This window comes from Pistacia vera, unplaced genomic scaffold (genome assembly GCF_008641045.1).
Source record: "Pistacia vera cultivar Batoury unplaced genomic scaffold, PisVer_v2 Contig139, whole genome shotgun sequence".
In the NCBI taxonomy this organism is placed as follows: Eukaryota; Viridiplantae; Streptophyta; class Magnoliopsida; order Sapindales; family Anacardiaceae; genus Pistacia; species Pistacia vera.
Genome location: NW_022195455.1, coordinates 304,335 through 361,039, shown reverse-complemented (window position 1 = coordinate 361,039; position 56,705 = coordinate 304,335). Strand labels below are relative to the sequence as shown.

Sequence of the window (56,705 nt, the reverse complement as noted above, 5' to 3'; positions counted from 1 at the left end):
CGTAGCAATTATGAATCTTGCTACTTCCTCTCGTGCAACATGTGCATTGTTTGCCATGTTGAGAATTGAGGATTGTAGATTAAAATTAAGTTGAGTTTGAATTGTCTACTGATCGGTTGAAGATGTACTGGGCAACTGCATTATTTGGGGGTGCTTATTCTCCACGTGTCATCACATCTCAAGTCTCCTTCTCAGCACCAATAATGGTTCCACAGAAATTATATATCCCACCAGCATTTTTTCCCCTCCCCAATTGTCTTTGGCCGTTTTTGTGTGGTGAAGTGTCACCATACATCGACACACCCTCTTTGACGGTCGGGGGTTTTGCCTATGCCCTGCCCGTTGACTCGCAGCTTGCATATGTTTGGCTACACCTCGTCCCAACCGAATGTGATTGTGTTCAATTGCTCCTCTGGAGGAAATAGTGAAAATGGATTAACCCTTCCATTTCTTTGGATGGAACGTAAAACTCATTTGGGGAATCCATTATAAATTTATGATAAAATAATAATAATTAAAATGAAAAGAAATTAAATAATAATATAAAATTATGATGATATTGAAAAATAGAAAAAAATGAATAATATAAATAATTATTAATAAATTATAAATATAATTGAATGAGAATTTGATTCGAGATTTAGAGTTGAGAGTTTAAGAGAATGAGAATTGATTGGTGTGGAAAAAATGAAAGATTTTAGGTTATTTATAGTGTGTTTTTTTTTTTTTTTTTTTTGGGGGGGGGGGGGGGGTGAGAGGGAATGAAATGAAAAAAAAAAGTTATAATATAAATTATAACCGTTGGCTGCCAACTAACGTTAAAAAAAAAATTATAACCATTGGCAGCAGCCAAGTTGGTAAATTTTTTTTTTTTTAAATTTTGAAAATATCGTTTAACCTTGTAATTTATTTTTATTTAAAATTGATAGGAGATTTCATGTAATTTTACAGGGGCCTAAAGTAAAAGTCTAATAAAATTTGGACGGCGCTTGAGGAGGCCAGGAGGGCCGGCCCTCTCTTAGGCCTGGTCCCGTTTTAGGACCAGCCCTCCTGGACCAGGTTTTGGGGCTGCGTTTTTGGCCAGTCCTAAATGCCTACTCTATATCAAATATATATCTTGGTAAATTATAAGAAGCATGATTTTGATATATAAATATTCATTGACTGGTAATTGCTTGCATGTTGATCATTCATAGGGGTGGGCAAAAATATACGGTAGAATCAAACTGGGCTTACTCGGTTCTAGTTCCAGTTCCTATTCGGAATCACCATCATAGGGTCAGTTTCGATTCTAGAAAATCAGAACCGATACTATGCGGCTTTGGTTCTGGTTTTGGTTTCACCACTACAAGAACAGTACCAGAACCAGAACCAAACCCAGTACCTAGATAGGAACCGAGATGATTGTAATTTTTAAAAAAATTGGGGTGTATATGTCATTTTTGTGAATAGTAGGGGATAATAAATTTTTTCGGTACTCGAAACCAAAACCTATTTCAGGTTCTGATTTCAACTTTTAGGTTCGGTTCTATAGGATTTGGGTGGATATGGGTACGTGCCCACCCCTAGTCATTGATAAAACACCACTATGCAGAAGCATTGTGGAATAAGATAATATATAAGCAAAAACACCACTTCAGAGGCACACAACACACAGCACATAATTAAGGGATAGTATATAAATAAGAGTAATACTAGTCTTACAAAGAGACATACAAGAGACAACCCCTACCCTTAAAATTTATATTTTTTTTTTTTTCCTCTCTTTTTCCTTCTTTCAAGGGTAGGATTATCTCTTTGTATGGTTTTTGTATGCCTCTTTGTAAGACATTTTACTCATAATAACAATTGATGAGAATTTGATTCGAGATTTAGGTTGAGTTTAAGAGAATGAGAGATTGATGGTGTGGAAAAAATGAAAGATTTTAGGTTATTTATTGTAGTTTTTTTTTTTTTGGGGGGGGGGGGGGTGGGAATGAATAAAAAAAAAGGTTATATATAATTTAACCGTTGGCTACAACTAACGGTTAAAAAAAAATATAACCTTGGCAGCAGCCAACGGTTGGTAAAATTTTTTTTTTTAAATTTTGTAAATATAGTTTTAACTTATAATTTATGTTTATTTTAAAATTGATAGGAGATTTCATGTAATTTTACAGGGACTAAAGTAAAAAGTCTAATAAAATTTGGACCGGCCTTGGAGGAGGGCCCGCCCTCCTCCTTAGGCTTGGTCCCGTTTTAGGACCAGCCCTCCTAGGACCAGTTTTGGGGCTGGTTTTTGGCCCAGTCCTAAATGCCTACCTCTTATCAATATATATCTTGGTAAATTAAAGCAAGATTTTGATATATAATATATTCATTGACTGGTAATTGCTTGCAGTTGATCATTCATAGGGTGGGCAAAAAAATATAGGTAGAATCAAACTGCTGGTACTCGGTTCTAGTTCCAGTTCCTATTCGGAATCAACCATCATAGGGTCAGTTTCGATTCTAGAAAATCAGAACCATACTATGCGCTTTGTTTCTGGTTTTGGTTTCACCACTGCAGAACAGTACCAGAACCAGAACCGAAACCCGTACCTAGATAGGAATCGAGATTGAATTGTAATTTTTAAAAAAATTGGGGTGTATATGTCATTTTTGTGAATGTAGGGATAATAAATTTTTTCGGGTACTCGAAACCAAAACTATTCAGGTTTTGATTTCAAACTTTTAGGAGTTTGGTTCTATAGGATTTGGGTGGATATGGGTACGTGCCCACCCCTATCATTGATAAAAAGCACCACTATGCAAAAGCATTGTGGAAAATAAGATAGATATTAAGCAAAAACACCACTTCAAGGTCACACAACACACAAGCACATAATTAAGAGATTATTATAATATAAGAGTAATACTAGTCTTACAAGAGACATACAAAGATCATACAAAGAGACAACCCTTACCCTTAATTTATATTGTTTTTTTTTCTCTCTCTTTTTCCTTCTTTCAAGGGTAGGGATATCTCTTTGTATGTTTTTATATGCCTCTTTGTAAGACTATTGTTACTCATAATATAATCATAACGACATTGCCCCAACTTTTATTCAAAAAAAAAAAAAAAAAAAAAAAAACAAATGGTTTTATCCACAGTCCAAATATATTCATGCGTCGCAATATTAGGTGACTACAGTGAAGAAAAAAAAAAAACATAGACGGTTCTGTGTCTTGGCAACATTATTAATAATAACCACTAAGCTCCCACCCCCCCCCCCCCCCCCCCCCCCCCCCCCCCCCCCCCCCCAACAAAAAAAAATGACCAGCAAAACAAAAAGCAGCAAGTCACATGCAGCCAACAAAAATCCTGTATAAAAAAAATAAATTAATTTTAAAAAAAAAAAACTGTGCAACAAAAACAAGAACTTCTATGCAAAGGAAAGCCTCCAAACATTTACAAGTTGAAATCTTTGTTTATATTTCATATGATAAAAAAGTAAAAAATCCAAATTTCATGTGAAGGATTTACTAGACTTAAATATAAATATTAAACCCTCAGTTATTAATTAAACTTTAGGTGATTAACAAATTTTGTCAGAATGATTCTACAATCTTAGCTTATTCTTAATTAATTATTTTTGCTAGGGAATTTTTTATTAATTAAGTGCAACCACTCTTGACTGATTAGAGCAGCTAAATTGTCTGTGGCTTAGTTGTTATATATATTATTTGATTTAAAAATTATATCCATGTTGATTTGAACCTCTTTGATTAAAATAGATGATCAAGATCGCAGTCTTTATAGATCTTATATCAATTGGCAGTTTATCTTTAAACTAAATTAATGTATTGATAATGGATTATATTCATAAATTTATGAACTAGTTTTAGCTCATGTGTTTGTAGCAAGATTTAAGTTGGATTAGATCATATGAACTAGTTTTAGCCATGGTGTTTGTAGCAAGATTTAAGTTGATTAGATTCATAAATTAATGGTTATTATTGATAATGATGTTCTCGATTCCTAAATGAAACAAACTTGATTGGTCTATAAGAGTGTTGTTTTGATTTAAACACCAACTATTCGCATGTGAAGTGCTAACGGACTTAGAAATCATAGGTGATATGGAAGTGGAAAAAGGAGATATGGAGCGGATAGCAATTTTTAAAGTGATTCGGATGCTCTAAGACAAATCCTATATCCATTGTGATTATATTAATGGTTGATTACAATCAGGTCGCACTCGGCGAGCTGAATTAAATAGAGAATAAATAAGTGTAGAGAAGAGGAAGAAAAAGTATATGTTTTAAGTGGTGGATGAGTCAATCCTGTAAAATAGAGGAGAGCTCTCTATTTATAGTCGGAGGACTCACTTATTAATCATGATTTTGCGTGCAGGCAGGTGTGGTACAATTCCTAACACGCTTTCCTTGGTTGTCTACACGAGAGATATCTTTAAATCACGTATGGCTTCTGCAGGTGGACAATTCCCAGCCACACATAGCCTGGCATTCACTTGCCTTACTGACAATGGCCTTACCCCTCTCGTCCTTGCAGAATGTACTGGATCCAGACCGCAGAAAACCTCCCTAAATTCTGATTGGTTTTACTGATGTATGCTTACGCTAGCCCTGGTTTTTGGCATAACAGAAGCCCCCTAGTTTTCAAGGTTTAAGGATTGAACCTGAAACTTCGTAATTAGGCCGCGACTTGGTTTGTCACGGATGACACTTGATCGAACCGATTGAGCTATATGATCCCTGAGAACTGTATTAGTGACCCGATGTGGTTTTTTATAACAAGTTCAACAACCTGATTCAGATCACAATCAGTGTCATATCAACAGCCTTAGTCTTGACCCTAACTCCGCCACTGAAAAAGTCTCATCACATCTCTATCAAAGGCAGGAGTTGCATTGCCATGAAATTGACGTGCGATGAAGAGTGTAAATTCGAACACCTCTTCAGATGTTATCCGTTGCATGTACGGTTCACCTAACCAATGAAATATCCTTTATTCTGACAAGCTTGTCCATTATGCAATAAGTGCCAGCCATGCGCATTTAGCAAGTCATGCTGAAACGATATTCTCCTTCGCGCATTAATGCAATAGGGGCGCATTTAATGTGTAGGAGGTAACTGTGCCATCGTTTGGTTATTCCAATGGAGAGAAACGTGATTGGTGTTTACGAAGCGTGGGGGTTACTCTTCAACAGATTATCGACATATGGTCGTAGTCAATGGCGAAAAATGTTCCCCCCAAACATCGCTTGCCCAGGAAACCAACCATTGCGTTTCCCATATAAAACCCGAATTTGCTTCAGATTGGTTGCCACAAACTCACATTCTTAAAAGAAAACGAAACTCTCGCAAAAGTCATCCCGCCTTCTTCCGTTGAGCGCACCGTCCGTTACAACAGAAAACTCTTCCCAACTGCCAAGAGGTAAGAAGAATTTCTCCCTCGCTTTCTTCCATTATTCGACTGTTCTGTTCGACTTTCTAGTATGGCTGGCACGGGCCATCCGGTGAGCTTTTGCATGGCGTATCCTAGGATAATGGTGAGGGGAGAGGTTTAGTTTTTTTCTTAAAGAGAAGCTCAGGCACAGATCCTTGGGGTTCACCCCAAAGGTTTTTGAGGGTTTTTCTAGGGTTTTGGAAGGATGCATAGGGTTTTCTTTGTCCTTCCACGTCACCGTACAGAATACATACTAGACTGAGCCTTTTTTCTTTCTTTTATTATTATTATTATTATTATTTTGTTATTATTATTATTATTATTATTATACTATATATATATATATAATTTTTTTTTTTTTTTTTTTTACGTTGCCCCTTTTTCCGACCTTAGGAAAAATGGACGCCTCAGTGACCAGGGCAGCCGAGGGCACGAGCTCGTAGATGCTAGGCTCCCAAGCGAGTTCCATGCCAAAGACCTTGTCAGTGATCACCCGAGAGGAGATCAGAAGGCAGTTGACCAATACGCTTTAGCGTGAATGCCTATCAGTATAGAACCCATACGGCTTGAATCCCCAAAGGGAAAGGTCGTAATCTCAGAGATGATCTTTAAGTGTGGTGCGCTGATACCTTTTCATCCCTTCGTTAGGTCAATCCTTAACCACTTCGAGGTCGCACCAATGCAGTTAACGCCCATGCGTATATGTAGCTATTACTATGTAATGTATGTGCGCGAACGACCTTAGCGAGCTAACGACATTGGAGCTTGCCTGCCCTTACTATCTGAAGAAGAGCAAAGACAAAGATTCTTTCTACCTCCAAGTGATCTACGATTGAGAGAGATATTCGGTTACCCCAGCAACGTCGGCTTATGAAACTAAGTTTTTCTTTTTTTAATACGATGGCGTCTGCCAATTAGAGAGCCAAGTACATACACTTGTTACATTTTCTATTGATGCTAAAATATTATCCTTATCTAATATATATAAGTGGTCCATGTATATTTGTTATTAACCCATATGGTGTATTTGTTTTGCTTTGTCAGTGGTCCCAAGAAGTTTGGTGAAAACTTTTCCAAAATGACAAACACAAAAGTACATGTTGGCTGGTTGTCCTTATTTAGTGTGCAAGTTTCTTTACCTCTATTCTCCAATGCGTTTTATTTTAAACTTTGAATATATCTCTGATAATTCTCTGAATATCCCTTGAGGTTTTTGCTACTTGCATTTGGGTTTCATTAGCTTTGGTAGCTTAAAATACCTTGTTTAACTCTTGCTTGCTTAAGCTTTGTCTGATATGTGGTTCTGTTGTTTATGCTTGGAGTGTTTCAGCAACTTGTGGTCTCGTGATGCCAAGCTAGCTGTGGCAGCTGGATGAAGATTGAAATGTTATCATAATAGGGAGTGTTTCGCAACTATTGATTATCTTTAGTTTTATATTTGAACACTAAACGTCTATCATAGTGAATTAACTTCATCTGGACTTAATTCCATTTGTTAAATGTGGTGTGTGCTTTACATTGGTCATGGATGTTTTGTTATATTAATGATGATTACCAAACCCATAAGCACAAATAAACAAATTAGCTCATTCTGCGAAAGTTAATTAACATGGTAAAGTGATAAAACTCTCGATATTTCTCACCTAAAAGATGAATATTTCTGGGACGTATGAGAGCAAGAATTATTTAAATTTTATTTAAATTTTTAGATAAACAAAAATCAACTGGATAAAAGTTGCGTGACAAACTCCTCAAGTTCTCATCAGAGCTCCCACCATCATTTACTGCCTCTTTAGCCATTCTTTCCACTTCTCCGAATTCCTTCTTATGTTCTTTGATCTCTCTCCTTCCATGACTTCCTTTATGCAAATCTCAATCTCTCCTCGTCACAATCCCTTTTCATTAACTCTTACTCTAACCCCAACCTGCCACACTCTTCAACATACTTAGCATTAGTTGTTTGATCTGTCCATTGAGGCATTGCCACCTTGGCACCCCCAAACTCAATGCCTCGAGCGTTGAGTTCCATCCGCAATGCGTCATGAAACACCCCACTGATTTATGAGCTAGAACTTCAAGTTGAGGACTCCAACTCACAACCAAACCTTTCTCGGATGTTTCCTCATAGAAATTTTTGGAAGCTTTTCGGTTTCAGATTCCCTTACTACCCACAAGAAAAGCTGTTGCTCTCTTCAGGCCTATGCGAGTTCCTCCATTTGCTCTTCTCCTAAGGCTGACAAACTCCGAATGATACATAAATAACTGAATTGATTTCCTTTGAATCTAGCCATGTCTGCAGTTTCACTCTTTGGTTTGAAGAGGCTGAGGCCATAATCATTGTCATTTGGCAACCTCTTGTCTAAGTAATTGATGGAATTGCTGGTCCAATTGTCTTAATTGGAAATCGAGTAGCCATCCAGTTCAGTATCTGAAATAATAACATTTAATTACAAAATTAAGATCTTAACTTTGTAATATATCACATAATAATATCATTAGAAAACGATAATATCACACCTTAATGCCACTCCGACGCCAAAAAAAAAAATAATCATTTCAAAACCCATGATTTCCAACCCATTCACTGCCGGCGCCGCCGCCGACCGTTCACCATTGGAACCTCTATCCTCCCCTTCTAAACCCAACCCCCTCTCCGCTCGTTGTTTGCCAGCCGTGACCTCCCCTGCCGCTGCAAGTCAGTCGCGCGCGCTAGTTGGCTCTGGGCGCGCACGAAAGCATGTTGCAGGTGAGGGGAGTTTTGGTTTTCTGGTTGCGGAATAAACTCGAACAGGTGATGTGCCAGAGGAGGTAGTGTCACAACTTCATAGTCACTACCGGTTAAGAGTGGAATCTGGAATAAATGAATCCAGGGGTGGAAACTTGCTATTTTGCTAATTTTGGGTGGGAACACGTCGTTTGCTCTTAAATAAATGATATTACATTGAATAATTTCAACATACCTCATCTTCCAGCTTCAGGAAAGTGTTACACAAGATCCAACTTGCTTCATGAATTTTGATAATTGATTCACGACCACATTTAGTAGAGATGGATAAGCGCCAGTTTTATCACAAATAAACGATGGAAGATCGTTAATCCCAAGCGGCGGCATCGAAGGCAATGACACCAAAGATCCTCCTTCTGAAGGAACTTTCAATGTCCTTATGAAAATGATAATAAATTGCATTAACTACCCAGGCTTGAGTGAAAAACGGAGCTCCATCCAGGCCAAATCCTCTTACACATCTAGCATCCATGGAATAACCGAGTCATAAACGATGAACTTAACAGGATAACCAGAAACTTCATGTTTTTTATAAGTTTGGCTAAGTTTTGTGGAAACACAACCTTGAAACGTTCGATTATTCATCGAAGCTTCTGACTTTACCTCCTCATCAACGGCAAATCCATCGGGAATAGGCTCAATTTTGATGGAGCTGGTAAGGCTTTCGCCTTGAATGGATATGGGAGTTGATTCAGCAGTGACTAGGTTACTTTGAGACCTTTTGAGGCTAAACGTTTGGATAATTGAACATGGGGTTTATGTGACCTTGTGCAGGGAAAGGTATTGTGAGGATTGAGTTTCTTCACCTCTTTGGTCCTCCATTTTCTTCAAAAACTTTCCTTTACATAACATATGCATTAGACTCAAATTTATAAGGGAAAGAGAGGGATTCTTTTGCCAAAAGTCGCATCAGTTTCTATGGTTCATCCTGGACTTTTAGAATCCGAAAAGGGTCTTTTGATGTGAAAAATCCACTAAAAGGTCATTTTTTAGTCTCCTGGACCTCCTGGTGCAAATTTTTTTTTTTAATTATTCTTTTTGCGAATTTCTCACTTCAAAAATCCCGTTTCATTTTTTAAAACATAAATAAATAAAACATGTTATTTAAAAACTTGGTGGGCAGCCACTTAATGTCAAGTTCTTTCACAAAATTTTAAATAGCTGCTTGTCAAAGCGAAAGTTTGAACTTTGAATATTCTTACGTTGCCAAAGTTTTGATAAGTTATTATTATTATTGGATACAGCCTAATATCATCTCCAATACTATCACCAACATTGCACTAATTAGAGTAACTTTCACATCTAATTGCTGTGATTCTTTTTTTTTTTTTTTTTTTTTTTTTTTTTTTATAAAACACTATTTCACCTTTAACTATTACATCAAAAATATATTCTTTAAATATTCTCTTTCTTTTTCTTTTATTATAATACCAACAATTAATTTATTTCACTCTTATTATATATATATATATATATATATATATATATATATATATATTAATTAAATATATGAATGATATTTTTATTAATAATAATAATTATTTGAAAATTATACTATTTAATAAAATTAACCATTTATTTAATCAAAAACTACAATTAAAATAGAAAAACATTACATCTAATATAAAATGATACAAAAAAAAAAAGACAACAACACACAAAGTAAAATTTCATATTATAGTAATTTTTTTCCAAATTAATATATTTTTTCTAAATGATCAATTAATGCATTTCGAAGAGCATGATGAGCCTCTGTATCCTTGATTTGTCTTTGTCAAGCAAGAAAATTTTAAAATCGGATATTTTCATATACGACAATTTCAATTTCAGGAGTTGGCGCTTCCATCTTTGTCAACGATGCATCAACATACGATCATCCTCGATTAGCAGCTGCTGCTATTTTCAATCGGGCAACTAAGCTAGGACACAAAATCATGAAATCCAAATGAAAAAATTGGCTTGGCAGAATATCGAAGATAACAAAAATTTTATTCAAGGATTGAATTCTATAACCGATCCAATCCTACGTGAGTTTTTTCAAAATGAGCGAAAAAGAATTATGTAAAAAAAGCTCAACAACAGGTCAAGGATCTCAAAATAATTCAATTCTTTCCAATATCTTGATGATCTTACGGATCTGGAACTAATCTACCGAAATAATAATTGTTTTTTAGTTTATGTTGTATTTTCTTTTAATTTGTTTTAAATTAGTGTTATTTTTTTTTGAGTTATTGTAGTTTAATATTACATTGAATAAAATTTTGTTTTTAATTTTTCATCATTTTTTGAATTATATCATTATTATGAATTTTTTTATAATATAAATAATAATAATCAAATTAATTTAATACAAATAACAAAATTAAAAAAAAAATTTAATGTATGAACAATGCCACGCCAATTTGGTGTGGAGCTACAGGGCTACACCAAATTTGGCATGGCCCTGTAGCAAGACACCAATTTGGCGCGCAAGTGGCGCTGGGTTAGAGTTGAATTTGCGTCATTTTGGTGTTTTTACACCAAAATGACGCAGGGGCATCTCCAACCCAGTGCTAATTTGGGCACCAATTTGGTGCCCAGTTACAGTGCCACACCATATTTTGTGAGCACTTTTCATGCTGCACCAAATTGGCGTGGCATTGTTCAAACAGTTTATTTTTTGTTATTTATTTTTATTATTTGTATTTAAGTTAATTTTATTATTTAGGGTAATATTTATAATAATAATTCATAATAATTATATAATCAAAAAATGATGAAAAATTAAAAACAAAACTTTATTCAATGCAAATATAAACTATAAATACTTAAAATAAAAATTAACACTAATTTTAAAACACTAAAATTAAAAGAAAATACAACATAAACTAAATTAACAATTTATTTCCGATGAATCAGTTCTGGATCCTAAGATCATCAAACTATTAGAAAGAACTGAGCTATTTTGAGATCCTTGACCTTGTTGTTAGCTCTTTTTTGCATGATCTTTATTCTCATTTAAAAAAATTCACGCAGCTCTTCGAAATGCATTAATTGATCATTTGTGGAAAAAATATACTAATTCGGAAAATTAAATTACTATCATGTGGATTTTACTTTTGTGTTGTTGTTGTCTTTTTTTTTTTTTTTTATTTGCATTTTATATTAGATGTAATGTTTTCTATATTAATGTAATGTTTATTTGATTAAATAAATGCTTAATTTCATTAAATTAGTTAATTTTCAAAGTAATTGTTGTTTAATAAAAATATCATTCTCAATATTTATTAATATATCAAAAATAATTAGTGAATAGATTAATTATTAATTATTAATAAAAAGGAAAAGAATAAATATTCTAAAAAATATTCTTTTTGGTGTAATATTTGTGCAATGGATTGGAGATGCAATAGTGTTTTACATCAAAATCACAACCATGTTGGTGTGCAAATTGTAACAATTTGGTGCAATGGGTTGGAGATGGTCTAAAGGGTGTCTATTATATATTTTGTATTATATGGACCATTCATGCATGTGTAACGCTGATAACAACATAGTCGAAGACAAAATGCTATACCTAATAGTTGGGAGATGTAACATTAATATATCCATTAAATTGATTATAATAATTAACGTATCATTTTAAGTTGGTTGTCTCGTAGATGGGCCAAATGTGAATTTTACGTATCATTTATTTGCTCAAAAAGCTAAAACATTCACAAGTCAATTAAATAGTGCATTCAATTGAGAGAAAGACTTTATCCACCTTGAAGTTTTCGTCCATTATAGTAGGATTTATCCCCTTGAATTTAACAAATGTGTTGTGCTTGAAAAGTTAGAGCTGACATGGACTCTCGTAAGCAAGAGCCAATCAGGGTTCAGGAAGATTTTGTATCATCTAGGTGTTGTCATGTCACGCAATGACGCAAAGGGTATGGTTTCTGTTAGTGTTGTAGGTGAGTGTCAAGCTTGCGAGTGGTTAGGGATTATCCACCTATCCAAGCCCTATGCAATTTGAGGATATTTCTCAAGCAGATAACCAATGGAACGTAAAGAAGGATTTGCACGGCACCTACCCACTTGCAAACTTGTAATCATTACCTTACTATAAATAGAGGACATCCCTCTCATCCATGGGATTGGCTAATCTTAGTCTAAAATAGCTTACACATTCTCTCCCTCTTTTTGTATTCTCCCTAGATTATAACTCAGCTCACTACACGAGACCTGATTTTACCCATCTATTAATACAATAGCAGTAGATGTAGGATTCGCTTTTGAGCCTCCAAACCACTTTAAATATCGCCTCTCATTCATTGTTTCATTTCACGTTTCCTTATCACGTGTGATCTTTAAGTCCGCTTAGCACTTTGCACGTGGGAGTCGTTGGTGTCAAAACCAAGCATCAACAATTTGGAGCTAGAAGGAGGGCTTAATTTAGTATCTGCTCTTCATCAGAAATCTCTGACTAATCGGTCCTACCAATCAGCAATGGCTCACGGTTTTGAACCTGAGCGAACTGACTATGACAATGAGGAAATCCCCCAGGTACAAGAGGACACTTCTCCCAAAGTGTCACTAGTCCAACAGTGTCATGGCGGATTTTCCTTCAAGCTCTTGGCTCGACCCAGTCATCATGAGTTACCTAGAGAGGTTCAATAATACTCTCCAAACGGTTAGCCAAAGGCTAGGTCGATTGGATCGAGTCGTGCCACCAGAATCCAATAAGGTGTTGCCACCGCCAAAAATGCCTACAGGTCACGTGAAAGAGCGAGAAAGGGCAAAAGCCCATACCGCGCACACTACAACGCGTCAAAAAAGGGGAAAACAAGTGGCAAACAGCAGACCAGAGGGCTCCAAGGGACCAGCGAATGTCGGTCAAGCACTTGGTAGAATACCCGTGGCACTGCGACTCGGCGACTTGTCGCAGCATGAGTTGTCCCATGCCACGTCGCATGGGCACTCCCATAAAAGTGCAAGGTGAGGAGATTCCCAATATCGGCAAAACGACGACCTCGACAGTCATCGTGCGGGAGATCCCCGTCGTTTGCAAGTCGGTTCGAACCACCACGGAGATTGGAGAAATTCCCCGAATCACTCAATGCCATCACACGGCTCCAGTTCGTATGTGTCAAGGTTTGTCAGAGTTTCTGGCCAAGTCGAGAAAGAGCCTGATTTGCGGTCTTTCCTCAATCGTAACCGTGAAGGTCGAACCTATGTTGTGAAAGTGATCCCTAGGCAGCTTTGTTGCCTCAGATTGGGGAACTACAACAGAATGAGCGTGGGAAGGTCGTAGAGGTGTCTCTCTTTTCTCCAACAGTGTTAGCTGCTCCTCTCCCATCGAGATTTAGAATGCCTAACATGCGAGCATTTGATGGGAATTCAGATCCGCATGATCACTTGTACGAATTCAATGACCTCATAGAACTCCACCAGGTCTTTGGCTTTGCAAAATATCATTGCTTAGCAGTAACCCTAACTGCTTATGCCAAACGCTGGCTCACAACGCTTCCCGCGGGATCAACAGCTCGTGGCCTTAAATGAGTTCATCATTCTTGAGACACTTCTAGGCGAACAGGAAGTTCTCAATGTCATGGAACTATCTAAGCAACATATGGCAAAAGAGGGATGAATCCCTCCAATCTTACATAGACAAATTCCACAGGAGACTCCACAAAGTGGCTCATACTCCCGAAGAGTCCGTTTGGACTCTCATTATCGCGAGAGTTCGTCCACAGACAGATTTGTGGAAGGAACTGCAATCTGAGGACGATGTTTCCCTCACTCACTTCTACAACCTCCAAATTGAAAATTTCATGGCTGCTCTCAATCGCCACGACCCCGATCCCTTGAGCAATGCCCCTAACCAGGAGGAGAATAGAAAAACTGATCACAGATGGGCTAATGATGTTCAGCGAAAAGGAAAAAAGCAACTGTTTGAACCCAAGAAATCTTATGCCCCAGTTCCTCATCACGATCGCAACAAGAATCAATACACTCATCTGAACGCCTTAGTATCAGCCATTCTAGATAACTCAGATGAGGTTAACTTGCTCGAAGAGCCAAAGCCCATGAAAAATCTCCCCAAAGCCAGAAACAATAAAAATTACTACCACTATCATAGAGATAATGGGCATCACACTGATAAGTATCGAGCTCTCAAGTAGGCAATTGAAGACTTCATCAAGCATGGCCCAACTCCCATTTGGGAGAAAGATCAAGAGAAACCACGGAAAAAATGTCGTGGTTGCAAATGACTCTATTGTGTGGGGATCATCTTTAGAGGACCACACCTCGCGAGGAATTCTCGAGGTGCTCAAGAGAGGTATGCTCAGAAAGCGCGTCATGACCTCGTAAGTGTAATGAGCATGGCACTACGACTCGCTAAAGTTCACAGAGAGGAGGAGATCACCTTTTCTGAGAAAGATGCGATGCGATTGCATCATCCCATGAGAATGCTTCATCATCGTGCCTAAAATAGGCCGGCGCGAAGTCCACAGGATGTTGTGGACAATGGGAGTGCCATGAATATCCTATTTCAGCGAGCTTTCGAGAAAATGCAATTGGACGAGGCAGATTTGAAGCATGCCTCCATCCTTCTTTATGGTTTTATTGGGGATCATCTGATTCCTAGGGGAACGATCTCGCTCCTAGTCACATTGGGAGAAACCGACAAAATGACCAAAATAACTGAATTTTTGGTGGTAGATTATCCATTTGCCTTCAATGGAATTTTGGGATGACCTCTACTGAGAAACTTCAAGGCAGTCACCTCCATCTACCATCTGAAAATAAAGTTCCCGACCCTGACAAGGATAGGGAAAGTAAACAAATCTCAATGCAAATCTCGTGACTACTGCATAAGAACAGTGCAGATGGCATGCAAGGGAAGAGGAATATCAGTTGGCATCCCTAAACAGGCAATGGCAATCAGTAGGATTGAGCCACAGCCCAGCTCGGTCAAGGATAACATGGATCCTCGTATCCAAGAATGCCTTCATAATGGGTTGGTCGAGGATTTATCCGAGGTGTCAGTCGACCAAGATGAGCCAACCCGAGTGTTGAGAATCAAGAGTAATCTCAACCCTCATCTCGCCAAAGACTTGACAAGTTTCTTCAGAGAAAATGTCAACATGTTTGCATGGACTCATGCTGACATGATTAAGATTAGCCCGAATGTCATATGTCATGCATTGAATATTGACAGTGTGGTCAAGCCGATTCGCTAGAAGAGAAGAGCAATGGACCCTAAACGTTATGATGCCCTGAAAATCGAGATAGATAAACTACTTTTGAACTGGTCTATTCAAGAGGTGTTTTACTCGAGCTGGGTTGCAAATCCGATCTTAGTAAAAGCCTAACGTCAAGTAGCGAAACTATGTTGACTTCACCGACCTCAATAAAGCCTGTTCGAATGACAACTTTCCCTTGCCAAGAATCAACCAGCTTGTCGATGGCACCTCCAGGCACAAGCTACTGAGTTTTATGGACGCCTACTCGAGATATAATCAAATTCTGATGTACGTGTCGAACGAAGAGCATACCTCATTTCTTACAGATCGGGGGCTGTATTATTACAAGGTTATGCCCTTCGGCTTGAAAAACGTCGGGGAAACTTATCAACGGTTGGTTAACTGAATGTTTTTTTAGTAGAGTGGAAAATCGATGAAAGTCTATGTTGATGACATACTTGTCAAGTCGCATGTTGCTTCAGATCACATAGCACATCTCCCTAAGATGTTTAGTGTACTCTGAAGGTACAGAATGAAGCTCAATCCTCTCAAGTGCTCGTTCGGAGTATCCTCAGGAAAGTTCATGGGATATATGGTTAACTAGAGGGGATAGAGATCAACCCTGAAAAGATCAAAGCTCTTCTTGATATGAAAAGCCTGACCAACCGAAAATAGGTTCAAAGTCTCAATAAGAGAATAGTAGCTCTCAGTCGCTTCATATCAAGGGTAACAAATCGTTGCTTGCCATTTTTTAATATACTCCAAGCCAACAAGAAATTCAAATGGACTCTACATTGTGAGCAGGATTTTCAGAGCATAAAAGAATATCTCGGAAAGTCACCTCTCCTGTCTAAGCCTCTCCCCGAGGAAATTCTTCTCTTGTACCTGTCTGTCTCTCAGCATGCGGTCAGTGCAACTCTCATTTGGGAGGAAAGAAAAGTCCAATGGATGGTATATTATGCAAGCAAGCAACTGTTGGATGTCAAAATGCGGTATTCAAAAATAGATCAATTAGCTTATGCCCTGCTGATCACCTCTAAAAAGCTACGACCCTTCTTCTATGCCCATATAATCCATGTCTTGATCAACTATCTGCTCAGGCAAGTCCTTTAGAAACTAGAGGTTTCAGGTAAGTTATTCAAATGGGTAATGAAACTAAGTCAGTTCGATCTGTATTATAGACCGAAAGCAACTATTAAAGGGCAGGATATTGTCAATTTCATTTCAGAGTTCTCGCACTAACCGAATCAGGAATCCGAGCAACAAGCTAGCAAAGTCACCCAAGAAACTGTTCAAAACTTATCAATCTAGAGTCTTTAAGTCGATGGTTTCTTGAACAAGAAAAGAACCGAGGTAGGCCTTCTCCTTCTTAGTCCCGAAAGGACTCATATCCATGGAATTCTTCGAGTTGGGTTCCAAGCTACGAACAACGAGGTCAAATACAAATCGATATTTACTAGTTTACGATTGGCAAAAGAGATAGGGTCAAACGTGATCAGTATTCACAGCGACTCCCAACTGGTTATCAATCAGATCTTAGGAGAATATCAAGCCAAAGAAGAAAACATGATCAGTTATTTGAAGAAAGATAAGGTCGCACTCGAGTCTTTCAAGCACTTTACAATTAGATAGATTCCTAGAGACAGTAACTCTGTCACAGATGCCTTGGCAAAAATAGCCTCATTGTTAGACTTAGATGCGCTGAGAAGTTTTTCTATTCGATACATAGAGATTCCTAGTATCAGCTCACCTGAATAAGTCGTGACTACAACAAAGTCAATTTCCTAGATGACTCTAATTTTTAAGTATCTCCGAGATGGGATCTTGCCCAATGACAAGACTGAGGCAAAAATCTTGCGTACCAAAGTTGCTCGTTACATACTCATAGGAGATCAATTGTACAAGCAAGGGTTTAGCACCCCTCTCCTCCGATGTGTAACTGATGAGAAAGCAGACTATGTCATGAGGAAGATACATGAAGGGATCTGCTGTAATCACACTGTCGCGTGATCCCTTGCCAACAAAATATTCTGCCAAAGGTACTATTGGCCCCTACTTCAGCAAGACACTTTCAATTTTGTAAAAAAGTGTGACAAGTGCCAGCGATGTGCGAACATACCGCGAGCTCCTTCCCACTAGCTGATAATCATGATCAGCCCTTGGTCATTCTCAATATAGGGAATTGATCTTGTTAGACCCATGTCGGTTAAAAAGGTAGGGGTCAAGTATGCAGTGGTTACGGTGGATTACTTCACCAAATAGGTCGAGGCTAAACCATTGGTCACGATCACTACCAAAAAGTTCAAAAACTTCATCTTCAAAAATATAGTATGCCGTTATGGAATTCCTTATTCACTCATCTCTGATAATGGGAAGCAACTCAACAATAATGAATTCAAGTAGTTTTGCGATAGGTTGTAGATCTATAAAAAGTTTGTCTCAATCGCAAGATCGCAAGCCAATGGTCAGGTTTAAACTATCAACAAGACCATTAAGCACATTCTGATGGCTAAGCTTGGCACTACCAAGGGTAATTAGGTTGACGACCTCCCAAAAGTTCTATAGGCATATAGGACAACTCCGAAAACCTCTACTTCAGAAACGCCCTTCTCACTAGAATATGGCTACGAGACTATAATCTTAATGGAAGTAGGGATTGGTTTACTTTAGAGAGACCTATTCAATGAAATAGATAATGAAGCACTTCTGCGTGAAAGCATGAACTTAGTTGAAGAACACTACGGCAAGACTCGGTTAAGGATAGCATCCTACCAACAGTGCGCAAAAAGATTCTTCGACTCTAAGGTCAGAGAATAGACTTTCAGGTTGGCGAACTAGTTCTTAAAGAAGTCTTTCTCGGTACAAGGGAACCAAGCACGGGGGTATTAGGACTGAACTAGGCAGGTCCATACCACATCGCCAAGGTGATACAGCCAGAGGCATATCACCTCAAAAGACTTAACGATTCTAAAGTACCGCGAGCTTGGAATGCTGAGCATCATCGCTCCTATTACTAGTAATTAAGAACTCACTTTTAATTTTTAATTTCCTTGTAAACTTTGTAAATAAGATCGTTGTTAAGCAAATTTATCTTGTATGATCTTATTTGTCGCAATATTCTTACAAGCTTTCTGTTCGCATATGTAACATTTGTCTTGTAGAGTATGCAAAATTATAAGTGCTATCAGAAATGGCTAGAAAATATTTCTTTTATTTATGTAATAGAAATAAGTATAGAGAAAATTACGAAGTGCAGAAATAAAGTTAAAAGCAAGGTTGTGCAGAAGCAAGAAGAAACGATCACTAGTCCACCTCCAGACCCTAAGGGTATGACCTCGGTATCCCCCGGTTGGTCGCTGACCACTCGACCAGCTGTTGGGTCCTCTAGGACATATTCCTCCAATTGATCACCCTTTGGAGAAGGCTCTTGTCCCGCATCCACCTCAATGTCATCATCAGCATCCAGCATGGAAGTGAGGATGTTCTGGTACTCGATTGGGAGGTCGAAAAGGTCCATCCCCAGGTTCCTTGGTTGTAAGCTATAGATGGCATAAATCGCCCAGTCAACGGCCTTCTTCTCAATTTCCAAGCTTTGCCACTTCATTTGATTAGTTAATGAAGCAGCCCGCCCTTGGGAAAATTTGAGGTCCACCTCCAGTGCTCTCTTCTGCTTCTCGATGTTTTTCCACAACTGAATTCTTTCTTCCTCTACCTTCATGGCCCGTTTAGAGTTCGCTTGTAGCTCTTGCTCTTTCTCACCACACTCTTTGGTGAGTCTACCCATTGTCTTTTAGAGCTCCTTGATCTCTTCTCATCTCTTCTCGAACTTGACCTTCTGGAACTCTACTGTGCGAAGGTAGAGTTCCTCTCTACTAGGTACTGATTCGCCTATATGTGATATGTCTTTGCCTCTGCATCCACAGTTGCTAGGTCCTGCTTCAGCTTCCCATTTTCTTCCCTCAACTTGTGGAACCCCCCAGCAGAGTCCAGGTCAGTTTTCTATTGGGCCAAGTGCATGGTGAGCAAAGACTGTATAAGAAAGGAAACAAGAGTTAAACTCCATTTCTCTGAAAAGCATAAAGGGTATGAAAACCAATCGATATTGGAAAATCCTTGATGAGGATGAATTGACTTACCTGGCTTTGCAGTTGGAGCGCTATAGTAATCAGGTCCGCAGGTCTAGAGACCACGAACTCTTCAAAACCGTAGCAAATTGGCACTCTAACAGGGTATGCACCACCGGCTGCAAGTGCTCCGAAAGTTGTCCCATAGAGTCCAATATAGGTTTGTCCACCCTTGAATGAGTTGGCACCTCGCCAATCGGCTTTTTGGCCAATCGGCTTTTTGGCCAATCTCTTTTCGGGGATGGCAGCCTCCCACTATCCTCTACGCGAGCACTCTGGGGCTATTGTAATGCCAAGTGCGAGCTTTAGGGTCACCCCCGAGCGATCGGCTTGGTAAGGCTATGACCTCCAAGGCTGTATCCCCAAGCCCTCTGACTCGGACTCTGATTCATCAGCCCACAACTGTTTTCTCTTCCTAGTTTTTTGGCCCATGGTTTTCTACTTAGGGGTGCGAGCAGTCACGAGCCTGGAAGTTTTCCCTGGTCGTTTTGTGGCTGTTCGTGCTCCCACCTGTGATCTTGTGACAGAGGTGTCGTTAGGGATTGCCTCGAATGGCTTAGTAGGGGCAACCTAGGGAAAAACGAGCCCCCTAGCCGTTGTCAACAGTATTGGGACTCTAGGTGGCATGGTCACTGCATGAAAGTATGATTAGTGAAAAAGGTCACTGCATGCAAAGGAAAGAACTTTTAAAGTCCGCGAACACTTACGAACTAAGGGTTCTAGAGAAGTTTCAAAGTTGAAGAAACTATATTTTCTCATGTTGGCGGTAGTCAGAAGCAGTCTCACATTGTGACTTTGCTCGGACAGATTACCAAATGCTACTATTCGATTGAAATCAATTAGAGTCGATGACATGGTCATCTTATTTCTTGCAAAGAGACGGGAAAGCTCGTTAGAAAGCAAATAATAAAGGAAAAGAAAAACTTCACAAAGTAAAAGAGGGGAAAACCTACTCGGTTCCCTAAATTGGCAGACGTTATCATATTGAAAAAAATAAAAATTTGGTTTCGCAGGCCCCGACATTACTAGGGTAACCTAATATGCCTTCCTCGATCGTAGGTCATTTCAAGAGGTAAAAAAAGTCATTGTCCTTGCTCTTCTTCAAGTAATAGGAGCATGCATGCTCCAGCGTAGTCAACTAGCCGTGACCGTTCTCACCACATGTGATATATAGCAACAGCTATCATATATGCGTTAGGCCTCAGTTGTAGTGGTGCGATCTCGAAGTGATCGAGGATCAACCTAATCTAGGGGTGGAAAGGTATCAATGCCCTGCATTTGAAAAATGCCTTGGAGATCGCAGCCATTCCCTCTGGGGGATTCTGAGCTATATACGTTCTATCCTGGTAGATGTCCACAATAAGTGCGTATTTTTCCACTGTTTTCTGTATTTCATCTCGAGTGACCATTGATAGAATCTCTTACACGAGACCCATTGGGGCGTCCTGTGCATGGGAGTTTGTCCCCTCGGTTGTCCTGGTCGCTGAGGCATCCATTGCTCCTATAATTTGAAAAAGGGACGACACGTAGAGATTACTCAGTCTTCATATAGTATTCCGTACAACGACATAGAAGAATAAAAGAAACTCTAATGTACCTTCCTTAAACTCTAGAAAACCCTAAAAGACCCTTGGGGACCACCCCCAAGGATTCGTGCCCTAAATATTTACTCCTTATGAAAGAAAAAGTCTTCTCCTCACAACTGTCCATAAACATGCACCACAAAAGTTTACCAAACAATTCACACCCACCATTTTCGTCAAAACAAGCTATCTACAAAGTAGAAAAAGAAAAGTACATGAGAAATCTTCCTTACCTCTTGGCTATGGGGAACAAACCTCCTGTTGCGAACAAAAGATGCACACCAACTGGAAAATGGGGAGACTGGTCTCGTGAGAGCTTTGCTCTTTCTCTGAAAATATGAGTTTTGTGACAATGCTTGAGGCAAGCCTGGGGTTTTATTGGGGAAGGAAGCGATGATTGATTTTCCCTAAGTTAAGCGATGCTTGGGTGAAATACGTTTCTCGTCATTGATTGTGATCATGTGTTATCAATCTATGAGTAGAAGTAATCGCCACGCTTCAAGAATGACAATCGATGCTTCCCTTAATTGGAATAACCAAGCGACGACTCGATTCTCTCCTCCACATTAAATGCGCCCTCGTCCACATTTAATGCCTTGAAAGGGAATGTTGTTTCAGCATGGCTTGCATTTAATACGCATGGTTGGCACTTATTGCGCACTAGACACGTCTGTTAGAATAAAGATTATTTTATTTAACGGATTAGCTGTCAAGCGCAACTGATAAACATCTGAAGAGGTCGTTAGGGTATAACACTCTTCGCCACATATCGATTACAAGACAATGTGATTCCTTATCTTTGGTAAAAATATGTTAAGTATTATCAGGTCACAGACTACAGTTGAGATTTGAAGCACATCAGTACGGCATTGAATGGGGCCTGATCTAGATCATTGACTTTGTGGAAGAAGACCATCTTAGGTTGCTCGTAGAGACATGTGCTACAACCTCCTTACAGCCTGGTCAGCTCGACCAAGCGTCATTCGGGACAGGTTAAGTTGCGGCATAATTATGAAGTTCTCAAGGTTCAATCCTTAAACCTTAAAAACTAGGGGAGTTTTGTTATGCCTAAAAAGTTAGGGTTGATGTGAACTCTTGTTAGTAAAAGCAAATCAGGATTCAAGAAGGTTTTGTGCTGTGCAGGCGCTGTCACATCGCGCAGTGATGCAAGGGGTATGGTTCCTGTCAGTGCAGTAGGTGAGTGTCAGGCTTGCGAGTGGTTTGGGATTATCCACCTGTCTAAGCCCTATGTAATTTGAGGATATTTCTCGTACAGATAACCAATAGGATGCAAAGAAGGATTTGCACAGCATCTACCCACTTTCAGACTTGTAATCATTACCTTGAACTCTCTTACTATAAATAGAGGACATCCCTCTCATCTACGGGATTGGCTAATCTTAGTCTAAAATAGCTTACACATTCCCACTTTCTTTTTGTATTCTCTCTAAATTATAAATCAACTCGCTACACGCGACCTGATTTTACCCATCTATTAATACAATAGCAGTGGGCGTAGGATTCGCTTTTGAGCATCCGAACCACTTTAAATATCGCTTCTCATTCATTGTTTCATTTCATGTTTCTTTATCACGTGTGATTTCTAAGTTCGCTGAGTACTTTGCACGTGCGAGTCGTTGGTGTAAATCAAGCATCAACAAAATATTTTCATAATTAGTTATTTTGGAAGACTTTTCTATTTAAAAACCAAAATATCCATAACTTTCATATTGTTCCTCCCTTGCAGAAACTAGGAACCAAAACCGAGATCCAAGTACTCGGTTAGAAATCAGGATTGAATTATAATTTTTGTAAACTATTGGGGTGTACTTGTAATTTTTAAAGGGTTTTTTTTGTCATTTTTTTAAATTTTGGGGGTAATTAAAACTAACTTGGTACTTGAGACCAGAATCAGAACCTATGTTTCAAGTTCCAGTTCCTGACTTCTAGGAACTAGAATCGACTAGTTCCTTTTCTAGTTCCTTTGAATTTGGGTGGGTACCCGAACTCGCCTGCCCCTATCCAATATATATCTTGGTAAATTATAAGGAGCATGATTTTGATATATAAATATATTCATTGACTAGTAATTGCATTACATGTTGGTCATTCATAGGGGTGGGCAAAAAAATATAGGGTAGAATCAGAACCGGCCGGTACTAGGGGTTCCAGTTCCGGTTCCTACTCGGAATCGACCATCATAGGGTCGGTTTCAATTCTAGAATATCAGAACAGATACTATGCAGCTTTGGCTCCGGTTTTGGTTTCACCACTGCAAGAACGGTACCAGAACCAGAATCGAAACTCGAGTACCTAGATAGGAACCGAGATTGAATTGTAATTTTTAAAAAAATTTGGGGTGTATATGTCATTTTTGTGAATAGTAGGGGATGATATAATTTTTTTAGGTACCCGAAACAAAAACCTGTTTCAGGTTCTGATTTCAAACTTTTAAGAGTTTCGGTTCTATAGGATTTGGGTGGATATGGGTACCTGCCCACCCCTAGTCATTGATAAAAAGCACCACTATGCAGAAGCATTGTCGAAAATAAGATAAGATAATTAAGCAAAAACACCACTTCAGAGGTCACACAACACACAAGCATATAATTAAGGAGATAGTATATAATATAAGAGTAACACTAGTCTTATAAAGAGGCATACAAAGAGTCATACAAAGAGACAACTCCTATCCTTAAAATTTATGATTGTTTTTTTTTCTCTCTCTCTCTTTCCCTTCTTTCAAGGGTATGGATTATCTCTTTGTATAGTTTTTTGTATGCTCCTTTGTAAGACTATTGTTACTCATAATATAAACATAACGACATTGCCCCAACTTTTAATTCAGAAAAAAAAAAAAAAAACAAACAAACAAACAAATTGGTTTTATCCACAGTCCAAATAATATATTCATGCGTCGCAATAATAGGTGACTACAGTGAAGAAACAAAAAACAAATAGATGGTTCGTTGTCTTGGCAACAACTGAATAATAATAACCACTAGAGTTCCCTTCGGTGAGAAACAAACTTCTTGACCTCATTGCTTACGTAAACAAATGGATAAAAAATATTAATATTAATATTTAAATTTTTATTAAAAAAAAATCAACTGAAGCTTTTAGAATCCGAATAAGGTCTTTTGATAAGAATCCACTAGAAGGTAATTTTTTAGTCCGTTGGTGCAATTTTTTTTTTTTTGAAATTATTTCTTTTTGTGAATTTCCCACTTCAAAAATTCCGTTTCATTTTTAAAACATAAATAAATAAAACATGCTATTTGAAAATTTTATTTAGAGAAGATAAATGAGTAGATTATAATGCTTACTTTATATACAATTGTTATATGATACAAGAATCATAGTTGATTAAAAAGGACAAAAAGATCTTTCATTTTCGTTCAAGTTTTCATTGGAAAAGCAAATGAAGAGATAATATTAATTATTTCTATTGAGATGAAAACCAGGAAGAAGAGGCAAAATCTTACCAATCAGTCAATCACCGCATCTTTTGTTACATCAGCTCATAAAATATGTGCATATATGTTTCGTCAAGCAGTGATATTAAGTTAGTTTAATCGCAATATTGAAGGCCTATCTGGGGTAGAACAATTGATCCTATGGTAAAATATAAAATTCTAACATCATTGCTTATATACAAAGGAAGAAAAACCATTCATATTCCTAACTATTCCTTAAGTTAGTTTTCTTTATCTATAAAAAAAAAAAAAAAAATAAACAATTACAGTAAAAGAATAAAAGGAGAGATACAGTGTCTTCTTTTACAATTCTATGAAGAGATTACTCATGGATTAGGTATGTATTATTCTTTTCTTAAATAGTGAAAATTCATTAAGTTTGGGATATTCTGATTTATGTTTATGCAATTTGGAAAATAGAAATATGATTAAATTATTGATGAAATTACAATTAAATTTTAAAGAGTATTTGATTGTTTCCTTCTTCCAAGTGATCTTTGTACGAGAGATCACTTGGAAGAAGAAAACGATCAAATACTCTTGCCAACTCATGATGAATTCCTATATGCTAATTTAGAAGGCTGCAAGTTAACTTATCAAATCACATACTTCTAGGAACAAGACATAAAAATTCATTACACAAAAGAATCACTAAGATTCACAAATTTACATTAGCATCCATCAGGTGGAAACAATTGCAGCTACAAATTCTTCCAAGTTCTTATCAGAGCTTCCACCTTCATCTACTGCCTCTTTTGCCAATTCCTTCCACTTCTCCGAATTCCTTCTGAAATCCTTTGATCTCCCTCCTTCCATGACTTCCCTTATACAAACCTCAATCTCCTCTCTTGTGACAATTCCTTTTTCATTAACTTTTACTCTAACCCCAATCTGCCACACATCTTCAACATACTTAGCATTTGTCGTTTGATCTGTCCATTGAGGTATTGCCACCATTGGCACCCCCAAGCTCAGCGCCTCGAGCGTTGAGTTCCACCCACAATGTGTCATGAAACAACCCACTGACTTGTGAGCCAGAACTTCAAGTTGAGGACTCCAACTCACAACCAAACCTTTATCGGATGTTTCCTCGGAGAAATTTTTCGGAAGCTTTTGGGATTCGGATTCCCTCACTACCCACAAGAAGAAGCTGTTGCTTCTCCTCAGCCCCCATGCTATTTCTTCCATCTGCTCTTCTCCTACGGCCGCCAAGCTTCCGAACGACACATAAACGACAGAGTTGATTGCCTTTGAGTCTAGCCATGTCTTGCAAGTCTCGCTGTATGGTTTGAAAAGGCTGAGGCCATAGTCATTGTCATTCTCCAATCTCTTGTCCATGTATTTTGATGGAACCGTTGGTCCAACTGCCTTTATTTGACATTGAATTTTCATCCAGTTCACAACCTGAAAGAAATTATTTTTTCAGATAAAAGCTCGTATCAGGAAAAAATATCAATAGAAACGCATAACGGGAAGTACTTCTAATTACCTCTTCCTCCAGCTTATCGAAAGTGTTACACAAGATCCAATTGGGTTCATGAATATTCAACATTTGATTCACAATCAATTCGCGCAGAGACTGTCGAGAGTCAGTTTCATAAACAAGCGTCGGAAGATCATCACTCCCTAGCAATGGCATCGAAGGCAACGCTACCGAACACCCTTCAGAAGGAACTTTCAATGTCCCTTGATCCAAATGATAGTAAACTGCATTAACTGCACAAGATTGAGTGAAAAATGGAGCTCCATCCATGCCCAAATCTCTTGCCACATCTAACATCCATGGCATGCCTGAGTCATAGACGACAAACTTAAAAGGAAACCCCAAGCTTTTGCGGCTTTCCATAAACTTGGCAAGGTTTTGAGGAAAAACAACTTTGAAACATTTAATGTATTCATCAAAGGTTTCTGGGTTTAGTTCTGCGTCGAAACCGTCATTAATGAACTCAAAATCGATGGAGGAAATAATGTTGTTGGGTTTGAGAGATGAATTGGTAGAAACTAGTGTTACTTTGAGGCCTTTTGAGACTAAACGTTTGGATAATTGGAGCATCGGGTTCAGATGACCTTGGATTGGGAAAGGGATTACAAGGATTCGAGTTTCCATTGCCATTTTCATTCAAAGCTCTAGCTCCTTCACATAGAAAATGCATTAGCCATACACACATTTAAAGAGACAACTGGTGGAGGAATATTTTTATCACGTGATGAATTAATTGAATAGAAGAGATAAGGTCAAAACTAACGACAAAGTGCACATCATCCTGAAGACAATTTAATTTATATGCCTTATGTGATGGCTCTTACTTTGTCATACAAGATTTCTTGTGTCTCGAGGAAAAATCAAAAAGGAAAAAGACCATATGCATATTTTGGCCATAAGAAGGAAATTTCTACTCCTTTTTGCAGTCAACTTTTGCGAAAAATGAGGTAATTTGACCACTATTAAGGGGACAAGTTCCCGACCAGAAGAAAGGATTCACGCCAAAATTAATAAATGATGGAGACATAAAAAATAAAAAATAAAAATTGATGGCGTTGCTAATGTATAAATTTGAAGGTATATAAAACTTAGATTTACATCATTGCTTAAGAAATCAAAATTAAGGAACCTCGTCAGAGAAAGGAAAAGTCATTTGTAAGAAAGAGGAAATGCACCTAACTAGGAGACGTAAAGGGACTCAATTTGTAATAAAGATTTCAAATACAAATTAAAGAAAATAAAATAATCATATGCACACATACATAGAACTGTAAAACGGACGAGTGGGCCGGGTACGGACCCAACAAATACGGGCCTAAAATGTGTTGCTTCTAAATGGTTTTAGACTCAGACCTTAACCTGTGTGGTACGAGTGGATGGCGAGTGAGCCCGGTAGGAGCCCAACAGATACGGGCCTAAAATGGGTTGGCTCTACATGGTTTTAGACTCAGACCCTTACCTATGCGGGTACGGATAGACCTGCAAGTGCCCGTACTGTTCATTCCGATTTTCACTTTTCACAGTTACACTCCCACAATTTTTGCGGTTTTTATTTTGTACAGTTACATCCCTGCAATCAAGTACTCCAAATTCAATTCAATTCCCCTTCACAACCAACTCAAGTTCTCATCCATTTAAAACCAGCAAGCATGTAAAAATACATCACAATGCATTTTTTTCATCGTCTTCAAAACCAGAAATACATCCTATCCACCCATCTTCTTCTTCTTCTTTAATTTTTTCATCTTCTTCAAAACCAACGATACATCCTACCATACACCCATCTTCTTCTTCTTCTTTAATTTTTTTTTCATCTTCTTCAAAACCAGCAATACATCCTAGCCCAGAAAGCCATCATCGCCCATATCTTCAATCTTCTCTAAACAATCCGTACTCAGAACAGCAAACCCAAAAGTACTACCAATCAAACAATAAACTACCATATAAAACCCCAAAATCCACCACTACCCAACTCTCAAATATTTTAAGAATGTCCCACCAAAAAAATAAATAAATAAATAATTTTTTACAGCTTATCTAATATTGTTACCGTTTAAGTACGAACTGCTAGTTGACCACATGCTTGAAGACTGAAAATCTTGCCTCTCTTTGTTGACGTTGTCAGTTGTCAGCCTTTTTTAGGGTCTTGAGATGTCGAAGAGAATGAGGAATTGAGATGTCGAAGAGAATGATGGATGGAGAAGTTTAAGGTCTTGAAATGTAGAACAGAATTAANATAAATAAATAAATAATTTTTTACAGCTTATCTAATATTGTTACCGTTTAAGTACGAACTGCTAGTTGACCACATGCTTGAAGACTGAAAATCTTGCCTCTCTTTGTTGACGTTGTCAGTTGTCAACCTTTTTTAGGGTCTTGAGATGTCGAAGAGAATGAGGAATTGAGATGTCGAAGAGAATGATGGATGGAGAAGTTTAAGGTCTTGAAATGTAGAACAGAATTAAGGTTAATTTTTTTTTTTTTTTTTTTTTTAAATGTGGTACCGTGGTCCGTGGGTATACCCGGCCCACCCGAAAAAGGAAAGAAAAAGGGGGGATCGGGTACGGATAAAATAAAAACAGGTCTAAAATAGTAGACCCATACCCTATAATATTTTGACGAATAGGGTTCACCCCTGGATATGGACCCGTTTTACCAAGCGTATACATACACCTGAATACGAACTAGAAAAAACAAATCATACAACAAAGGGCTATTATCCACACCTCCCCTAAGGTTTTAGTTTTAGTTACTCATACCAATGTTCTGAAAACCGGACCGGACCACCCGGTCGGACCGGTTCGACCGGTAACCGACGACATTTCCGATCCAAAATACTTCAAAAACCGTTAATTGCATTTAAACCGGATTGGACCGCGGTTGGACCGCCAGGATAGTGTCGAATCGCGGTCCAATCGCAACTGAATCCCACTGGATTCCGGCACCGATCAAGGGAGAAAACACCGTCATTAGACTTGACAGCATCTCCACTACAAAACCCTGCAATTTTCAGTGGCAGTCATCCAGCCATCGTCGCTCGCCGTCCACCTGAACTTCACGCGACCGTTGGACTTCTTTTATTGATTCCGGCGATTTCCAGCGCCAATGGAACTCCCTAGCATCACCATCAGATTCGCCGGCACGTATACTTCAAAAGCCCCATGATTGCAAGCCTCGATTGGCCGTCGATCGTCGCTGCCGCCACCATCACCAGTCTCTTGCGTGATAGGGGTGTTTTGGATAGATTTCAAACCTTAAGGAAGTTTTGTAGGGGTGTTTTTGATGAATTTCAAACATTCAGGGACTAAATTGTAATTTTATAGAAAACGGTCCAACCAGCCGATCCAACTGGTCAAACCAGTCAAACCAGAAACCGGACCCTTGAATGGGTCATAGTCCGGTCTGGTTTTCGGAACATTGACTCATACCTCAAAGGTATAAAAAATTAGTCATGACCTTCCTTCATATTTAAAGAACTATCTAATAACTCTCTCCCCATAGCTGTTAGTTAACAAATTTATGTTAACTAGTGTAATAAAATACACTAGATAACATAATCCATCAAGTAACTGCTAAAAAGGGAGGTATCGGATAATTCTTCGCATATGAGGAGAGGTCAAGGCCAATTTTTCATTGGGGTGTGAATGACTTAAGCTGAACCCTTAGTCCTTATACAAATTTCATCACATATGAGTCTTCTATTAACTTTGGAGTAAACGGCTTTTTTCCACGCAAAAACTGGATTAATGACACTTTATCTCCCATAGACTTTTAAAATACTACTTTACTATCCAAATTTATATTCCATTTTCAATTTCGACATCGTTGCGATCCCACACCAACACAATTTTCTTTCTCGGTCATCACTCACCAAAACACCTCAAATCCTATTCCCGCCAACCTTGCCAATACCAGCAATTCAGCGATTAGGGTTTATGCAACCGCCCTTCCAAGTCATATTCCGATAAATCTCAATCACTAAAATTCAATCTTCCACCACCAAAAGAATCACTGGCCTCCCATTTTCAAAAGCCCCAACAGCCTTGATGCAGAGAGTTAGCGTAATAAAACAAGGCTAACATTCGACTACACCTTTAGAACTAATAACAAGTCTCAATTATAGAAACTAAACCTTAAAATCTAAAATAAAATCTGAATAATTCCTTGAGTACCATCCAAAAAAAAAAAATGTTTATATAGGGTGACAATCAACCCTAACAAGACTCCTAATAATAAAAGGAAACAAAATATAAATTAATTAAAACAAGAAAACCCTAAATAAAATAGGAAAAAATGCGTAAAAAACTAAAACAACCCCAAAATACTCCAAATGGTACATTTTGACCTTAAAAACGACCTCCAACTAGTTGAAGCTGGTTACGAGGTTGTCGAGCTTGAAAATAGTGTTCCGTTGATATCTTATGGGCCCCAAAACTCTTTCCAAATCAAAAGTGTATGGTTGTTTGAATAGAGCATGCTTATTTAGGACTTTTGGGCTTTACATATGGGCTTCTGATGCTCAACCCACTCTAGGAATTCATCTGTTGGATGTTCTACGTCAAGCCTGAACTGAGTTTGTTCTCTGTTCATCGTCAGAACATAAATTTGGGAAGTAAAATGGTATGTGGGTGGAAACATGTCATTAAACCATTAATTGGGTGGAAAAAAGTCTTTAACCCTTAACTTTGAAATGGTGTTGCAATTAAGACCTAGCTAATTTGGCTTAGCAAACAACTCCAATTAATTTATTATTGAAGTGTATTCATTTTCTTTTTGGAAGAAAAAAGAGACCAAAGAAGAGAAAAAGGTTTATAGAATGGTAGCTACGGTTCTTGAGGGAACAAGAAAGTTAAATTAAGACTATAAAGATTGAGGCTCCGTTTGTTTAAGTATTTAGGATAATATTATATTCTGAATAAGATTTTTGGAAAATAGGATAAGATTTTGATAATGTTTTTGATACATTTTTAGAAAATATTTTCTGAAATTATTTAGACTATTTTTTAACCGCATAGGTTTGTTAATATATAACTAAACACCCTCACAATAAAAGTTTATAAATTGACAAAAACACCCCTCACCCAACTATTGTTGGCAGTCGGCCACCACCACCAAAAGGTAGTTACAATTCGTCGAAATAGTGCACAATCGACTGGATTTAGTCAATCGTGCATCAATTTGACATTTTTTGGCCAGATCCACTGTGGATTTGGTCGAAAACGGCCAGATTTACAGTCAGAAATCTAACTGTTGATGGCCAAGATATGACAGTCATCTGAACGAAAATAGAGAAGCAACAGGAACAAAATAATAATAGTTAAACAAAACAAACAGTAAACAAAGAACGTAATACGCGCTATTTACCTTGGTTCACCCAATGTAGGCTACGTCCAGCTGAGTCAATATTATTGCAATATGCCTCACCTCTCTCGTTTACAATGAATGAATTGATCTCACACACATAACAAGAGAAAAGTATGTTTATATACTAGGTTTAAGAGATTAAACCTAGTTTTACAAGAATTCCTATTCCTAAGCTCAACCAAAAAAGGAATTAATAACTTAAAAGGAATCATACAGCGGTTATACATGGAAAAGCCCAAAACCGCCTACAGGCTCGGGGGCGCTGCCCCCGCGACCCCCGCCCGCTCACCGGGGAGCGGGGCACCCGCCCGCTGACCGGTCAGCGGGACCCCCGAGTGTGTCTCCGTTACCCATTAATGCTGAAGTAGTCGACAACTCCAACATCATCAACAACTAGATCTTTGGTTGTAGATTTTTTCGGAAACGACAATATCGATGCATGACCGTCCAAATCCCACTGATTGTGTGTCATTCTGACGACTTTCGGTTATCATTTGACGATAGTAGTAGGCTGTCGACAATAGTTGGATGAGTGAAGATATTTTTATTAATTTATAATGTTTTGAATTGAATAGAATAGTATTGAACTCTGAATAATATTAAAACAAAATGTATTTTTCATTTTTTATGATGGATAGTCAAATAAGATAGTAGGAAAGAGGTGAAACGAACCGAGACATTTTATTAATATTGAAAGTGCCATAGTTGACATCGATTGACATGCACTATCTAGGAGCATTTTTCCGCAACATCTCTTCAGAAAATCTTATTGTACTATATAGTTGTCTTCTTTTCGGTATCCGAATTTCAAATTCAACCCAGTTGAAGCACCTTGAATAATAAGATTTGAAATTGGAGCTTTATATTAATATAAGTAATTAGGCATCAATTTTCAAGCTTCATAATTAGGGAGAACGACATTTTCCCACCAAAAGATTTGGCAAATGACACTTTCCCACCCATTAAGTTTCAGAACGATACTTTCCCACCCACTATTATGTTCCATTAGAAAAATGAGGTAATTTGACCACTATTAAGGGGACAAGTTCCCGACCAGAAGAAAGGATTCTATGGCTAGTTTAGACCAAAAAAATAAAAAAAAAATTGATGGCTTTGCTAATGTATAAATTTGAAGGTATATAAAACTTTGACTTACATCATTGCTTAAGTAATCAAAATTAAGGGACCTCGTCAGAGTGAGGAAAAGTCATTTGTAAGAAAGAGAAAATGCACCTAACTAGGAGACGTAAAGGGACTCAATTCGTAATAAAGATTTCAAATACAAATTAAAGAAAATAAAATAGATCATATGCATGCATACATAGACCTAGTAAAACGGACTAATGGGCTGGGTACGGGCCCAACAAAAACGGGCCTAAAACGGGTTGATTCTAAATGGTTTTAGACTCAGACCCTAACCTATGCGGATACAGTTGGACGGCGAGTGGGCCGGGTACAGGCCCAACAGATACGGACCTAAAATGGGTTGGTTCTAAATGGTTTTAGACTCAGACTCTAGCCTGTATGCACCTGCAAGTGTCCGTATTGTTCATTCCAATTTTCACTTTTGACAGTTACACTCCCACAATTTTTGCAGTTTTTATTTTGTACAGTTATATCCCCACGATCAAATACTCCAAATTCAATTCAATTCACCTTCACAACCAACTCAAGTTCTCATCCATTTAAAACCAGCAAGCATGTAAAAATACATCACAATGCATTTTTTTCATCTTCTTCAAAACCAGCAATACATCCTAACCCACTCATCTTCTTCTTCTTCTTTAATTGTTTCATCTTCTTCAAAACCAGCAATACATCCTACCATACACCCATCTTCTTCTTCTTCTTTAATTTTTTCGTCTTCTTCAAAACGAGCAATAAATCCTAGCCCAGAAAGCCATCATTGCCCATATCTTCAATCTTCTCTAAACAATTCGTACTCAGAACAGAAAACCCAAAAGCACCACCAATCAAACAATAAACTACCCTATAAAACCCCAAAATCCACCACTACTCAACTCTCAAATATTTTTAGAAATTCCCAAAAAAAAAAAAAAAAATCAATAATTTTTTACAGGTTATCAAATATTGGTACCGTTTAGGTACGAACTGCTAGTTGACCACATGCTCGAAGACTGAAAATCTTGCCTCTCTTTGTTGACGTTGTCATCCTTTTTTTAGGGTCTTGGATGTCGAAGAGAATGAATCAAATGAGGAATTGAGATGTTGGAGAGAATGATGGAAAAGTGTGATGGAGAAGTTTCGGGTGACTTGAGATGTCGAAAAGAATTGAGGTTTATTTTGTATTTTTTTTATTACTGATACCGTGGTATGCGGCAATGTTCTGAAAATTGGACCGGACAATGACTCGTTTAAGGGTCCGGTTACCAGTTTGACCAGTTAGATCGGTCGGTTGGACCGTAATTTATAAAATTTATTTAGTCCCTAAAGGTTTAAAATTCATCAAAAACACCCCTATAATACTCCCTTAAGGTTTGAAATCTATTTAAAACAATCCTATCACGCGAAGATTCTAGTGAGTGGTGGGAGCATCGACGATCGATGGCCAATCGAAGCTAGAATCTTGGGGCTTTTGATGTGTAGGTGCTGACGACTCTAATGGTGGTGCTAGGGAGTTCCGTGGGCGTCGGAACTCGCTGGAATCAAGAAAAGAAATCTGACGTCGCGTAAACTTTAGGTGGACAGCGATCGACAAAGGCTGGATGACGACGACTGAAAATGAATGGGTTTGTCGTGGAGATGTCGTCTGTCGAATGGGGGTGTTTTCTCCGTCGAAAGATTCCGGAATCCAGCGGGGTTTGGACCGCGATTCGACACTATTCTGGCGGTCCAACCGCAGTCCAATTTGGTTTAAATCAAAATAGCAATTTTTAATATATACTGGACCGGATTTGCCGTCAGTTGCTGGTCGAACCGGTCCGACCGAGCGGTCTAGTCCGGTTTTCAGAACATTGGTCCGTGGATATACCCAATTGATAGGAAAAAAAAAATGCGCCGGGATCGGGTACGGATAAAATAAAAATACATCCAAAATGGTAGATCCATACCTTATATTATTTTGACGAATACGGGTCTACCCTTGAATATAGACCCATTTTACCAAGTCTATACATACACCTGAATACGATCTAAAAAAAACAAATTTTACAACAAAGGACTATTATCCCACACCTCCCTGAGGTTTTAGTTCTAGTTACTCATACATCAAAAGTATAAAAAATTAGTCATCACCTTTCTTCACATTTAAAGAACTATCTAATACCTGATTACCTCTCTCCCCATAAGCCTTAGTTATGTTAACTAGTGTAATAAATTACACTAGACAACAGAGTCCATCAACTAACTGCTAAAAAGCGAGGTATTGGATCATTCTTCGAATTTGGATAATTCTTAGAATGTGAGCAGAGGTCAAGGCCAATTTCTCATTGGGGTGTGAATGACTTAAACTAAACCCTTAGGGAGGTAAGGGGTAAGGGATAGTCCTTATACAAATTCCATCACATAAGAGTCTTATATTAACTTTGGAGTAAATGACTTTTTCCCACCCAAATAATGGATTAATGAAACTTTCTCTCCCATAGACTTTTAAAATATCATTTTACTACCCAAATTTATATTATGTTTTCAATTTTGACATCGTTGCGATCTACTACAATTTTCTTTCTTGGTCATCACTCATCAAAACCCTCAAATACTATTTCTGCCAACCTCGCCAATCACCAGCAATAGAGCGATTAGGGTTTGCGTAACCGCCTCTCCCAAGTCATATTCCGATAAATCTCAATCACTAAAATCCAACTTTCCACCACCAAAAGAATCACCAGCCTCCCATTTTCAAAAGCCCCAACAGTTTTGACGCAACGAGTTAGCGTAATAAAACAAGGCTAGCATTCAACTATACCTTTAGAACTAATAACAAGTCTCAATCATAGAAACTTAAACCTTAAAATTTGAAATAAAATCTGAATAATTCCTTGAGTACCATCCAAAACAAAAAAAATAAGTTTATATAGGGAGACAACCAACCCTAACAAGACTCCTAATAACAAAAGGAAACAAAATAAAAATTAATTAAAGTAAGAAAACCCTAAATTAAATAGGAAAAAATGCTTTAACAACTCCGAAATACTCCAAAATGGTACATTTTGACCTAAAAAACGACCTCCAATTAGTTAAAACTAGTTAGAAGGTTGTCGGGCTCGAAAAGAGCTTTCCGTTGATATCTTGAAGGCCCCAAAACTCCTTCCAAATAAAAAATTATGGCCGTTTGAATAGGGCATGCTCATTTAGGATATTTGGGCTTTACATGTAGGCCGTTTGAATTCATCTGCTTGATGTTTTACGTCAAGCATGAACCGAGTTTGTTCTCTGTTCGTCATTGGAATATAAATTTGAAAAGTAAAATAATATTTTAAAAGTCTGTGGGTGGAAAAATATCATTAAATCATTAATTGGGTGGGAAAAAGTCTTTAACTCTTAACTTTGAAACAGTGTTGCAATTAAGACCTAGCTAATTTGGCTTAGCAAATAACTCAAATTAATAAGTATTCATCTTTCTTTTTGGAAGAAAAAAGAGACCAAAGAAGAGAAAAAGGTTTATAGAATGGTAGCTACCATTCTTGAGGGAACAAGAAAGTTAAATCAAGACTATAAAGATTGAGGCTTTGTTTGTTTAAGTATTTAGGATAGTATTATATTTTGAATATGATTTTTGGAAAATAGGATAGTATTCTGATAATGTTTTTGGTACATTTTTTGAAAATATTTTCTGAAAATATTTAAACTGTTTTTAACCCCATAGGTTTGTTAATCTATTAAACACCCCCATAATAAAAGTTTATGAATTAACAAAAACACCCCACTCACCCAACTATTGTCGCCAGCCAGCCACCACTGCCAAAAGATAGTTAGAATTTGTCGAAATAGCGTACGATCGACTGGATCTAGCTGGTCGTGCGCTGATCTGGCCGAAAACGACTAGATTTACGGCCACAGATCTGACCGTTGACAGCCAAGATATGGTAGTCATCAACAACTAGATCTTTGGCCGTAGGTCTTACCAGAAACGGCCATATCAACGCATGACCGACTAGATTCAGTTGGTCCTGTGTCATTCCGACGACATTCAGCCACCATCTGGCGATAGTGGCAAGTTGTCGACAATAGTTGGGTGGATGAGGATATTTTTGTTAATTTGTGGGTCCGTTTGGTTTGTTATTTTGGATATGATTTTGGAAATAGTATTGGGTAGTTGAGTAGGGTGATTATTACGAGGTAAAATTTAAAAATTAACAAAAAAACCCACTAGGTTTGCCAATTTAACTAACACCCCAATATATAATAATTTTGTAAAATGACAAAAACACCCCCACCCACCCATAGTGTTAGATTTCAGCCACCATCGTCGAAATCTAATAGGAATCTAACGTTACGACCCAGACTGGTCAGATCTGGCAGGTCGTGCGTCAATCTGGCCGGAAAAGACCAGATCTACGGCTAGATCTGGCCGTTGACGGCTGCAAAAGGTCAGATCTGGCCATCGCTGACGGTCAGATCGGTGAATTATCGACCAGTTCAGGTTGTTTGTATACCGTTGTGATAGATTTTGGCTACCATTGATGGTCGTTACCGGAATCTGGCAACTATGGGTGGATAGAGGTGTTTTTGTTAATTTTTAAACTTTTTTATGGGAGTTTTTAATTAAATTAATAAACTTAAGGGGATTAAAAGTAATTGAATAAAATATAATAGTATTTCCTAAATAATGAAACAAAGAGTTATTTTGAGAATATAATTGGGAGTAGGGTATGAAATAATAAACTAAATGGACTTATAATGTTTTGAATTGAATAGAATATAATTCAACTTGGAAGAATATTAAAACAAAATATATTTTTAATTTTTATTTTTTATGATGGGGTAGTTGAATAAGATAGTGGAAGAAAAGTGAAACCAACCGAGACATTTTAACTATCTTGGAAGTGCCGCAGTTGACATTGATTGACATGCACTATCTAGGAGCATGTTTCGCAAGATCTCTTCAGAAAATCTCGTTGTACTATATAGTTGTCTTCTTTACTTTATCCGAATTTCAAATTCAACCCATTTGAAGCATCTTCTTGAATAATACGATTTGACATTGGAGCTTTATATTAATATAAGTAATTAGGCATCAATTTTCAAGCTTCATAATTAATATGATATTATTATCAATCAAATTTGTTTCTATTTTTGTCCCATATTGATTTTAAAATTATTAATTGAAGAACAGCTGTAAGCAAGTAAATTCTTAGATCATTGCTTACATATGCAGAGCAACTAACATGAGAAAAGAGACAAAGAATGGTCCTATGTTGATTTATACATCTCAGAAATTGACAAAGAAACAGATGGTCAACTTTTATTCATAAACAAATAATAAAAAATGGACTTTTAGTTGTGGGGAGAAAAAAAAAAAATGTACTAAAATGGATTCAGTGAAATTCAATGAACAATAACATGCTGCATTGCACACAATTAATTATTCAAACAATCCAAAAATTTAGAAGATTAAAAGACTTAATCTAGAACAAGTTTATAGTATCACATTAGTATTATTGAAGCGGTACTACAAGACAGTACATGCACATCGAGTAATCAATTACAATTAATTTTAAAGGTGAAGAATGACAGAAATAAAAATTCAGAGATAGTGTAAATTCACTTGCGGATGGTGTGCATGATATATCACCGTTGCATTCTAGATTTTTTCATGAACTACTGACTACTCTTCCTCAGCTTGGACACAAATTCATCAATATTTTTATCTGAAGTGCCTCCTTCACTCACTGCCTCTATGGCCAACTTCCTCCATTTCTCAGCATTCATTTTCATTTCTCTTGCCCTCTCCCCCTCCATTACTTCCCGTACACATTTCTCAATCTCTTCTCTTGTCACAATCCCATTCTCTTCAACCCTAACCCTAATTCCCACCTTCCAAACATCCTGAACAAATTTAGCATCCGTCGGCTGATCAGTCCATTGCGGCATTACCACCATCGGCACCGCCATGCTCAGCGCCTCGACAGTTGAATTCCATCCACCGTGGGAGAGAAAACAACCCAAAGCTTTATTTGAAAGCACTTCCAATTGAGGGCTCCATTTCACAATCAAACCCTTGTTGGCCGTCTCTTCAATGTACCCTTGTGGGAGTTTCGTGTCCTCGGAGTCTCTAAGCACCCACAAGAAATGGAAATTGATGTTCTTCAAGCCCCATGCGAGCTCCTCCATTTGCTTGTTGCTTAAATTAGCCATGCTGCCGAATGACACATAAACGACGGATCCTGTTGGCTTTGCGTTTAGCCAGTCGATGCATATGGATTTGTCTAGTTTGAAGAGATTGAGATCATAATCTTTGTCATTTTCGACGCGATTGTCCAAGTAGAAAGATGGAATTGTTGGACCGATTGTTAGCAGTGGACAAATTTTATGCATTGAATCCACAACCTGTATCAAGTAAAATTAAGTTATTTTCAATTCTTAGATTAGGTGGACATTGAGTTACGGACGTAGAAACTTTTACTGCTAGGTTAGACCAATCAAATATAAAAGAATTTCATATGTATATGTACATCAAAATATATGTGAATCTCTGTTAATTATTTAGCGGTTGCACTCTATTAACGCTAAAAGACAAAAATTGATTAATGTATATGTTCGCTTGCACTAGAGACTGTAAAAAGCTATAGTAAAACGAACCTCATCTTCTAACTTGTAGAAGGTATTGACAAGAATGAAGTCAACTCTATCTGTGTTGGAGAACTGGTTCAACACCATCTCAAAGTAAGCTGGATATTGACCTGCAACATAAATGAACGACGGCATATCCGGAAGCTCAAGCAACGGCAATCCAGGGATGGAAACCGGCGTCGAAGAAATCGGAAGCTTCAACAGCCCATTATGAACAAGATAATAAATATAGTTAACCGCACACGTTTGTGTGAAAAACGCAGCTCCAAGCAATTCAAACTGCTTGGCGACCTCGAAAGCCCAAGGCAAAAAAGGGTCATAAACGATACAATCAATAGGGTTCGAGGATTGCTCATACTTTGTAATGAGCTCAGCTAGAGTTTTCGAGCCCGCAGCTTCCATCTTTCGGAGATAATCATGGATACTCTCAGCTTTTGCGAAGCCGCCTTCATCGAAGCCATCGGAAATTGTTTCAAATTGCACAGAGCCGGAGGGCTGAGGCTTCATGGTCTTGGAGATGAAATTGGTTATGGCATAAGTGGTTTTGAGCCCCTTGGAGGCCAAACGTTTAGCAAATTGAAGAGTTGGGTTTATGTGACCTTGGCTTGGATAAGGAACTACAAGAACATGACCTCTATAGATCCTATCTTCCATTTTGTAGTCACTCAAGCTGAGAGTAAAAGAAAGTTGAAGAAACCTAAGTCTAGAGAGCTCACTGAATTTCTTAATATCCTATCAATTCGGATAAGCTTTTTATAGGAAGAAAAGTGATAGGCAAAGAGGCACAAGTTCGCGTGCCAAACAGTGTGAAAGGAATCTTCAATGATAATATCGCGGCACATTTTTTAACCCCTCTTGGCTTCTAGCTTCTTAATATAGTACCCACTCTTCTGTCTTTTCAAATATAGGAAGTGCATTAATTATGATTTTTTGTATTTTATCAGAATGTCCAGATTAATTTGTGGCGTAACTCAACTACTCTATGAGTTCATTAAATTGAAACGTGTGGATTTTATATTTCAAATTAAATCAAACATGCACATGCAATTGAAACGTGTTAAGTAAGAGATTTGGTGTGATTTTGTGTGGAATTAAGTATATATTACAGTTTATTTTAATTAATTAACAATTAAGTTCGCCTTGATGGGCAAGCTATTTGAACTTTGGTGCACTCAAGTCATGCATCAAAGTTCTTTCAATAAAATTATTAAATAAGCTGCTTGTCAAAGCACAAGTTTGAACTTTGAATCGTGGTTGCAGATTCTTGCGTGTGCCCAAAGTTTTGATAAGTTCACTGTTCATATTATTATTGGATAGAATAAACTCACATGTTCCCACCCAAGCTTTAGCAAAAGGGCAAATTCTCACCCTGATTTCATTTATTCTAGATTATCACCCTTAAATTAACACAATTTTTTTAATTTTAACTTTCCACTATAATGAAGCTTACATTAGCATGCTAACGTGCACTGATACTCCTTTGGGTTGAAAGTGGACTCATGTTAGTAAGAAGCAGCTCACGTTAGCATCGTCTAAGCTACTGGATTTTAGCTTTTTTCGAAGATCGAACTCCAAAATAACTTCCAAGACCACTGTTGGACTTTCATGACCTCTTATAAAAAACTCATACTCCCACTTGTCATCATTACTCACTTTTCTGGCTACTCCCACACTTGCCAACTTCTGATTTTAGGTATCTTCTCAGTCTTTTTTGTTCGATCGAAGAGCAACCGGTGTCATCGAATTACATCAACATACTTTCCTTGTGTTGTAGTTTGTGTGGACATGTTTTTTGGCCATTTCTGACTTTCTGTTCATCAGAAATCAAAGCCTGAAGTCGCGTCCACCACCTACTCGATAAAACACCCAAGTCTATTTTCCAAATTCTAACTCTTAGTTGAATAGTCATTGACGATGTTTAATTAAGGGTGAGAATTTGGAATAAATGAAGCAAGGGGTAAGAATTTTTCCATTTTGGAAAACCTTGGGTAGGAACATGTCGTTTACTCTATTGGATAAGTTATAATATATCCCTTAAATGGTTTATGCTAAATAAATAACATTTTACGTTGGTTGTCTCGTAGAAGGGCCAAATTTGAATTTTAGGTATCATTTATTTGCTCAAAAAGCTAAAACATACACAGGTCAATTTAATAGCGCAGTCAATTTTGGTTAATTATAGTTAGATTTATCCCCCTTGAATTTAACAAACGTCTACATAATTAGTTAATTTGAAAGATTTTTTAATTTAAAGATCAAAGTATCCTTTTTTATATTGTTTCGATTTTAAAATTCCAAATTCTACCCCTAAACTGTTTATTGGCTAAACCTAAACCCATTAGGGTAAATGCAATTAACTCACATTCAATTATGTTCATAATGGTGTCCGCAGAAAGGCTTGGTAAAATAATGGCTTCTCCTTAAAATAATACAACATGAAAAATCTTGGAGATATGCTTAATTATATGGAAATTATCATAACATCATATTTACATAAATTTCGATAGATAGAACACGAACCCATTAATTAAACACTTCAATAAATAAATTTAATAAAAAAGACTAGTCCCCAGCCCTAACGAGGAACCCACTGATTGATCGATTCAAGTTCTGAGAGCATGAATTTAATTAAAACATTATTAACGAATATATTGGGACACAGTCTGGTGGGATGGACCAGGCAATCTCTATCATGACCAGAATTGTGAGAACTAGTAGAAGTGTGTCGTGATAACGACGCTCTATGTTGAAAACGAAAGACAAACATGTCACAGGTAAAGTATAAAATAATAACAGAACACTCTCAAACTATGCAACAATACAACGGCAACTCACTCTCACTCTCTATTCTTTTCACACATTAGGTTTTTCACTATTGCAGAAAATATATAATAAAACCCTAACCCCATTGAGCTTACTCGAATCTAACTCGACCTCAGCCCAGATATATATGGGTCGCCATAGGTAGACAATCCGTCAAAGCTAAGAGAAGTATAAATCATATCCAACACTCTAGGGCGGGGTTACAAATTTTTGATATTTCAAAAAAAAAAAAAAAAAAAAAATTGGGGGTGAAACAAAGGATAGAAAATGGATTCCCATTCAAAAGAGCGCAGCCTACTCCAGTCCCCTAACGACACTTTCATTATTAATAAGTTATATACTTCACATGTTTCTAGCGATTCACATATATAGCATCATCAGATGTACAGTGCGATGGCTGTTTATGGACAGCTATACCTACCGTTTCTTTTTGGTGTCACGATCACAAAACACAAAGGCTCCACACATCCTATTGATTGCATATTGTTTCACAAGCTATTGTGCTGTTGCTTGCTTTTATTAATGTGTGTACAATGGAACATTGAAGGTCCCCATTTCTTCAACTCTAGCCACTGATCTTCCAGGGCTGCCATTGCTGGAGCTTCAAGACTTGCCTTGCACCTTCGATAAGTCAATGAATTTGAACATTTATGATTTGCCATTTCCTCTTCAACCAATATATTTATATATCATGGTATATGTTGATAGCAAACTATACTTGGCGTGACCAAATCTAGTGATACTACAGAGAAATTTAGGCCCAAATTGTGGATGCCCCCAACCCAACTTTGAATGGTACTATCACAAGTTATTATTTAAGGTCAGTATCTCGATATATAATTGTCTTAATCAATCATATACTGTTCACAAAATTGATTGGAATTTTTTATTGAAACTTTGATGTATAATTATTAACTTATTTTAGTAAAATCTTTGTTTTTCAAACATAAATTTAAGTATGTAACGTCCTCTCGACTTTGATGTGATTGAGATTCGATTTCAATGTCTATCAACACTTATACTTCAATCGAAAACTTAATTTACGAAATTGATTAGAAACATTCTACTTATTTTTTAAACAATTCCATTCATATATAAGCAGATCGTATTCATGGAAGATGAATAAATATGACAAATCATAAATATAGAAATTTGAAAAGAAAGAAAAGCTAGCATGTAACTTTATAAAAAATCGATGTCACATTCCCGTCAAAAGAAATAAAAGAAAACTCAATATTTTATTGATAAATAAAATTTTTAGTTAAACCAAAATTCTCGATTACATAAACAAAATTTTTATAAAATCAACATATAAAAAGAAAATTTAGTTAAATTAAACTTTATCAAATTATACCTTAAAAAAAGTTTAAAAAATTATCACTCAAATTTATTTCACATCACATAGAATCAATTATATATACCACATGAATATTATATCACTCAGTTCATTAACTAATGCATGAGAAAGAAATGTGAAGGGTGATTAAGGTTGGGAAAGCACAGATAGCTCTGTCAAAAATCCATAGATCCTCAAGACCTCGTTCTTCAAAGCAATCGTCTTGCTTTCTTGCACGAGTAGTAGTTCGAACCCTGGATAATTTAGTGATCATCAATTAGTCTCGTTTCAGAAGCAATTGTCTAAATTTATCGATTTTTTGCCGAAATGACCTAAAGGCCTTTTAAGTGATAATGACTCTTTATAAACTAAACAAATATAGTGATTTGAATGATGTAATATTTCATAAAATTCCAAATTTTCACTTACCATTCTTCAAGAAATCAATGAAATTCGATAAGAATTTATGAAAGAGAAATCTTTAGAAATCGAATGGGATTGGAAAAGGACTCATGACTTTGCCACCTCATACAATAAATAAATAAAAATTAAAAAAAATCCATAAATATATAAATAAATAACACAAGAGAATGGTCGGGGAATGTCAGTGGGCCGGTGACTCAAACGTGGGCCCATTAATCTTAACAATCACATCTTTTTTCATTTTCATTGAAAAATATTTCTAAAAACGACCGTCCCTCGCCTTGTCTTTCCTGCGTTTTATTATTTTAAATGTTATGACTCATATCAGCCGCCCGCCCGCCCTACTTTTTATTTCTCTCTCTTCTATCAACTTGTCCACGTGTTGCTCTCCCATTGCTTGCCCGGTTTCGACCGCTGGATTTGTCTTGCACGTACGAGGTGGGTCCGCTTTTTGTTTGTGAGGTCTCTTCACCTTTTCTCGTTTTTCTTTTATGTTGTTATCATATTATCATATCGTGATAAATTCGTTCTCACTTTCACTCGATACCACGAGAAACTCGAGGATAATAACATTTCGTCCCTAAGGTTTTACTTAAATAAACTTTAGTTTAAGTTTTTGATAGTAACAATTTAATCCCTATTGGACTATTGGTTAAACCTAGCAAAACGGATGGGTTGGGTCCAACAGGTACAGGTCCATGGGTACGAGCCCAAAAGGAATTATTCTAAATGGGCTAAAAATATTGAACTCGTACAGGTGGACCTACAGGTTCTCATTACTGTTCACATCAATTTTCATTTGTTACAATCACATCCCCACAATCAACTCCTACAAATTCATTTCAAATTCAACACACAACCCTACATCCATTGCAAATCAGCTAAGACCCCTCCTCTGGGGACCATAGCTGCCATTAGGCATCACAACAGCACCACAAATAAGCAAGGGACAACCCACAACAAAGCCTAACCTGGACGACGCATCTGGGTAGTGGGAAAATCGTGAAATCTTGCAACGCAAGGCAGCACACTTTGTCGTCAATGGTTGTGGTGACACACCAGGGGAAAGGCGAAGGCACGAGGCTCGGATGGAGTCATCTCGGCGCAGCAAGGGGCTTGATAGCACCCAGGATCAATCACATCACTCGTAATCTGTCGCGTGTGGCGCAATTGGAAAACAGATTGGCATCATGTGATATCGACCAAAAGAGAAGTGAGACTTCCCAACGAGCAACACACAACGAGTAGACATCGTTTCGAGGCGTACCGGCAGGGACCATATCAGGACAAGGCAGATTTGGCGCAAAAAAGAGAAGACTGATTGTCGAAGAAGAGATTTGGAGAATAGAATTTTAGGAATTAGGGTTATTATTATTTTTTTTACGGGAACCCGCGAGTATACTCAGCCCATCTGAAAAAAAAAAAAGAAAAAAAGGGGTCTAATCAAGCTAGTACAAGTCGAAAAAAGAGTCCAAATTTTCAAACGCGTACCTTATATTATTTTAACAAGTATGAGTCCACCGCGGGTAACTATCCGTTTTGCCAGGTCTACTATTAGTAACATTTTGAGTTTTGATCTATGATGTTATCAAACTTTAGGGACCAAAACGTAACTAAAAATTCTACAAGACTAGATTATACTTATACCAAACCTCAAGAATAAAATTATTATCATTCCTAGTAAAGCATGTGCAAATACACAAACACTTAGTTGAATAACAATCTCAGACTAATTATAAACTTAATAAATAATAATATCATAAATTTATAAAAGGGCGTTATATATATTATGAAATTAGTATGTGTATTAAAGATTTGTCTAAATAATTGATTGTAAAAGGCTGGAAAACAATATTTGCTATCAAAGGGAATCACTATTAAACCAATATTACATAAACAATCTTGATTTTTCATTTAAAAAAAAAAAAAAAATCATAAAATCTCATATGATAACTCATAAATTAGGTTGGAATTGATACCACATCATACTGTTGTTTTATCGTTTGCCTCTGATTTTAGTTTTATAATCCTTAAAAAATTGACTTTGTACCAACTTAAACCAGATTTTACTAGCATTTGCTTGTTATCAAAGCAACATGTACCTAATCATGTAGTCAAAAGAAACTAAAACACCCAAATTCTAACAAAAGTTGCCAAACAATTAATGAGAATTTCAATTTTGATGGTAATATAACCACATAATAATACCCAAATTAAATTCCACTTTACTTTTATTCGAATCAAGAACTCGACAAAATACACAAAATTCCAAATTAAATAATGTAATGAGTTGAATTTGAAGTAGGTTTTTGAAATGGTATAAGAGGTCCAAATTGAAAATCAAGGAATCAATTAAGAAATCCATTATGAAAATTTGACCAATGATTTTGTTTCTAGCTCTCCAAAAATTGAGTTGATAGGAATTTGAGATTGAGATGTTGCATTATGGACTTTTCCGAATGAGATACAAATTAAAAAAATAAAAAAATCCAACACCACGGGTCAAAATACCTCAAATATATCAGAAGCAATATTGAAAGTAAAGGTGCACGAAAGCTTGCCTGTCGGTGAGTTTGTAGGGTGTTCACAGTCGGTGGGATGGACAGGCAATCTCTATCATGATCAGAATTGTGAGAACTAGAGTGTGTCGTGATAATGGCGCTCTATGTTGAAAACGAAAGACAAACACGTCACAAGTAAAGTATAAAATAATAACAGAACACAATATTTATTCGGGTTCGTTCTAATTAGGAACTACTTCCAACATTTAAACAGAAAATTTTATTGAGTATCAAAACTATGTAACATACAATGGTAGCTCACTCTCACTCTCTATTCTTTTCATACATTAGGTTTTTCACCATTACAACAAATACATAATAAAACCCTAACCCCATTGAGCTTACTCGAATCTAACTCACCTAAGCCCATATATGAGTCGCTATAGGCAGACAATCCATCAAGTTAAGAAATATAAAACCATATCCAACATTCTAGGGGGGTTACAAATTTTTGATATTTCAAAAAAAAAAAAAAAAAAAAATGGGGGTGAAACGGAGGATAGAAAATGGATTCCCATTCAAAGAGAGCAGCCTACTCCAGTACCCTAACGACACTTTCATTATTATAAGTTATACACTTCACATGTTTCAAGCGATTCACATATATAGCATCATCAGATGTATAGTGCGATGGTTGTTCATGGACTAGCATAACCTACCGTTCTTTTGGTGTCAAGATCACAACACAAAGGCTCCCACACTCCATTGATTGCATATTGTTTCACAACTTTGTGCTATTGCTTGCTTTTTAATATGTGTACATGGACAATTGAAGGTCCCCATTTCTTCAACTCAGCCACTGATCTTCCAGGGCTGCCATTGCTGGAGCTTCAAGACTTGCCTTGCACCTTCGAAGTCAATGAATTTGAACATTTATGACTTGCCATTTCCTCTTCAACCAATATATTTATATATCATAGTATATGTTGATAGCAAAGTACACTCGGCGTGACCAAATATAGTGATACTAGAGAAAATTTAGGCCCAAATTGTGGATGTCCCAGGCCCCACCCACTTGAATGGACTATCACAAGTTATTTAAGGTCAGCTACGATATATATTGTCTTAATCAAATCATAACTGTTCACAAAATTGATTGGAATTTTTTATTGAAACTTTGATGTATAATTATTAATTTATTTTAGTAAAATCTTTGTTTTTCAACATAAATTTAATGTAACGTCCTCTCGACTTTGATGTGATTGAGATTCGATTTCAATGTCTATCACCACTTATACTTCAATCGAAAACTTAATTTCGAATTTATTAGAAACGTTCTACTTATTTTTTAAACAATTCCATTCATATATAAGCAGATCGTATTCATGGAGAATGAATAAATATGACAAATCATAAATTAGAAATTTGAAAAGAGAAAGGTAGCATGTAACTTTCAAAAAACATCGTGTCACATCACATCAAAGAAATAAAAGAATCTAAATATTTTATTGATAAATAAATTTTTAGTTAAACCAATATTCTCGATTACATAACAAAAATTTTATAAAATCAAATATAAAAAGAAATTTAGTTAAATTAAACTTTATCAAATTATACCTTAAAAATTATCACTACTCAAATTTATTTCACATCACATAGAATCAATGATATATACCACATGAATATATATCACTCAGTTCATTAACTAATCATGAGAAAATGTGAAGGGTGATTAAGGTTGGGAAAGCACAGATGCTCTGTCAAAAATCCATAGATCCTCAGGACCTCGTTCTCAAAGCATCGTCTTGCTTTCTTGCACGAGTAGTAGTTCAACCTGGATAATCTAGTGATCATCAATTAGCCTCATTCTAGAGTAGTGTTAAATTTATCGATTTTTTGGCCGAAATGACCTAGGCCTTTAAAGTGATGACTCTTTATAACTAAACAAATATGTGTTTGAATGATGTAATATTTCATAAAATTCCAAATTTTCACTTACCATTCTTCAAGAAATCAATGAAATTCGATAAGAATTTATGAAAGAGAAATCTTTAGAATATCGAATGGATTGGAAAAGGACTCAGGCTTGCCACCTCAAATCAATAATTCCTTTGGGTTGAAAGTGGACTCATGTTAGTAAGAAGCAACTCACATTAGCATCGTCCAAGCTGCTGGATTTTAGCTTTTTTCGAAGATCGAACTCCAAAATAACTTTCAAGACCACCGTTGGACTCTTCACGACCTCTTATACAAAACTCATACCCCCACTTGTTGTCATCACTCACTTTTCTGGCTACTCCCACACTTGCCAACTTCTGATTTTAGGTATCTTCTTAGTCGTTTTTTGTTCGATTGAAGAGCAACCGACGTCATCGAACTACACCAACATACTTTCCTTGTGTTATAGTTTGTGTGGGTATGTTTTTTGGCCATTTCTGACTTTCCGTTCATCGGAAATCGAAGCCTAAAGTCACTTCCACCACCTACTTGATAAAACGCCCAAGTCTATTTTCCAAATTCTCACTCTTAGTTGAATAGTCATTGACGATGTTTAATTAACGGTGGGAATTTGGAATAAATGAAACAAGGGGTAAGAATATTTCCATTTCAGAAAACCTTGGGTTGGAACATGTCGTTTACTCTATTGGATAAGTTATAATATATCCCTTAAATTGTTTATACTAAATAAATAACATTTTACGTTGGTTGTCTCGTAGAAGGGCCAAATTTGAATTTTAGGTATCGTTTATTTGCTCAAAAAGCTAAAACATACACAAGTCAATTAAATGGCGCAGTCAATTTTAGTTAATTATAGTTAGATTTATCCCCCTTGAATTGAACGAACGTCTACATAATTAGTTAATTTGAAAGATTTTTCAATTTTATATTGTTTCGATTTTAAAATTCCAAATTCTACTCCTAAACTGTTTATTGGCTAAACAATTAGGGGGTATATACTATAGTTTTAACTGCAAGACTTGGTCTAGTGAACCTAAACCCATTAGGGTAAATGCAATTAACTCACATTCAATTATGTTCATAATGGTGTCCGCAGAAAGGCTTGGTAAAATAATGGCTTCTCCTTAAAATAATACAAAATGAAAAATCTTGGAGATATGCTTAATTATATGGAAATTATCATAACATCATATTTACATAAATTTCGATAGATAGAACACGAACCCATTAATTAAACACTTCAATAAATAAATTTAATAAAAAAGACTAGTCCCCAGCCCTAACGAGGAACCCACTGATTGATCGATTCAAGTTCTGAGAGCATGAATTTAATTAAAACATTATTAACGAATATCATTGGTCACAGTCTGGTGGTGGACTAGCAATCTCTATCATGATCAGAATTGTGAGAACTAGTAAAGTGTGTCGTGATAATGGCGCTCTATTTGAAAACGAAAGACAAACACGTCACAGTAAAGTATAAAATAATAACAAACAATGATTTATTCTGGTTCGTTCTAATTAAGAACTACGTCCAACATTTAAACAGAAAATTATTGAGTATCAAACTATGTACAGTACATGGTAGCTCACTCTCACTCTCTATTCTTTTCATACATTAGGTTTTTCACCATTAACAAATCATAATAAAACCCTAACCCCATTGAGCTTACTCGAATCTAACTCGACCTAAGCCCATATATGGTCGCTATAGGCAGACAATCCATCAAAGTTAAAAAAGTATAAACCATATCCAACTTCTAGGTGGGGTTACAAATTTTTGATATTTCAAAAAAAAAAAAAAAAAAAAATGGGGGTGAAACGGAGGATAGAAAATGGATTCCCATTCAAAAGAGAGCAGCCTACTCCAGTACCCTAACGACACTTTCATTATTAATATTTATACACTTCACATGTTTCCAGCGATTCACATATAGCATCATCAGATTTAGTGCGATGGTTGTTCATGGACTAGCTATACCTACCGTTTTCTTTTGGTGTCAATCACAAACACAAAGGCTCCACACATCCTATTGATTGCTATTGTTTCACAAGCTTTGTCTATTGCTTGCTTTTATTATATGTGTACAATGGAACATTGAAGGTCCCCTTTCTTCACTCCAGCCACTGATCTTCCAGGGCTGCCATTGCTGGAGCTTCAAGACTTGCCTTGCACCTTCGATAAGTCAATGAATTTGAACATTTTGACTTGCCATTTCCTCTTCAACCATATTATATATCTAGTATATGTTGATAGCAACGTACACTCGGCGTGACCAATATAGTGATACTAAGAAAATTTAGGCCCAATGTGATGTCCCAGGCCCCACCCAACTTTGAATGGTACTATCACAAGTTATTATTTAAGGTCTTATCTCGTATATAATTGTCTTAATCAAATCATATACTGTTCACAAATTGATTGGAATTTTTTATTGAAACTTTGATGTATATTATTAACTTATTTTATTAAATCTTGTTTTTCAAACTAAATTAAGTATGTAACTCCTCTCGACTTTGATGTGATTGAGATTCGATTTCAATGTCTATCGACACTTATACTTCAATCGAAAACTTAATTACGAAATTATTAGAAACGTTCTACTTATTTTTTAACAATTCCATTCATATATAAGCAATCGTATTCATGGAAGATGAATAATATGACAAATCATAAATATAGAAATTTGAAAAGAAGAAAGTAGCATGTAACTTTCAAAACATCGATGTCACACTCACATCAAAAGAAATAAAAGAAAACTAAATATTTTATTGATAAATAAATTTTTAGTTAAACCAATATTCTCGATTACATAACACAAATTTTATAAAATCAAAATAAAAGAAAATTTAGTTAAATTAAACTTTATCAAATTATACCTTTAAAAAATTACACCAAATTTATTTCACATCACATAGATCAATATATTTCACATGAATTTATATCACTCATTCATTAACTAATGCATGAGAAAGAAATGTGAAGGTGATTAAGGTTGGGAAGCACAGATAGCTCTGTCAAAAATCCATAGATCCTCAGGACCTCGTTCTTCAAAGCATCGTCTTGCTTTCTTGCACGAGTAGTAGTTCAAACCTTGGATAATTAGTGATCATCAATTAGCCTCTTTCAGAAGCATTGTCTAAATTTATCGATTTTGGCCGAAATGACCTAAAGGCCTTTTAAGTGATAATACTCTTTATAACTAAACAATATATTGATTGAATGATGTAATATTTCATAAAATTCCAAATTTTCACTTACCATTCTTCAAGAAATCAATGAAATTCGTAAGAATTTATGAAAGAGAAATTTTAGAAATCATGGGATTGGAAGGACTCAGGACTTTGCCACCTCATACAATAAATAAATAAAAATTAAAAAAATCCATATATATAAATAAATAACACAAGAGAATGGTCGGGGAATGTCAGTGGGCCGGTGACTCAAACGTGGGCCCATTAATCTTAACAATCACTCTTTTTCATTTTCATTGAAAAATATTTCTAAAAACGACGTCCTCGCTGTCTTCCTGCGTTATTATATGTATGACTCATATCAGCCGCCCGCCCGCCCTACTTTTTATTTCTCTCTCTTCTATCAACTTGTCCACGTGTTGCTCTCCCATTGCTTGCCCGTTTCGACCGCTGGATTTGTCTTGCAGCTACGAGGTGGTCCGCTTTTTGTTTGTGAGGTCTCTTCACCTTTTCTCTTTTTCTTTTATGTTGTTATCATATTATCATATCGTGATAAATTCGTTCTCACTTTCACTCGATACCACGAGAAACTCGAGTATATACATTTCGTCCCAAGGTTTTACTTAAATAAACTTTAGTTTAATTTTTTGATAGTAACAATTTAATCCCTATTGGTTGTAAACCTAGCAAAACGGATGGGTTGGTCCAACAGGTACAGGTCCATGGGTACGAGCCCAAAAGATTATTCTAAATGGGCTAAAAATATTGAACTCGTACAGGTGGACCTACAGGTTCTCTTACTGTTCCACATCAATTTTCTTTGTTACAATCACATCCCCACAACAACTCCTCACAATTCATTTCAAATTCAACACACACCCTACATCCATTGCAAATCAGCTAGACCCTCCTCTGGGGACCATAGCTGCCATTAGGCATCACAACAGCACCACAAAAAGCAAGGGACAACCCACAACAAAGCCTAACCTGGACGACCCATCTGGGTAGTGGGAAAATCGTGAAATCTTGCAACGCAACAGCCCTTCGTCAATGGTTGTGGTGACACCCCAGGGGAAAGGCGAAGGCACGAGGCTCGGGTGATTCATCCGGCGAGCAAGGGGCTTGTAGCACCCAGACGATCACATCACTCTATATCTGTCGCGTGTGGCGCAATTGGAAAACATATTGGCTCATGGATATCGACCAAAAGAAGTGAGACTTCCAACGAGCAACAACACGCGAGTAGACTCGTTTCGAGGCGTACGCAGGACCATATCGGACAAGGCAGATTTGGTGCAAAAAGAGAAAAGCGACTGTCGAAGAAGAGATTTGGAGAATAGAATTTTAGGAATTAGGGTTATTATTATTATTTTTTACGGGAACCCGAGTATACTCAGCCCATCTGAAAAAAAAAAAAAAAAGGGTCAATCAGCAGTACAAGTCGAAAAAAGAGTCCAAATTTTCAAACGCGTACCTTATATTTTTTAACAGTATGAGTCCACCGCGGTAACTATCCGTTTTGCCAGGTCTACTATTAGTAACATTTTGAGTTTTGATCTATGATTTTACAAACTTTAGGGACCAAAACTAACTAAAAATTCTACAAGACTAGATTATATTTATACCAAACCTCAAGAATAAAATTATATCATTCCTAGTAAATCATGTGCAAATCACAAACACTTAGTTGAATAACAATCTCAGACTAATTATAAACTTAATAAATTAATATCATAAATTTATAAAAGGGCGTTATATATATTATGAAATTAGTATGTGTAATTAAAATTTGTCTAAATAATTGATTGTAAAAGGCTGGAAAACAATATTTGCTTCAAAGGGAATCACTATAACCAATATTACATAAACAATCTTGTTTTCATTTAAAAAAAAAAAAAAATCATAAAATCTCATATATAACTCATAATTGGTTGGAATTGATACCACATCATACTGTTGTTTTATCGTTTGCCTCTGATTTTAGTTTTATAACTTAAAAAATTGACTTTGTACCAACTTAAACCAGATTTTACTAGCATTTGCTTGTTTTACAAAGCAACATGTACCTAATCATGTAGTCAAAAGAAACTAAAACACCCAAATTCTAACAAAAGTTGCCGAACAATTAATGAGAATTTTAATTTTGATGGTAATATAACCACATAATAATACCCAAATTAAATTCCACTTTACTTTTATTCAAATCAAGAACTTGACAAAATACACAAAATTCCAAATTAAATAATGTAATGAGTTGAATTTGAAGTAGGTTTTTGAAATGGTATAAGAGGTCCAAATTGAAAATCAAGGAATCAATTAAGAAATCCATTATGAAAATTTGACCAATGATTTTGTTTCTAGCTCTCCAAAAATTGAGTTGATAGGAATTTGAGATTGAGATGTTGCATTATGGACTTTTCCGAATGAGATACAAATTAAAAAAATAAAAAAATCCAACACCACGGGTCAAAATACCTCAAATATATCAGAAGCAATATTGAAAGTAAAGGTGCACGAAAGCTTGCCTGTCGGTGAGTTTGTAGGGTGTTTCATAGATCCTAAAGATTAATTGAGGTACGCGTAAATTAGTCTAAACATTCTGATCCCCAAAAAAGAAAAAATTAACCACTTAGTTGTAGGCGGATGACAAGATCTTAGGTTACCTAGAGATCTTGTATTCGAATCCCACCAAATGATAATGTATCATATTTATGACTTATCTAATCGATTGAGTTTATAGGGTATTTAATAGATTTTAAAGATTAATTGAGATGTGCACAATAGCCGTAAACAAAAAAAGAAATATTAAAAGTAAAGTAAAATTTGACTTTATTTCCTAAAATATTGTTTGAATTTATCGTGAAACCTCACCCCCATAAATCTCATCTCACAAAAAAAAATACGAGCAACAGTAACGAAAACCATCCCAGCACCATTACCATAATAATACCAGACTCCAACCCGCCCTTCTGTTCATTCTGCCGCCCGCCACTTCCTCAAAACGCCATTTCTCTCTCCTCCTCCCTCAGTCTCTATAAAAACAGCTCATTCTCCATTAATTTCACTCTATTTAATTACTTATTTTCTCTTATTATTCAAGGTAAAGCTTTTATCAAAATTTCTAATTAAATTCATAGAATCCCACGAAAATTTCCGATAAATTTTATCAAAATCTAATTTTTTATTTTTCAAATATTTAATTTTCTGTTTCAGGTTTTTCAGCTCATTAACTCCATAGATTCTGCAACTCTCGAATTCAATATATATTTTTTAATTCGAAGATTTGCAGTTTTATTCACAGGTAATTTGCTTTATCAAATTTTGATTTTTTAATGTTAATGTTATATAATTTGAGACTTTTCATGATCAGTTGTTACGAAACACGTGTTATGTAATGAATATAATAAATGGGTATTAATAAAGTCGAAAGCTTTTGCAGGTGTATGCACTTTTTTTATGTTTAAATTCATTTATGTGAAGTGGGCAGTTGTTAGATTTCATGTTTTAATTTTTAATTAATTTCACCTATTTATTGCTGCATTTAATATGGGTTTGTGGTTCTGGTTCATGGGTTTTTGATGAATTGGTGAATGGATTACTTGAAGTTGGTATTGGTTTGATTCTGTTAAAGTTTCTTGTTTTATTTATGGATAAAAGTTGTAGTTGTTGTATTAAGAAGCAAGTTGAGAGTTGTTTGAAGCCTATATTTTTAATGCTTTGATTGTGTTAAGTTTCTTGTTTGTTTATGGGTATATGTTGACTTTGCTTCTGGGAAGATGCTTTGGTGGTATGATGGAAGTTGAGGAATATATTTATGATGATTTGGATGACTTCAAGTTGGTATTGATTCTGACCATGTTCGATTGTGTTAAGTTTTTTGTTTATTTATGAATGGTAGTTGACTACTTGACTTTCTTTGCGAAGAAGTTTTGATGTTATGATACAGGTTCAGATGTATTTAGGAATATATATATATATATATAGGCTTGGATGACTTCAAGTTGGTGAAGATTCTGAACATGTTTGGTGGCGATAAGTTTCTTATTTGTTTATGAATATAAGTTGACTTTACTTTTGGAAGAAGTTTTGATGTTATGTTTGNATGATCACAAATGAATCGCGCTTATCGGAAGATATAAGCAGTTTGCTTGCTGCAGCTTCACCCAATAAAAGAAAGGATATCCTAGGGGAAAGACTTTTACCACTTGTGAAGAAAATCAAGGTATAAATAGCATTAAACGATCATTTCTTTTATCTTCATTTGCACAAAGTAATTTATTTATTCTATTACAGAATCATTTTTTTTTTTTTTGTAAAGGATTCTTCGAAGATAATAGAAATGCTTCTAGAGATGAACAATTCCAAACTTCTTGTTCTATTAGAGTCTCCGGAATTATTAGCTTCAAAAGTTGGAAGAAGCTATTCGAGTCTTAAAGTAGAATTTTTAGCTTCACAAGTGGCAGGTAGAAGAAGCTCTTCTAGTCATGGAAGAAGAGGGCACTTCATAATTTCTAATTCAACAAATAACATTTAAAAATTTCTAGAATTAGAATCCTTCTTCAATAGTTGTATAAATCTAAAGGTGGGCAAAAACTGGACCCAATTGGGCCCGGGTCTGAGCCCAGTTGGGACTAGTCTTTCATGGGCTTGGGATCAGTCTCAGGCCCATGAAAAATATTAGGGATCGGACCTGTCCCTAGGACCGACCTAAGTAATTTCATTTACCTCCTTATATTTTTTTATTGCAGATCTTCTGTTGAGATTGTATTTTGATTGTACACACCTTAGTAGTTGATGGCTTCACCAGATATTTCTTCTCCATGGATTTCATACTCTGGTGAATCCTTTTGTGGGTCGTTCGATACACACATGGAGGAGGGGAATACAGCCAAAGTTTTACATGTGCTGGAAGCTCCTACCTCCTCTGTTTCTTATAACTGTAGTACTCCTAAACCACCTCCGCTCCCTGATAAAGCTTGTACAAAAACAAAATATCCCAAGAGACTTGTAGATTGTAGCTTGGTCCCAAAGGAAACAAAAAATATATGGGATAATCTTTTTAAGGAAGGCTATGGGGCAGATGTTTATATTATTACAGAGGATAAATCATGTATTCCAGCTCATTCGAGTGTTCTGGTGAGTTGAACTTTGATTTGCACTAAATAAGAGTTACCACAATTTTGCCGTTCTCTCCTCTGCTTTTGTGTTTTAAAGGATTTTCACTTAAAATAAGTAATAGAAGTTAGATTGTTCCTTGGG

The 56,705-nt window shown here is 36.6% G+C and overlaps 3 protein-coding genes across 3 annotated transcripts in view; 1 reads left to right on the top strand and 2 right to left on the bottom strand.

The window, feature by feature from the left end:
- Positions 1-25,219: 25,219 nt before the first annotated feature.
- On the bottom strand, positions 25,220-27,155 carry LOC116122984 (UDP-glycosyltransferase 74E2-like). The gene is made up of 2 exons (XM_031408786.1): positions 26,100-27,155; positions 25,220-26,014 (listed from the first exon to the last, which is right to left on the bottom strand). Exons 1-2 carry the CDS (start codon positions 26,727-26,729, stop codon positions 25,292-25,294), a joined length of 1,353 nt encoding a protein of 450 aa, XP_031264646.1. The 5' UTR covers positions 26,730-27,155; the 3' UTR covers positions 25,220-25,291.
- A 10,803-nt stretch (positions 27,156-37,958) lies between these two features.
- On the bottom strand, positions 37,959-39,944 carry LOC116122982 (UDP-glycosyltransferase 74F2-like). Its single transcript, XM_031408783.1, has 2 exons — positions 39,219-39,944; positions 37,959-38,966 (listed from the first exon to the last, which is right to left on the bottom strand). The coding sequence occupies exons 1-2, from the start codon at positions 39,861-39,863 to the stop codon at positions 38,238-38,240; spliced, it is 1,374 nt and encodes a 457-aa protein (XP_031264643.1). The 5' UTR covers positions 39,864-39,944; the 3' UTR covers positions 37,959-38,237.
- Positions 39,945-54,918: 14,974 nt separating this feature from the next.
- The window catches only part of LOC116122962 (BTB/POZ and TAZ domain-containing protein 3-like), a 2,839-nt gene continuing 1,052 nt past the window's right edge, over positions 54,919-56,705 (top strand). The window contains exons 1-2 of the mRNA XM_031408764.1: positions 54,919-55,050; positions 56,195-56,582. Of these exons, the coding sequence (XP_031264624.1) occupies positions 56,241-56,582 (342 nt within the window). The 5' untranslated portion in view covers positions 54,919-55,050; positions 56,195-56,240. The remainder of the gene's footprint in view (positions 55,051-56,194; positions 56,583-56,705) is intronic.

Bases quoted from the DNA above. Each gene is read 5' to 3' on its own strand.
- LOC116122984 (XM_031408786.1), bottom strand. From the start codon at position 26,729: ATGAAAATGGCAATGGAAACTCGAATCCTTGTAATCCCTTTCCCAATC. The intron at 26,015-26,099 runs GTAATTAGAAGT...AATTTCTTTCAG, and splicing joins TCGATAAGCTGGAGGAAGAG to GTTGTGAACTGGATGAAAAT.
- LOC116122982 (XM_031408783.1), bottom strand. From the start codon at position 39,863: ATGGAAGATAGGATCTATAGAGGTCATGTTCTTGTAGTTCCTTATCCA. The intron at 38,967-39,218 runs GTTCGTTTTACT...TACTTGATACAG, and splicing joins TCTACAAGTTAGAAGATGAG to GTTGTGGATTCAATGCATAA.